The sequence below is a fragment of the Pinus tabuliformis genome, chromosome 6 (assembly GCF_031772625.1).
Source record: "Pinus tabuliformis cultivar Carrire ecotype Pingquan chromosome 6, CPIR1, whole genome shotgun sequence".
Taxonomy (NCBI): Eukaryota; Viridiplantae; Streptophyta; class Pinopsida; order Pinales; family Pinaceae; genus Pinus; species Pinus tabuliformis.
The window spans coordinates 1,525,261,763-1,525,333,851 of record NC_142292.1 but is presented as its reverse complement, the minus strand read 5'-3'; the positions used below and the strand labels follow the sequence as shown (position 1 = coordinate 1,525,333,851).

General features: G+C 38.1%; 2 protein-coding genes across 2 annotated transcripts; one reads left to right on the top strand and one right to left on the bottom strand.

Moving 5' to 3' along the window:
• Nucleotides 1-57,461: 57,461 nt before the first annotated feature.
• Nucleotides 57,462-57,791, top strand: LOC149264531 (putative WD repeat-containing protein C2A9.03). The gene has a single exon (XM_089399335.1). The coding sequence runs from the start codon at nt 57,462-57,464 to the stop codon at nt 57,789-57,791; it is 330 nt and encodes a 109-aa protein (XP_089255461.1).
• Nucleotides 57,792-57,809: 18 nt separating this feature from the next.
• On the bottom strand, nt 57,810-62,292 carry LOC149264530 (reticulon-like protein B21). Its single transcript, XM_089399325.1, has 7 exons — nt 62,243-62,292; nt 61,734-61,865; nt 61,572-61,646; nt 61,128-61,278; nt 60,970-61,039; nt 58,795-58,860; nt 57,810-57,901 (listed from the first exon to the last, which is right to left on the bottom strand). Exons 1-7 carry the CDS (start codon nt 62,290-62,292, stop codon nt 57,810-57,812), a joined length of 636 nt encoding a protein of 211 aa, XP_089255451.1.
• Between the last annotated feature and the right edge of the window lie 9,797 nt (nt 62,293-72,089).

Below are 72,089 nucleotides of genomic sequence, written 5' to 3'. Positions count from 1 at the left end.
GCATTGTCCTTTCCCCTTGAATATCTAAACACTGGGCCTCAAACATGCTACAACTTTATTGTGTAGCTTGCAACACATCACCCTTGTTTATTTCGTGGGGTGACAATTGCATTTTTTCATCCCACCTCACTCGATCCAAGGGAATTTTTTGTCAACTTTAGATAGAGAGAGATAAAGTAATTGAAAGTGTGTGTATGTGTGTGAATATTTATAATTTTACTTTCTCATGGGAGAAAGATATGTAATTCCTTTACTATATAAAAATATTTCAATCTTAACCATAAAAAAATATTTCAATGCACCTTATGTAGAATAACTTTATCAACTTGATATATATATATGAGAGAGAACAAATAATTGAAAGTAAAATATATATTTTCCACTTGTGTGTATGTGAGTGAGAGAGAGAGATTACCTATGTAACATTCAAAAAAATAATAATAACAAAAAAAATTCAATGTATGTGTGTGTAAAGAGAAGGGAAGGGAGTTCCTATTGCATGACTATAAACATTTTAATTATAGGTTTTAACCTTGTACAATCAATTACTACAAAAAAAATTCATAAGAAACAAAAAATATGCAATAATAAATACACACATTAACCATATATATTTTTATACTAAAAACACAAAACCCAGAAAACCAACAAGATTTTTTCAATATATATTCTTTTGTACATTATTACAGTACAATATATATCCCAAAACATCCATGAACCACCAATCCATTTACCCTAGATTATAATGCAACCATAGTTCCTTAACTAAAACTACAAAACCATGAGAAAAATTACCATGCACCACACAACTGCTTTTAGAAAAAGCCATGTGTCGAAAACCACCAAAAAATGGGTGCACAAAACCACTCAATTTTTTTTTGGTGGGTGTTTCCCCTGCATAGGAGGGTTGGTTCCCCGTTATTAACCCTCGAACAGAGGGGGCTTCCACCTCCCCTGTGACCCCCTGCTACTCATTGTGCATTTTTACAACACATGGGAATAGTGATGCAAAGAATATAACACATACACAATATTCTCCCATTTGTTTTCCTTGCACACAAGGGGGTCACAGGCATACATGATAAACAATCCAGGGAAATAATTCCTATTGTTTCTCCATACCAAGAGAACTTCTCATTTCTCACATATTTTGTTAATAAATTTGCAATATTCTTCAACGTGTCCAATATTTCCAGTAGTAGCTTATTTTCTTCAGTTATATCTCTCATGAAGTGATATTGGACATTAATATGCTTTGTCATTGAATTATAAGTTGGGTTCTTTTCTAGGAAGATTTCACTCTAACTGTGACAATCTATCCTTACAACTCATTGTACCAAACCAATGCTTGAACATAATCTCTATAACCATCCTGCTTCCTTGCTTACATGAGTGGCTTCCATGTATTCAACTTCCGCAATTGACAGTTCCACTATAGATTACATTTTTTTCATCCAACTGATTTCTCCTCCAAATAGGTTAAACACATACCCACTTGTAGATCTTCTGTAGCAAGTATCCAACTTGGTCTGCATAAAAAAGTTCAAGTGTCCAACACCCTATATAATCTTGGTCCTCATTTGTAGCACATTCCATAGCCAGTAATGTCACAAAAATACTTGAAAACCCTCTTCACTGTTGCCCAATGTTCCTTTCCTAGTTTTGACATATATATGCTCAATAATCCCAATGCAAGTAAAATGTTTGGTCCAGTACATACCATTACATACATAAATATTCCAACCACACTAGAATATGGAACATAGGGAAGGTCCTCTTTATCTTCCTATGTCTTAGGACACTTATTTTCAAATAAATTTACACTTACATGAATAAACACCTTTATTTGTTTGTTATTACATATTAAACCTATGCAATATTTTCTCTACATGCTTCCTCAGAACTATAGTTTCATGTTTGCATGAACTCTTTTAATTTTCATTCCCAAGATAAATTTTGTAGCACCGAGATCCTTCATGTCAAATTTAGAGAACACTTGAGTTTTCATTTACTGGATAATTTGTCTATTATTTCCAATCAGTAACATATCATCCACCTATGAGACAAAATAAATAACATGATCACCAACTAATTTGAAATATACATAGTGATATTATTTTCTCCTTGTGAAGCCAATTCCCAGTATATAAGTATCAATTTTTTATACCACGTCCTTAATGATTGCTTTAACCCATACAAGAAAATTTCCAACCCGCATACTAGCTCTTTCTTTCCTTTCACATCAAAGCCTTATGGTTTCTTCATGTAGATTTTTTCTTCCAAATCCCCATGTAGGAATTTCATCTTCACATCCATCTATTCTACTTCAAGATCAAAAACAACAACAACAAATAAAATAAATATAATATAAGTTAACTTGTAATTAGGAGAAAACATATCATGGAAATCAGTTCCCTCTACCTAGGAATAACCCTTCACTACTAACTAAGGTTTGTATTTTTCCACTCTTTATTTTATTATTTTTAAAGCTCAATGACAAATTACAACCATGGGATTAGATTCCTCTTTTTGAGAGGATCAATTTTGACTATTGAAGCACTCAATTTGGACAAGGGAAAGTGTATTTTTGAATTGAAGCCCACAATGTCACATTTGATTAGGTCGACCCTAATAGGAAATTGGACACCCTTGGAAGCCTATAAATACAAGTGACCTCAAGCTCATTTGGACATCACAAAACATCTTCTTTTTCTCCTCTTCATTGATTGGTTCGCACAGGTCTGAGGTTGGGTCGAGGAAATTGGTTCGTACAGGTCTAAGATTGCAAGGTCTGAAGCTCACATGTGTTAGGGTTTTGGTTTCCAACCACAGGATTAACACATGAATTTTTCAGCTATAACAACAGGCAGGCAGGCACATCCATGCGGTTTGAAACTCTCAACCACACACACACCTCTTCTTCCGTGCGGTTGGTCTCTAGGGTCGAATTTTGACATTTGACCGCAGTTGACTATAGAAAGGAAAAGTTGTCTCTAATCTGGATAGATGCTAGGAACGTATTTCTGAATGATGTTGGGTTAATGTTGCTAGATGATTTTGTATTGGGCTCATTGTACTCTATGTTGAACATTTTATGATAATATAATAAAAGAATAATTCCAAAGGGTTTTCCCAGCAGTGTGTTTTTCCCTGGTCAATGACTGAAAATATGGTGTCTCCTATTGATGTATTGATTTTCTCCTTTGTCATTTCATTTACTATTATATCTTCAATTAATGTTGATGATTGGAAATATTAATTATTAATGAAATATTGTTAATTGAAGAAGTGAATCAGGCTAAAGTAATTGAAGCAACATAGAACAATTTCAAATTTAACATGGAATCAAAGTTAAGGTGAAGGACAAGCCCAAAAGAAGACAAGAATTGAAGAAATCATGTTTGGAAAGTTGAGGGATCATATCTAATCAAGTGAAGATGTCTTCCTCTTTCTTCAAGGAACATAAGAGGTTGGTGACTCATCTAACTTTGATGCATGGAAAATCAGGTTGGAGATCATTGTTGATAGTAATGATGTTTTGGGATTCATTCAAGGAAAGGTACCTGAGCCTCTGGAGAATGCTTTCACTTCTTCCAAGAACAAGCACAAGAAAGGTGAGTTAAAAGAAAAGCAATTTATAGTTGATGGTTTACAAGATAATTTACTTGCATGTGTTTGAAATTTGAGGAAGCCTAAGGACATGTATGATAAGCTAGATGGCATGTATGAAGTCAAGATTTTGAATGAAATCCTCTCCATGAAATATCAAATCAAAGATATGAAGATGAATAAAGGAGAGTTTGTGCAATCCTACACTATGAGGATATCTCATCTTAGAGATCAATTGCAAAGAGTCAAGGAAATTGTGTCTGACAAGGAATTGGTGATTGTATCTCTTAGAGGTCTCCCTTCCATTTGGGAAACCTTCATTACTGCCATAATCAACAATAATACATTATCGCCATTTGATGATATTGTTGGAAATCTCACTCAAGAAGAATCAAGGATGATATCAAGAGGCAGGATTCAAAAGCATGAAGAAGGAGAGTCTGTTGCATTCATCACTCAAAATTACAAGAAGAATAAAGGAAAATGAGGTCCATCAAATTCAAGGAAGCCTCCTCCTTGAAGCTCAAAGAGAAGGAATGATAGAGAATCATCACACATTGAATGTTACAATTGTCACAAGAAAGGTCATTTTTCTCGAGATTTCCCTCAGAAGAACAAAGGTCCACACTACAACACTAGAAGCAAAAATAATAGGTTTGACGATCAAAGAAGAAGAGATGACCGAAGGAATGACCACAATGGAAGAGATGAAAGAAGAAGAAGAGATGCTCCAACAATCAAAGAAAAAGAGATGACCGAAGTAATGACCACAATGGAAGATATGAAAGAAGAAGAAGAGATGCTCTAAGTGATCATGAAGAAGATCATTGTCCTCAAAAGAAGTCAAGATACCCCAGGTATGAAAGTAATGTTGCCAATCAATCTGAATATATTCTTATTTCTTCTCTCACTAGTTCCTCTCCTCCAGATTCACGAGATAGTTGGTTGGTTAATAGTGGGACCAGTCATCATTTATTTGGGTGTAAGGAAGTTCTCTATAATTTGGTAGATAGAGAGTCAAATTTGAAAATTATTCTTAGAGACAACTCCACTCATCCCGTTAAAGGCTTTGGGTTCACTAAATTTCATTTGAATTATGGGGAATCTATTTTGCTCCATGATGTGATGTATGTGCCAGGATTGAAGAAGAATTTGGCATCAATATCTACTTTAGAAGATAAAGGGATGATGATTTCCTTCATCAAGGGAAAGGTTTTTACTTGTCCTATTGGATCCCCTATAAGAGATGCATTTACATTGGGATCGAGATTTGACAGAATCTATAAAATCACTAGTAGACCTCTTCTATCATTGGTCCATGATACTAATCATCTAATCGAGTTATGGCACTGAATATTAACCCATATTCATTATGATTCTCTTCCGAAATGGAAGAAATTGGTCTCTGGTATTTCCGATGTTCAAGACCAACATGATGGAGTATGTCCAAGTTGTGCTAGTGGAAATAAGACAAGTGGACCATTCCACTTTAGCGATAACAAAACAAAAGACATCCTCTAACTCATTCATTGTGACATGTGTAGTTCGATGCCCATACATTCTATTGGTGGCCATCTCTACTACATCACCTTCATTGACGAATTATCAATAAATGCGTGGATATTTTTTTTAAAGCAAAAGGATGAGGCCTTCGAAATGTTCAAGGAGTTCAAAGCTTTAGTTAAAAATCAAACAAGGAATAAAATTAAGATCTTCCGGTGTGACAATGGTGGAGAGTAAATTTTGAATGAGTTCAACAATTTTTGTAAGAAGGAAGGTATCAAGAAAGAGACAATTGTGCCCTATAATCCTGAACAAAATGGAGTAGCTAAAAGAAATAACATGTCTATTATAGAATCTTCTCGTGCCATGTTCCATGATCAAAAGTTGTTGAAGTTCCTTTGGGGAGAAGTAACGAATATTACCGTATATGTTCAAAGCAAGGAGCCTCATCAAGCATTGGACAACAAGACCCCCAAATAAGTGTTCACGGGTGTCAAGCCCAATGTTGGCCATCTCCATATCTTTGGTTGCCCCATATATTTCCACATGCCTAAGGACAAAAGAAACAAGCTAGAAGCCATGGGAAGAAAATGTACGTTTGTTGGATATTATGAAAATTCTAAATAATTTAAAATATATATTCATGGTCGAAGGAAGGTTGAAATTAATAGGGATGTAATGTTCGATAAAGATGCTACCCTTGGGAAAGAAAGGGACCTTCCTCCTTCTCCTCCTCCCGAGAAGAAGAATGATGATTTGGATATTTTAGATGGTACTTTCATGCCTGAATATCAGAGAAACATTGTTGATGATCCCATGTAGCCCATGGACCCTTTAGATGTACTCTATGTGATCCTCCTACTAGAAAGAGGCCACTTTCGCTTCTTGACACATTACATGATGACAAGAGATGTGTTCTCGTTTGAAGATCATTTAGGGAAAGAAAGAATCCATGCAGGTACTAGGGATATGTTGTAGCTATGAGCATTATGATTCAAGTTGAACCTCCTACTTTTGAAGAAGTTGTGAAACAACAAGTTTTGAAGGATGTTATGGCCGAAGAATATGAATCAATTATGAAGAATAACATATGGGATGTTGTGCCAAGATCGAAGGGGAAATCTACGGTGACTTCAAAATGGCTATTCAAGATCAAACATTGAGTCGATGGAAGCATTGAGAAATATAAGGCAAGGATCATGGCTCGAGGATTATCCCATAAAAACGGAGAAGGTTATGATGATATATTTTCACCTATGGCTTGATATACAACCATTCATTCAATAGTTGTGCTTTACACAAGTCAAGGATGGACCCCTAAGCAAATGGACGTAAATACATCATTCCTCCATGGCATGTTACAAAAAGAAGTGTGTAGGTTTTAACCGTGTATAGAAATTACATGCATACGAATTCTAAAAATAGAAAATAAAAAATGGTGAGAACATAAAACAAATACATAGAGATTTTCACCTAGATCCCAAAATTGGGACTACTACATTGATTTTTCATTATTTTCCTTTCAATGTTACAATACATATATATACATGTCAAAGAATTCATAAACCCCAATCCATTAACCTTGGATTAGAACATAATCGTAGTTCCCTTAACCGGATCTACAAGATACCATGGGCATAAAACCAACATTCGCAAATCCATGTGCAAAACCCATGCACAAAACCGTAGGTAGGTCCACCCACCTAATATAGGGTCCAAAAAAAAAAATCCTGGGGCATTGTGCCCCGCACGTGGGACTAGTTGTGGAAAGAATATAACACACACCCAACATTCTCCCACTTGTTGTTTTCTTTTCCACACAAGGGTTCACAGGAGAGCTTAATCATTGGTTCAACCTTGCAATGCCCATTATTTCTCTACGCCAAGAAAATTTCTTAGTGCTCACAGATTTTGTCAATGCATCTGCAACATTCTTCAAAGTGTCCAACTTTACTAGCAACACCATTTTTTCCTCAACCATATCCCTCACAAAGTGATACTAAACATCAATTTTATTTGTCTTTGATTGATAAGAAGGGTTCTTTTCCAAGAAAATTGCACTTTGGCTATCACAGTATATCCTTATAGCTCATTGTACTAACCCCATACTTGAACACAACCTCTGCAACCAAACTGCTTCCTTGCTTGCATGAGTGGTTGCCATGTATTCTACCTTTGTAGTTGAAAGTACCACTACAGAATGCCTCTTACTCATCCAACTGAATGCACCTCTGAATAGGTTAAACACATACCCACTTGTAGATCTTCTCTGATTCCTCGTCTTCCTTGGTAGCACAGACCATAATCATTAGTGCCATACAAATACCTGAAAACTCGCTTTACTATTGTCCAATGCTCCTTCCCTTGTTTTGACATAAACTTGCTCAATACTCCCACTACATGTGCAATGTATGGTCTAGTATATACCATTCCATATATCAGGCTACCGATTGCACTTGTGTATGGAACACGTGACATGTCCTGTTCCTCTTCTTGTGTCTTGGGACACTGCTCAAGATATAGCTTTACACCTACAGGAATAAGAACCTTCACGGGTTTACTATCCTGTATATTAGACCTCTGCAGTATTGCTTCGACATAATTCCTCTGGTTTAACCATAGCTTCCTCTTTGCCTGATCTCGTTTAATTTCCATGCCAAAAATATAGTTTGCAGCACCAATATCCTTCATGTCGAATTTGGAGGACAATTGGGTCTTCAAATCATGGATAATTTCTTTGCCATTTCTAATCAACAACATATCATCAACATACAAGACCAGATAAATAACACGTTCACCAATTAATTTAAAATACACATAGTGATATGCTTTGCTTCTGGTGAAGCCAATTCCATGTATAAATGTATCAAATTTCTGATACCACATCCTTAGTGATTGTTTTAACCCATACACATACTTTTTTAACCTACATACCAGCTCTTTCTTTCCCTTCACCACAAAGTCTTCAGTTTGATTCCTATAGATCTCCTCTTCCAAATCCCCGTGAAGAAATGTTGTCTTCACATCCATCTATTTTACCTCAAAATCAAAAGCAGCAACAACATATAAAACTAATCTAATAGAAGCTACCTTCGCAACATGAGAAAAGATATCACCAAAATCAATTCCTGACACCTTGGAATAACCTTTTGCTACCAACCGAACTTTGTATTTTTCCACCTTGCCTTTTGCATTCATTTTCTTCTTAAACACCCATTTTCTTCCAATGGGTTTCATTCCAGCTGAAAACTCCACCAGATCCCAAGCCTCATTTTTGTCCAAATATGTCATTTCATCAACCATGGCCTCTTTCTAGAGTTTACCATCCTCTGAATCTATTGCCTCCCTGAGAGTTCTGGGATCATCATTAGTAATAAATAAAACAAAATTTGAACAGAAATTAGATGGACTATACCTTTCTGGCTGCCTTCTTTCTCGAATTGATCTTCTCACAACTAGATTTTGTGGCTCTTCATCTTTTGATTCCTCTTCTGTTGTAGAGTCTGATTCTTCCTCCTTTAGCTCAAACTCTATCTTCTCAGATTCCTTTGGTAGGATTTAATGTTTAATAGCATCTTTCATCTCTCTAAACACCACATCTCAGTTGTACATAACCTTCCTTATTTCTGGGTTCCAAATGTTATAACCTTTTAAACTATCCTTATACCCATTGAAGATGCACCTTTTAAATTTACAACCAACTTGGTTCTTTTCTCCTTTGGAACATGTACATATGCATCATAGCCAAATACCCTCAAATGTGAAAGAGATGGTTTCTTACCAGTCCATACTTCATGTGGATTCTTATCCTCAACAGCTAATGAAGGTGATCTATTAACCAGGTAACATGCATTCTCCATTGCCTCTGCCCAAAATTCTTATCCTAACCCAACACCACTAAACATGCTTCTTACCTTTTCCACCAACGTCCTGTTCATTCTTTTTTCAACTCCATTTTATTGAGGCATGTATGGATTAGTCTTCTATCATGCTATACCACACTTCTTACAGAACTCCTCAAAACCCTTTTTGCAGAACTCTCCACCATTATCTGTCCTCAACACCTTTATGTTTTTCTCTGTATGATTTTCCACTAGAGCCTATAATTTTTTAAACCTGTCAAAGACTTCAAATTTCTTCCTCAGGAAATATATCCATGTATTCCTTGAGAATTCATCTATAAATGATACATAGTACACAAACTTACCCAATGATGGAATGGACACAGGTCCAAACACACCATTGTGCACAAGCTCTAATATCCCTTTCGCCCTCTTAGCACCAGAGGGGAAGCTCACCCGATTTTTCTTTCCATATACACAATGTTCATAAAAATTGAAATTCAGAGAGAAATTAGGCATACCTTCTACCATACCATTACCATGAAGTATTCAAAGGCACTTATCTCCAATATGTTCAAGCCTTTGATGCCATAGCATGGTATTTTCTCCAGAGACCACTAGATTTTTTGCTCCACTTTTAGGAACCACATAATTGTTGCACCCATCAATAAAAGTACTACCCAAAAGCTTGTACAAAGTTCCAATATGAACTCCCCGCATCAAGACTAGTGCTCCCCAAACCATCTTGCAAGTATCTTTATCGAACATTACTTTTACACCTACATCATCCATCTTGCTTAGAGAAATCAGATTTATGTCCAATGCATGAATATGCAGAACACCCAAAAGTGTCCAAATCCTTCCATCTTGCAATTTCAACTTGAATTTTCCGCCTTCGATGATTCTAGCCTTCCTATCATCCTCTAAGAATAAATCACCACCATCATATTTCTCATACTCGCAAAACCACTCCCTATGGGGAGTGAAGTGAAAATATGCACCTGAGTCAATCAACCATGCCTCATGATCTACATGTGTACTTGAATAAGAAGCCAAGTACACATCCCCACCTTCATTTGAGGTGGTTTTTGCCTCTGCAGAAGAAGCAACATTACATCCCTTTCCTTTCATAAGAGCTTTATATCTATGATCCTTTTTGAAGTGTCTTTCCTTTCTGCATTTCTATCACACCTTTACAGGTTTTCCTCGAGATTTAGATCTCCCTTTAGATTTATATTTCTCACTCAAGGACTTATTTTTGTTGCTGTTTTGAGATCGTCCCCATATAGACAAGGCATCTCCATTCTGGCCCTCATTTTTTCCGTCTCATCTCTTCCGAGGATGAGACTATTTCATCAAACTTCAAGGTAGTTGTTTTGCTACCTATTGCAACAACCAGACTATCCCATGAATCTGGTAGAGAACACAACAAATTAATGCACTTATATTCATCTAAAATTTTAATATCAACAGATAATAACTAGCTTACCATAGTATTAAAGGCGTTCAGATGCTCTGTCACCGAGTCTCCATCCTTCATCCTTAGGTTATACAACTTTTTATGTAGGAACAGTTTGTTCACTAGAGACTTAGATTGGTACAAAGTCCCTAACTTGTTCCACAAAGCCTTCGCCATAGATTCCCCTGATACATTCAACATTAATAAATTTGAGATACAAAACCGTATTGTGCTCTTTTCTTTCTAATCCAACTTCATCTAGTCTTCAGCTGAGATTTCCGTTGGTTTAGTACTTGGATCTACCATGATCCACTGATATTTATCCACCAGCAAGTCCTCCATCTTGAGTTTTCACAACTCAAAACTTTGACCATTAAATTTCTCATTATCTTTCCACTGCTCACCATCTTCTTTCAACGCAAGAATCGATCCTGTAGTTTTCCCACTGAACAGGGTCTACCACAGGCCTAAGTAAAACCCGTCAGCAGTAAAGGCCTTCCCGTGAAGCTGAAAAGTATTTGATACCAAATGTAGGTTTTAACCCTATACAAAAATTACCTGCATACGAATTCTAAAAATAGAAGATAAGCAATGGTGAGAATATAAAATAAATACACAGATATTTTCCCCTGGATCCCAAAACCGGGACTACCAAATTGATTTTTCATTATTTTTCTTTCAATGTTAACATATATATACATGTCGAAGCATTCATAAAGCCCAATCCATTAACCATGGATTAGAACATAACCATATTTCCCTTAACCGTATCTACAAGATACCATGGGCAGAAAACCATCATGCCCAAAACCATGTGCAAAACCCATCCACAAAACCATAGGTAAGTCTGCCCACCTAATCTAGGATCCGAAAAACAAATTCATGGGGCGCTTCCCTGGACCCCGTACAAGGGGGCTACCACCCCCCTGAAACTCCCCCTGTTGCGCCCAACGCATGGGGCTAGTCGTGGAAAGAATATTAGACACACCCAACAAATTGTATGTTGAACAATCATAGGGATTTGAAGTAGACGATTGAAAGACACATGTTTACAGGTTGAGCAAGGCTTTGTATGTTTTGAAGCAAACCCTAAGAGCATGGTATTCCCACATAGATAGCTATTTGGTGAAGTAGATATTTACAAGAAACAATATATGTAATAGCCTTGGTAAAAAATTCCATGTAATAAAGTTAATAAAGGAAAAATAATAACCAAGGTCATAGGACACGTATTCCAAGCTGAATGTTTGGAAAAACATCCTAGTGTCGATGTTCATTTGGTTTATTATGGCTAAGGAAATTGGAAAAGGCAATGGAAAAGGCTTTGAAAAGGCAAAATTGCATTTTTGGGAATTTATTTATGAAAATAATGGAAATTGGGAAAAAAGGAAGGTGAAAGGTCACAAGTTTCATGTGAGGAGGAAAATGAAGGAAAATAATGGAAAATTAAAGAAAATAGAGACCTCATTAATAAAAAGGCTTCTGAGAATCAATTGGTACCTTTTGCCACTTTAGTTTTGGAGCTCTCTCTCTCACCCTTAGACACTTAGAGTTTTCTTGGAGCACTCTAGCATTGGATCAAGAAAGAAAAGGAAGGACCAAGGCGGCAAAGATCAAGCAAGGAAGAGAAACTTCTAGCATACAACGAAATTATTTGCAGGTATCGATTTGCATGTGTGATTTCCTTGCCAGTTTTGGCATGCATATGTGTATTTAGTTCTATTGTTGTCATTGGCATGGGTTTTGCCAGGTGTGATAGTGTTCTTCTACCTTGCCATTCCATTTCCGGATAGCCATGGTGTGATAGGTTTTCTTGTATTTGGTTGATATGGATTGCTGGATTTGAAACTGAATGAGGTGGTCTCTGAAAGAAAGAACACAAGGCCCAGGAATCCTTGGACCAAACTTGGATTACGTTAAATATGGATTTTGTGTGCATCAGTGGGTCTAGGAATCCTTGAATGGTGAATGGTGGGATATACGGTAAATACTAGAGGTGTTTTCCCTCGATCTAGCCTAGGAATCCTTGCTGGTGAATGGCGGGATATACAGTAAACCCTGAAGGGTGGAGTCTTGATTAGGCCTAGGAATCCTTGATCATTGTATGCCAATATATACGATAAAGCCTAGAGACTAGGATATAGGTAAATTCCTCATGGTGTAGGTGGAGAAATATGGTGGTATCCATGCTTGTTTAGGGCCTATTGATCTAGTGGGGATTGCAGTAAATCCTGAGGAAACTTGGTTTGGTTTGGTTTTGAGTCCCACATTCATGCTTGAAATATGGCACAGGGGTGATTGGTTGAAAGAAAGATTTGGTTCAGCCAATTTATGGTCACGTGGTTTGTGGAAGTCCCAAACCTAGTTGGCTTTTGCATTCATTAATAATATCTATTTCTCCTTGGTATTTCATTTGTAAATTTATTGTCTTATATGTGGATTTTATGGTTGTTATATCCTTGTTATTTATGTTGGTTATGAGTATAATTTATGATAGACTTGATGTATGCCTCTCATCATGTTTTGATTAGTAATTGAAAGTACAATGAATACATGACCTAATATATGATAATGCAGCTATTGTGATATGGAAACAATGCTTCTTTACGAATCTCAGATAAGTATGAGACCCCTATGCTTAGATCTGATGTTATGACCTGTAGATTACATATTTGTGACATGTTTGATGAAATGTTTGTCATGGATAGTAGGGGTCCAGTCAAGTCATTGATTAAGTGTTTTCATTAGTACCTTTGTTCCAATGTCATTTATCATTTCTAAGAGTTTCATGAAGTTCTGGGCAGTGGCCTAAGTCTTGGACCTAAAAAAGTGGCACAAAATCTGGGGTCACTAGCTCAGAACTATTTGAAAAATTCCACAATCGCTGGCATGCCCTTGCCGTGGGAGTGACTAGAAAGCCTCAGTCGCATGCATGGATTTCCATGGAAGTGGTTGGGGATCTAGTTCCGTAAAATGTCAAGTTTCCTCAAGGGTTGGTCGATTGGAAGGGTTGGTTGGCTCCTGAAGGTTCTGTAACATGTGTGGAAGGTCATATTGGTTTGGTTTTGTTGGTTCCACTTCCTTAACTATACATGGGGAGTTGAATCTCATCATAGTAACCTCTTGTCACATGTTTACCCCAGTAGATTGGTTAACTTGGGTAAATGCTGGAGGAGGGTGTTACAGAGTGGTATGAGAGCATGGTTCGCCCCTTGGACTAGATGGGTAGTGTGTTGGTCATGAATTCATGTCAGTTGCATATATGTGTTCTTTATTCTTATGGCCTAAGTACTTGCTGTGTATGCATGGTGGTGGTCATGGTTGTAGTGGTGTTTCCATATGAAAGTGGATGGTGTGTTGTTGGATGTGGTCGTCATGAGTGTATGTCGGTTATGCATTGGTTATGCATGTTAGTGCATATATATTGTTATGCATACATTGGTATGGTTGTAGTTGTCATGCATGAGTTCATGGTATGTGGTTGGTATGATTAGGGATTGGTAATTGGATAGTGGTTAAACTGATGTTATATGTTAATGTGATTATGATTATACATGTATCATGATATTATGGTTAATATTACAGATGATATGTCATCCCTTGAACTATACTAAGGTATGTTTATTATGTTATGTTTTGGTTTTAGATGACATGGTGTACTTACAGGAAGAGATCAAAGATGACTAGCAAGATGGTAGACTACGGTCCATGAGATTCTCCCTCTCGGTCATATGAGCAATGTGGTGTTGGGAATTCTTCTGACTTAGCAGACACATTGAGAAGCTTGAAGGAAAAAATAAGGAGTTGCAAGGAAGATAATGACAGGATCATTCAGACACATGAGAAAAAAATAGAGTTCAATGCGGTAATCCTTCATAGTTTGTCATAATTGCAAATACAAGGACCACTTCAGATCATCCATGGGCAAGAGGACAAGACAAATGGAGCATATGGAAGTAGATCTCATGATAGGCACATGTCAGATAGAAATGACATGATCAGAGCTGGCAGGCCCTTGGATGCTCCAAATAAGAGAGGTGATGGGCATAGCTTCTATTCTAGTTATGGTTCTGACAAGCACTATGATCATCATCATTATCATCCTTATGGGAGGAGCAAAAGGGGGTATTTTCAAGATAAGTTCAAGAAATCAAAGACACCCACCTTTGATGGGGATTTGAAGAAGCCGGAGGATGAAAAAGCATGGCTACTTGGGATAAAGAAATTAACTTGAGTTGCATGAATACACAGATAATATGAAGGCCAAAATAACTATCTTTAGCCTCAAAGGGAAAGCAGACATCTGGTGGGAAGATGTGAAGCGGGTTAGAGACATCAGGACAAAGGAGTTTAGTTGGCATGAATTCAAGAAACTATTCAGGAAGAAGTATTTGTCAGAGCGGTACTACGACAACAAAGCCAAGGAATTCTATGAGCTAAAGATGGGGTCAATGACAAATGAGGAGTATACAACTAAGTTCATGGAGTTATTAAGGTATGTACCTTATCTTAAAGATGAGTAAGACAAAGTTCAGAGATTTGTCAGTGGATTTCCATTAGCATTTAGAGATTGGATTGAGTATGATGGGACTTGATCGCTTGAGGAAGTTATTAGGAAGTTAAAGCATCGTTATGAGTAGTCAAATCACAAGACAAAATATCAACAAGGTTGGAAAGGGAAAGACAAAGCTAAAGTTAAATGGAAGCCGAAAAGAACAAGGCCTCGGGATGTAGGTGAGAAAGAAAATGTTGCACCTTACAAGAAGTTTAATGGGCCACAACATGGAGGGAAGTAGAATAAAGGTGATGGTACAGGATGGTTGCAATGTTGGACATGTGGTAAGGAGAATCTTAAGAGGGATTGTATGTAGAATCAAGGTGGTAGGCCTTAGATTTACAGTTCACAGGAAGCACAGACAGTTGGATATGTTGGACAGAGCATTCCATGGATTTATGTAGCGCTGGATAACAAGCAGGCAGGTCACCAAACAATTGTTATTGAGATGGATGGTAAGATTTGTGATCAAGTTGTTTCCATTTTGATTGACCCTAGATCTAATTATAGTTATGCTAGTCTTGAAATGGTGGATAAGTATGGTTTGAATAAAGAAGTGTATGCAAAATCTTGGTTAATGCAGTTGCCTATATGTACAAAGAAGAGAGTGTATCACTGGGTAAGAGCTTGTGCATTCAATTTGAATGGTATGCCTATCTCATCACATTTGAATTTATTTCTGTCGGGATCATACAATATGCTTTTGGGTATGGACTAGTTGTATCTTCATAGGACCAAAGTGGATTCATATGACAAGGCCATTGAGTGTTTGGATAATAATGGAGAATATAGAATCTTACAAGGTAAGAAGAAGGAAATATCAATTACAATGGTGAAAACTATGGAGGAAAACCACAGTCACAAAAAAGGGTGTGTGTTATTTGCAGTGCATATTTCCAATGATAAAGGTAAGGATGTTGAGGATGAAAAGGTACTAATAAGGTACCCGATCTTGCAGTAGTTTCCGAATGTGTTTTCAGCAGATATTTCAAAGTTGTTGCCTCATAGGGAAGTGGACTTTTCCATTGAGTTTGTACCAAGGGAAACACCAACATTGAAGGAACCATATAGGATGAGCACTCTATATTTAGTAGAGTTGAAGTTATGGTCAAAGGAAATGCTTGACAAGGGATACAATAGGGCAAGTGTATCACCTTGTGGTGCACCAATGTTGTTTATGAAGAAGAAGGATGGTATTCTTAGGCTATGCATTTGATTACAGGTATTTGAACAAGGTGACCATCAAGAACATGTATCTGTTGCCAAGGATTGATGATTTGTTTGATCATTTGAAGGGAGAAATAGTGTTCTTGAAGATTGATCTGAGATCAGAATACCATCAGGTATGCATTAAGGAAGAGGAAATATATAAGACAACTCTCTAGACCAAGTATGGGCATTATGATTTTGTTGTAGTTCCATTTGGTTTGACTAATGCTCCAACTACGTCTATGTGCTTGATTAATAGTGTATTGTGTCCTTATCTGGATAATTTTGTTATTGTATTCATTGATGACATCTTGATGTATTCTAAAATTGAGGAAGAGCATACCTAGCACTCAGAAGCAGTGTTAAAATTACTGAGAGAGCATCAGTTATATGCCAAGCTTAGAAAATGCAGTTTCTTTCATACAAAGGTACATTACTTGGGGCATGTTGTTTCTAAGGAAGGCATAGCAATGGATCTAGAGAAGATAGGAGCTATCATGGAGTGGGCAGCTCCTAGAAATGTGGATGAGATAATATCATTTATGGGGCTAGCGAGTTATTATAAGAGGTTCATCAGGAACTTCTCTCGCATTACATATCCTATTATGTCACTGCAAAGGCAAGGTAAGAAATCTGAATGGACAGAGGAATGTGCAACAAGTTTTAGGCAGTTGAAGCAAATATTGACAAATGATCCAGCGTTAAAGATTGCAGATCCAGACAAAGAATTTGTGGTATGCATAGATGCATGCAAGAGAGGACTTGGTGGAGTCCTTATGCAGGAAGGACAACTAGTATGCTATGAGTCATGAAAACTAAATGAGCATGGATAAAATTATTCGACACATGATCTTGAGTTGGCAGCGATCATCCATGCTTTCAAGATGTGGAAGCACTATATTCTTGGCAAACGATTCATCCTGATGAGTGATCACAGTAGATTGAGGTATCTATTTGACCAAATAAATTTGAATGTTAGACAAGCTAGATGGTTGGCCATGATTAGTGAGTTTGACTTTAAGATCAGGTACATCAAGGGTAAGGAGAATAGGGTTGCATATTATCTTAGCTGGAGGGTACAGGTAAATCATATAGCAGTTATGAGTTCTTATGGGGCAGATTTACAAGATCGGATTGTAGAAATTTTGAATAATATGACACTTATTCACAGAGATTATCCCGATTATACACTATTGCGGAATACATGCACAATACATAATCTCCTCTACGTTGATCATCAATTTAGCAACATTAAAAACAATGAAACATCAATAGCATGCACACATTAACACAATATGTAACCTGGGGAAAGCTTACAGCTGAAAAGCCCACACTATCTGTATATTAATGATTGAGAACATGTAACATTACATAGTACAATACTCCTCACAAGTACTTAGTACTATCTCCACCTGTTACACACAAAACTAGCTCAGACCCGAACAAGTCACAGGTTCAAATCTTCTCCGCTGCTTTGCCTGCCTCTATTGCACACAACACCATGTGAAAATCACTCACCCTGAAAATCACGTCAGCAAAGGCTATTCTATTGGGCAAATACTGCACAATACTCATTGGCATAACTCAATCCATGCTTATGCAAATCCTCATGCACAACTGATAGTCACAACTCACCCTTTTACTTACCTCTAACACCTGTCTCTTTTGAATTGTCCATGCACTGAGTTAACTGATGTATTCTTCAGTTACTTTATGAGTTAATAATTAGTGAATTAATTAACAATCAATTCACACAACTCATCACTAGTGTATTCTCTAGTTAGACTGAATACAACTAGTTCAACTGAACACAACTCCATCAACTCAACATTCAACTCCACATAACTCACATGCATGAGTTCTAACTGAAGTCAACCATGCAATAACTCAACTGACCCACAAAGAAAGCATATTTCCTTCTGACAGCTGCATGTGCCACATCTGTAGCTCAAACTGAAGTGCTCGAAGAGAATAAGATAAAGTTTACAGTCCAAATATTACTAAGGGCTAATAATATTTGACTGTTTCTATTTTTAGCCTGGTAGTCTAAAAATAGACTTTGATCACTCCTGCTATGAACCAGAAATAGAAGTGGATCTATTTTTCCCAACATGACCAATCATCCATAAACAACATTCTGTAACTCATAGACCATGATCCATATGTCTAAAAATAGACATAGTCTAAAAATAGACTTTACACCATAATTTGCCTGTGGGCCCACTTAGTGAAGGCAACTCCTTTCCACTAAGCTCCATCATCTTGTTGCATTCTCAACACTCCCTCTCAACAAGATATGGATTATTAGAAACCCCTATCCTGCCTCGGTGGTATTCGAATTTGCTCCTGGTGAGCGCCTTCGTCAAGATATCAGCATCCTGATCCTCCGTTGGAATGTATGAAAGTAACATGATTATCCACAGCACACAATCTCTGATATGATGGTACCTGATGTCAATATGCTTAGATCTATCATGAAATATAGGATTAGCCGAGATTTTAATGCAACTCTGGTTATCACAGTAAATCATAGTAGGCTCCAAGTGAGAACCAAACAAACTGACCAGGATCTTCCTCATCCATATAGCCTCGCATGCAACCAAACTTGCTGCCATATACTCGGCCTCCACTGAATTGAGTGCCACGGATCTTTGCTTCCTGCTGTACCAAGAAACTGTTGTCGACCCGATACTGAAGACCCCTCCTGATGTGCTCTTTCTGTCCATTGGGCTCCCTGCCTAATCTGCATCTGTGAAGCCACATAGCTTCACCTCATCCTCCTGTCTGTACCACAAAACATATCGCGATGTGCCTCTCAAATAACGCAATACATGCTTGCCTGCCTTCCAGAAGAGCTTGGTTGGCTTAACCATAGCTTGTGAAAGTTGGTTAACAACATAGCATATATCAGGTCGTGTATTGACCAGTAAGCAACCCCACCAACTGTCGATAAACAGTGGCATCCACTTCTTCTGCCAAAGTGGCATCCTCCTTCCTCCAACCTCTAGGAAGAGGAGTATCAATAGGCTTGCATCCATGCATGTTGAACTTCTCTAGTATCTCCTGAGCATACTTACCCTGAGAAACAAACAGTCCATCATTGCGCTGCCAAATTTCCAATCCCAGGAAATAATGAAGGAGGCCCAAGTCCTTCATCTCAAACTCCTTAGCAAGATCATCCTTGCATGAAAGTATCAACAACTCATCACCCATTAGAATCAAATCATCTACATATAGTACAATGATAAGCAACTTACCCTCCACCACAATCTAGTATAGGTTAGGATCTGCCTCACTCTTGGAGAATCCAGGTCCGGTGAAATAGTTGTCTATATGTGTGTACAAAGCACGTGGTGCTTGTTTCAACCCATACAACACTCTCTTGAGCCTGCACACATGCGAATCACTGCTGAAGATATCGAAACCTTCGGGATGCTCAATGTACACCTCCTCCTCAATGACTCCATTGAGGAACGCAGTCTTCACATCCATTTGATGAATGTGCCACCCCATCTGCGCTGAGAGAGAAAGGATCGTCCGTATGGAAGAATACCTTGCGACAGGTGCAAAGGTCTCCTCATAATTGATCCTCTCTATCTGTGAAAAGCCTCGGGCAACAAATCTTGCCTTATACTTCTCCACACTCTCATTAGCTGCCTGCTTAACTTTGTAGATCCATCTCGAACCCACCACTGATTTCCCTTCTGGTCTAGGAACAATCTCCCATGCACTGTTTCTGACAATCGAATCATACTCTTCCACCATGGCGTCTACCCATGTGGGATCCTCCATAGCTTCCTCGAAAGAGGCTGGCTTAGTCACAACACATTTGCTCATAAGATCCATGTATCCAGTGTACCGATTAGGTGACTGTCTCTGCCTGTGTTGGGCTGTAGGTGGCCCTACAACTTTCTCTGCATCTTGAGCCAGTCGCTCAGCTTCTATCAAGCGCTTTCGCCCTCTGATGGTTGGCGTTGCATGAGTGGTCTCTTCCACTCCATGAACTTCGTCCTGTGGCTGATCCACGTCCTGAAGCTCATCCTTAGGAACTAATAGCTCCTCATCTGCATGCAAGTGTGGCTACCTCTCAAGCGAACACTTCATGGCTTTCTCCTCCTGAAATTTTATATCTCGTCGCACAACAGTTTTACCATTGTCTGGCAAATACACACGATAGTTGTGGGGCGTATCAGTGTACCCCACAAATATCCCAACCTCTGCGGTCAGCTCCAACTTCTTCCTGGAATCCTTCGTCACATGCATGTAAACGTTAGCACCAAAAATCCTCAAATGAGAAATATCAGGCCTCTTACCAGAATAAGCTTCCTCGGGTGTACTCATGCCAAGTATCCTTTGAGGACGACGGTTCTACACATATACTGCTATATTGCATGCTTCCGCCCACAAGTGAAGGCGTAGGCCCTGATCATGCAAGATCACCCGTGCAGCACCCACGATTGTTCTGTTCTTCCGCTCAGCAACCCCGTTCTGCTGTGGGTTATGGGAGCTATGAGCTCTCTTCAAATCCCTTCTGCATTGCAAAATTCCTTGAACTTGCCAGAGATGTATTCATCACCATTGTCACTCATAAGAGCCTTCACCTTCTTCCCTGACTCCTTCTCGACCAGTGCTTTGAACTCATAGAACTTTTAGTATGTCTCGCTCTTCTTCTGCATGAAGAAGATCCATCACTTACGAGAGAAATCATCAACAAAAATAACATAATACCTGTGTTTTGTTGTCGAAGCTACTAAGAAATGTCCACACACGTCTATGTGAATTCTCTCAAGGATCGTCATGGCACGACTATCCTTCTCGTGAAAGGTGGCTTTCACAAATTTTCCCAAAGTACACCCCTTGCACTGATCTGACTGCGCAAGAGTGCCTTTAGGAAGCCCTGTAGTGATCTGCTGCAGTATCTTCAAGGCTCCATGGTGAAGGTGACCCAATCTCCTGTGCCATAGCTCGCCATCATCCCGGCTCACCAATCCTTCTGCCTTGCATGCCATTGCTACACATCCATCTACATGCAACTGATAAAGGTTCCTCACTCGAACCCCTATCTTCCGGGTTTCTCCAGTTGTCTTGCTGCGCAGGAAAGCCTTTCCCTCGCTAAAAACAACATCATATCCCTTGTCTTCTAACATCGCCACAGAGATAAGATTCTTCTTCAATCCTAGAACATGCATCACTTCCTTCAATACAAAGGGTTTACTAGACTCCCTCTCAAAGGAAATGGTACCGATACCGGTCGCACTGTATCTACCATCATCGCCCATCTCGATGTGCACTCCAAGATCTTTGTCCTCCAGATCAGAACAAATATCGATCTCCTGTCATGTGAAAAGATGCACCACTGTCCAAGAACCACACCGATCCCATCACACTTGAAACCAAGCATGTGATCAATGAAAAATCAAGCTCAAACTGCGAGGCTAGAGCCTCTCCCATTGCAGATCCAGCAGCTTGCTTGTTCTTCTTCTTCTACGGACAGTTAGTGGCATAGTGTCAGTGCTGGTGACAGTGAAAGAACTTCACCTTGGACATGTCTTGCTTCTTTCCTTTCACACCAGACTGAGAATCCTTCTTGTTCTTCCCTTTCTTTGCTTTGGCAGCCAAAGCACAATTTTCTTCATCAGGTCCCTTTGATGAAGATCCGTCCCTGGTATTCCGCCTGATCTCCTCTTGCACAAGATCTGACCAAAGTCTCTCCCATCCTGGCAATTTCTCCGAACCATTGACAGAGTCCTGATAGGAATGCCAACTCTTCGGAAGACCAAGGAGAGCCAGGCTCACCAAGTCCTCATCATCGACAGTCACCCCCACACTTCCCAGCTCATCTCTGCACTGAGTGAACTTCGTGAGATACTTGGGCATACTGTTTCCCTTCTCACATTTGATGTTTCTAAGTTTATCCTTGAGCGCCAGCTTCCTCTGATCACTCTTGCTTTGGAATATATTTGTTAACGCTTTCCACATCAAGTATGGAGAAGCCTTTCCATGCGAGCTGGACACAATGTGATCCTTCATGCCCTCCAACAGAATCCTTCGACACTTTGCTGTCTTCTTTTGCCAACCATCAACCTGCGCAGTATCAATAGGCTTTGGGACATCAGCCTGTATGAAATCCTTCAGCCCGTTATCATCCAACACTACCTCCATCTTGTCCTTCCATGCAATATAGTTCAAGATGCCCTCAAGAGCATACTCCAATCGCAATCCGTTGAAAGACATTGCCACGTTGATACCAAGAAAACACTGCTGCAAATTCGAATTCCACCAGCTCCAAACTCAACCTCCTCTGATCTAAGATTCGCGAGAACAAAGTATTTCTCATATAGAGATTGACTGTATGGGCTTTTACCAGATATCTCACCTTCCAAAGGAAGGATGAATCCAAAGGCTACCTGGCCTAATTACAGACTCTGCAATGTAAACCCTTTCTGAATAATAGATCTGATGATCAATAGATCTGATACCATGTAGAAATTTTGAATAATATGACACTTATTCATAGAGATTATCCCGATTATACACTATTGTGGAATACATGCACAATACATAATCTCCTCTACGTTGATCATCAATTTAGCAGCATTAAAAACAATGAAACATCAATAGCATGCACACATTAACACAGTATGTAACCCGGGGAAAGCTTACAACTAAAAACTCCACACTATCTGTATATTAATGATTGAGAACATGTAACATTACATAGTACAATACTCTTCACAAGTACTCAGTACTATCTCCACCTGTTACACACAAAACTAGCTCAGACCCGAACAAGTCACAGGTTCAAATCTTCTCCGCTGCTTTGCCTGCCTCTATTGCACACAACATAATGTGAAAATCAATCACCTTGAAAATCACGTGAGAACAGGCTATTCTACTGGGAAAATACTGCGCAATACTCATTGGCATAACTCAATCCATGCTTGTGCAAATCCTCATGCACAACTGATAGTCACAACTCACCCTTTCACTTACCTCTAACACCTGTCTCTGTTGAACTGTCCATGCACTGAGTTAACTGATGTATTCTTCAGTTACTTTATGAGTTAATAATTAGTGAATTAATTAACAATCAATTCACACAACTCATCACTAGTGTATTCTCCAGTTAGACTGAATACAACTAGTTCAACTGAACACAACTCCATCAACTCCACATCCAACTCCACTGAACTCACATGCATGAGTTCTAACTAAAGTCAACCATGCAATAACTCAGCTGACCCACAAAGAAATCATATTTCCTTCTGACAGCTGCATGTGCCACATTCGTAGCTCGAACTGAAGTGCTCCAAGAGAATAAGATAAAGTTTATAGTCCAAATGTTACTAAGGGCTAATAATATTTGACTGTTTCTATTTTTAGCTTAGCAGTCTAAAAATATACTTTGATCACTCCTGCTGTAAACCAGAAATAGAAGTCCATCTATTTTTCCCAACATGACCAATCATCCATAAACAACATTCTGAAACTCATAGACCATGATCCATATGTCTAAAAATAGACTTTGCGCCATAATTTGCCTGCAGGCCCACTTAGTGAAGGCGACTCCTTTCCACTAAGCTCCATCATCTTGTTGCATTCTCAACACGGATCTTATAAATAGGACAACAAGATTAAAGGTACATGGCACTTATGCACATGTTATAGCAGGGTACAAGCGATCATGATGTGAACTATCGTCTTACAACAAATGGTTTGGTCAGATTTACGGACAGGATATATGTGTCAAATGACAGTGAGCTCAAGAAGACTATCTTGCGAGAGTTTCATGCAAAATCATATTCAAGTCACCCAGGATACCAGAAGACATTGATAGTAGTGAAGAAGTTTTATCATTGGCTGAATATGAAGAAGGATGTGGCAGATTTTGTGGCTCGATGTTTGGAATGTCAATAGGTGAAAGTAGAGTTTAAGCATCCAAGTGGACTACTACAACCGATTTTGATTCCAGAGTTGAAGTGGGAGGTCATTTACATGGACTTCATCACAGGTTTACCGAGGACATTGAGACAGAATGATTTTGTAATGGTTGTGCTGGACAAGTTGACTAAGATAGTGCACTTCATTTCAGTGAAGTCTACTTATACAATTAGTGATGTGGCATAGGTGTTCACTAGAGATGTAGTGAGGCTACATGATGTTCCAAGAATGATTGTGTCATATAGGGATGCTAAGTTCACTTCCAATTTTTGAAATGGGTTGTTTGCAGGTTTGGGGACAGAGTTGGTCTTCAACAAAACTTATCATCCACAGATAGATGGATAGACAAAGAGGTTCAACAAGATATTGCAGAACATATTAAGGATGTACGTGAGGCATCAGCAGAGGAGATGGGAGGAGTACCTTCCTTTGGTTGACTTTTATTATAACAATGGGTATCGGGAGTCACCGAGGATGAGTCTTTTTAAGGCACTATATGGGCAGAGTTGTAATACTCCCATCAGTTGGAGTGATTCAATAAACAAGGTGTTGATAGGACTGGACATGTTGGTAGAGATGGAACAGGAAATGCGGTTTATTAAGAAGAATCTAAAGGCAACACAGGATAGGTAGAAAGGTTATGTAGATTGGAACAGGTTATTTAAGGAGTTTCAGGTTGGGGAACATGTGTACTTGCGCATCAATCCCGAGAAGAGCTCCTTGAGGATTGGATCATGTGCTAAGTTTGCACCTCGGTTTTGTGGACCTTTATAGATTCTTGAAAGGATTGGACCAGTAGCCTATTGACTTGCATTGCCTCCGATAGTGGAATTCCATCATGTTTTCCATGTGTCGTTTCTTAAGAAGTATGTTAAATATGTTAATCATGTGATTGACTGGTTTGTATTGTAGGTGGATCCAGATGGATAATTCCAACTAGAACCTTAGTGTATATGGCAAAAAAATATTCTCATGCTTCGAAACCGAGCAATCGAGTTAGTTAAAGTGTAGCGGAAGCACTTTGGGCTCGATGAAGCTATATGGGAGATGGCGGATCAGATGTGGGCTATGCATCCTTCTCTATTCATTGGTTGAGCCAATATTTTTGGTATATGCTTTGGTGTAATGTTTTTAGTATATGTACATATGTATATGGATATGAATATTGCCATGAGATGTGTCATAAAGCTCCAATAAGCGGTATGGGTGTCATGTCATCATGATTGTTATAAAACCCTCCTCCCACATTTACCCAAGTTAACCGATCTACTGGTGTAAACATGTGACGAGATTCTACTATGATTTGAATCAACTCGCCATGTACAGTTAAGGAAGTGGAACCGAAAAAACACAACCAATCTTACATTTTACATGTGTTATTGAACCTTTAGGATCCAACCGACCTTTGTAGGTGACCAACCCCTGAGGTAACTTAACATTTTACTGAACTAGAGCCTCAGTTGCTCCCATGACATGGGAATGCATGCAACTGGGACCCATCATTCATTCCCACAACAAGGGCATGCCAATGAATAGGGACTTTTTCAGCTAGTTCAGATCCAGCGCCCCTAGATTCTATCAATTTTTCAAGGCTAGGTCTCAGGCCACTACCCAGAACTTCATGAAACTTCAAGAAATGAGAAATAACATTGAAAAAATGAGACCAACATAAATACTTGAACAAAGACTTGACTAGGACCCTACTAGCCATGACAAGTATTTCGTCAAACATGTAACAAATATGATTTCTACATGTCATAGCAAAAGATATGAGCATAGGGGTCTCATACATATCTGAGAATCGCTAAGAAGAATTGATGCCTTATCACATTAGTTGCATTATCATCTATTAGCTCATATATTCATTGTTCATTGATTTAGAAATCAAAACATGATGAGAGCTATACATCATCGTTGTCATAAAACATATTCATAACCGACATATAAACAATAGAAATAATAAGGATATAACAACCATAAAATCCACATATAAACCAATACATTTGCACATGAAATACCAAGGAGAAGAAACTCTTATTAATGAGTGCAAAATACAACCAGGTATGGGACTTGCATGAACCACCTGACCATAGATTGGATGAACCAAATCTTTCTTTCAGCCAATCACCTCCATGCCATATTCCAAGCATGAATGTGAGACTCATAACCAAAATCAATCAGGGCTTCCCGAGGCTAAACCACCTCACCCTCATCAATAGAATTGGGCTTTACCACAATCCACACTAAATCACTAGGCCCTAAAAAAGAATTGATTCCACCAAATTTCTCCACCTATACTGTGAGGAATTTTCCTATCTCCTAGTCTCTAGCCTTTATAGTATATCCCACCATTCATCGGTCGAGATTCCTAGGCCTAATTAATACTCTACCCTCCAGTCTTTACTGTATTTCTTGTTGTTCACTTTCCAAGGATTCCTAGGCCTGACCGGGGGCACCCACCTCTAGGCTTTACCGTATATCCCACCATTCACCGGTCGAGGAATCCTAGGCCCATAGAGGTAACAAAATATTAGGCTTTACCGTATATCCTGTCATTCACCGGTCGAGGAATCCTAGGCTGACCGAGGTAACAAAAAATTTGGCTTTACCTCAACCCATGGTTCAGTTCAGGGGTTACTAGGCCAAGGCTTTACTGTAATACACAATCCAATTTACAGATCAGTAGGCCATGCGTTCTTTCTTTCAAAGACCATCTCACTCAATTTCGAATCCATGTGTTAATCCATCTCAACCAAAAACATGAGAACCCATCACACCATGGCTATCCAAAAATGGCAAACGCAAGGGTCGAGAACACTATCACACCTAACAAAACCCATACCAATGACAAAAGGAGAACCAAGAACACACATGCATAGCCATACATGCCAAAACTAGCAAGGAAATCATACATGCAACTTGATACCTGAAAATAATCTCGTTGTAGCCGCTTGATCATGCTCTTCCTTGCTTTCATTTGCCTTCTTCTCTTTTCTTGATCCAACGCTAAAGTGCTCCAAGAAAAATCTAAGTGTCCAATGGTGAGAGAGAGAGAATAGAGAGAGAGCTTCCAAGAGTGAGAGAGAGAGCTCCAGAACTGAACCGACAAAAGTCCATGAACTAATCCTCATAAGCCTTTTTATTAATGAGGCCTCTATTTTATTCATTTTCCATTAGTTTCTTTCATATTCCTCCTCACGTGCAACTTGTGACCTTTCACCTTCCTTTTCTCCTAATTTCTATTATTTTCATAAATAAAATGCCAATTAATGCCTCATGCCTTTCCAAAGCCTTTTTTATTGTCTTTGCCATTTTCCTTTAACCATAGTAACTGAAATGAACACCCACTAGGATGTTTTTCCCACCATTCAACTTGGAATATGTACCCCATGACCTTGGTCTTATAATTTTTTTACAGGAATTTTTACCAAGGTTGTTATAGAACCCTCTCCCTTGGGGGAACACCATCCTTGGTGTTCAATTACACCTAAAAACAACATGACTACTGAAAGCAAAACATATTGCCCATGGAGCTTTATAACACAGCTCGTTGCAGTATTTACAATGACCACTACTGAAACATGACAAACATACCAATTATAGTAGCTTTATAGCATAACTCATTATGGTATTTGTTAGTGTCAGTCTTTGAAACCTTCCTCCAATGATCAAACATGCTCTTACAAAGTGATTTTAAGGTGTCAAGGTCAAATTTTGTCATTTCAGTGAGTCTTCAAGAAAAATTTGGTCACTAGGTATTAGGTCTAGGGTTTGTTTTCACTCCTTTCAAAGTTGTCCAAATGTCGGTCCATGTCACCATTCAGCTGAGTGTACCATAATTCAGAGGGTTTTCATCATCATGTCAGGTTCCAATGGGTCATTTTACACCTTGTTCATGCTTCAATTGTGCCTAGGTAAGGTTCATTTCCCTCTCTTAGGGTTTTGAAGGTAATTTCTCTTGGATGGTCAAATCATCAGCAAAACTTGTATCCTGATGTTCATACACCTTCCCCTATCCTTAATGTACCTTATTAAACACTTCCCATCACTAATATCCCTCAAATTCCTCATTTTCGCACAAACCCTAGTTTCTTGCTACAATTTGACAATTTTCTAGGCTAGGCCTGTGTTTTTCCCTTTTGGACCCCTTCCCCTCACTCAATATTTGAAATTCCACTTTCCCCTACTTCCTAACATCCCTCCCTACTTCCAAAAATTTTCTCAAGAATTTAGAAGCCCCTTATCCCCTTCATTTCACTTCATTTCGACAAATCCCCTGTTCCACACATCGGGATAGGTTTTACTCCAATGATGTTATTGAGCAAGAAAAGATGAAATTTGGAAAATTGAGAGAAATTTTTGTCCACAACATACCAAGGAAGAAAAACCTTCTTCACTTTTTACACAGGTATCATGGTTTTAGAGAAATGTCAAAAATACAGTTGCCTTAGGAGAATTGATGCACCTCTGAAGTGACCTTGGGAAAATCAAGATTTCTCCTAGCTTGGTTGGCTAAATGACTTGGTTGATGAGTAAAATGCTAACTAGACACAAATATATTTCCAATGCGCTATCACGAGATCAATTTGGGGTTGAGGAAGACCTTCAAAAGTTGACTGCAATAGCACTCTGCCTTTAAGCAACCTCATTTTGGACATTTTGACTAGTCTTGGGAGATTTGAATTTTGATAGGGAAAATGAACTCCAAATTGAAAAATTCAAATTGTGTTAGAAATTAGACTCAATACTCTTTCTAGAAAGCTATCCTATAGCCAATTTGGACACCGGGAAGGCCTCCAAAACTAGTATTGAAAAAGGCACTATGCACCTATTCCTTGGTGCGGCGCACCTGGGTGTTGGCGCGGTGCACCTGGCAGCCAAGCCCCAAAATGCTCCAAAATCACTCAATTTGCTTCAAATATCTCAAATTACCTCTTGGAAAGTAAGTAATCATCCTTCCAAAGCTGAATTTGAGTGCACTCTTGTGTCCTTCATGAGTTTTTCAAGTTTAAAATGAAACCCTAGTTTCTCTTCATGATTTTCCAATTCATTGTGTCAATTTCATTCCATCACCACAAAAACATCATCAAAACCCCTTTTCACTCTTTTATTACCCTAATAAACTCCATTTATCCTATTTTCCCATATCCCACTCCCCTAAAGTAACTAATTCCCTCATAAAACCCTAAATCCCTCACTAAACCCTAATCTCCCAAAACTATTCCCTTCTTTCCCCAATTTCATTTCCCAAGAGTAAAATCTCTTCATAATCATCACCATTGTCCTCTTTCATCCCTCTTTCATCATCATTTTTTCCACCATACCTTCATCTCATTATTTTCCTAAGACAAGCACTATGAGGAAGAGACACTCAGTGATAGTTCTTTGGAGAAACATAAGCAGCAAAACAAAGGCAAAGAGAAGATGCACGAGGATGATATAGATGAAAAACAAGAAATAAAACAAACAGTTGGAGGATTAGCAAAGCTTAATGGAGCTATAATTGTTGAAACTGAAGAAGCAAAATGACGAAGAGGACCATATCACTTTGACTTCCATTGAACAAGAGATAGAGAATGACAAGGAGTCTTGGTTGGAGAAGATGAACATGCACTTGGAGAGGCTGCTAGACAAGGCTAACAAGGAGAAGGACATGTTGCAGCACATGGCTTTTCATTATTTGGCAAGAAACAAGATTTGAAAAGCGAGAATAAGGAGCCTAAAAGCCAAGTTGAGGAAGACTTTGAGGAGCAAAAAAGAGCAAGATAAGCTCAAGATTTTGGCTGAGGCTTCCTTAGCCCAACATAGTACTTGATGTAGGTCACTCAGCCCAAATTTCATGAAACTTGGCACACTTTTTGTCAATTTTGAAATTTTAAAGCAAAACACGGATTTTTCTGCCTGGTGCGTAGCGCCACCTAGCGCTCGCTTTTGCTAGGGACCTCCTCTAGAGGAAAACTCAGCATTGTTGGATTCCTCATGCAAAATTATGAATGCCTAGAAACGGCCAAAAAGTTTTGTCAAGATTTGAGCTTCCAAAAGGGTCAAAAACACCTCAAAAATGCCCGTTCTGCCTCTTTTTGGCCACACAGGAAGCAGTGTTGGGAGAACTCACTTTTGGAGGGGCAAATGGACACGAAATTCAGAAATTCCACCTGTTCTAGAAAGTATACAGATAGACCTTTCCAACAATCCCACTTGGAGCAAATTTGGTGCACAGGAAGGCCTCAAAAATCAGCTACAAAAAGGCACTATGCATAGGGATAGTGGTGCGGTGCACAGGATGGAAAATTGACTTTTTTGCCAAAAAACTATGTTTTTTCGCCTAGTTTTTTCTCAGTTTGAATTTTCTCTCTCTCATGGTCAAAATCATGATGTAATTTGATGTAACTTTATGGAATTTGATATAAAAATGTTAAAAATTCACTTATGGAGGTAGATACATCATGAAAAGGTAGTTTTGAACTGAATGAATCAGTTACCTAGGTTTTAGAGGCAGTTGTTCCACTGCCTACATTTCAGTTCTCAGTTTAGATCTTGTTGAAAAAGCTCCTAAACTCATTAATTCAACCCCTAAAGCCTAGCATGAGGTGTTTGTTGCCTATATCTAGTAGTTTTTTAGTCATTTGTAAAGGTTGGACTCTTGTGAATGCTTTGAGCATTATTGTACATTCATATCTGCAGTTTGGCAAAGGAATAGACCAGGGTTTGCAGCATTTTGTGGGATTCTTGTGGAAACTTGATTTGGTATTTTTTTTCCTTCTGTAATGCAAGTTTACATGTGTTTATTTATGCCATCATCTCTCTTGTTCAACTAAACTAAATGAATCAAGGATAAAGGTATAATTCATTGATGTTGCAGTGCTCTACCTAGGGTTTGTTTAGTTTTCTATGTTTTCAGCAGTTTGAAGAGGATCCATGAGACTTTCATGCCCTCTCCAACTCCTCACCAGTCTTAATACTCTCCATCTCACTCAATTTAAAGTACTAAACCATTTTCCTACTTCGCCCCACAGAAACCTCTGCAATACTGTGTCCATTCCCCGGACCCAAAACTGCCTTTCACATTTGAGCCAGCAAAACCAATATTAAATTCAAACAAAATCTTCTGAGCATATACCTAGCCTAAAATTAGTTTTTATATCAGTCATCTCAAGCTTCATTGATCATATTTTCCTAAGATTGACAAGGAGAGAGCCCTCTCCTGACCTGGTAGGGCTAGCTACCAGGTTAAGCGTGGTTTGATGTTACCCTAGATCCTGCCTTTCTCAGCTTGAGGTAGATTTAGGCCAGTAATAGTATTTACAATAACCACATATAATTATGAACATTTGCTTCAACCAACAAATAATCATACTGCCTATGGAGCTTTATAAATCCAACTTGATACAATATTTACAATAATATACACGTATACACATATGCACATTTTCTCAACCAACAAACAAAAGGATATGATGTCTGCATCCACAACAAGGGAATCTAGAGGATTACACCTCCACCCTCAAAGTAGTACCACGATTCACCTCCTTCCCAGGATGTCTAGAATCCACTTCCAAATTCAAAGATGCATTCAATGTCCAGTGCTACAATCTTGTGCCACTTGTCCCTTCAGTGAACAATTACCGGCTCATTGTTCCAAGGAACACTCCCAATGTGCATCTGATTCCATCTGGCAATGCTAAAAACCAAAACGAATCCATCCTCGACCTTCCCTTATTTTTTACACAATCCCTCGAGAAATCCAGTCACCCCTTTTTGTGCAGTCACACACCTTCCAAGTTCCGTGGGCATCCCCTTCTCTGCTACATAGTCCCTCGGACGACCCCTCCCTTGGAAAGGTTTCCTCGCATCGGAAGTCCAAAAACCAAGGAATATCCCTACCTCAAAACCATCATATTGATCAATATCATGCTCATGACAATCAATGGACACTATTGGGTACCAGTGTCCCACAGTGGCCCTACTCCTGAAGTATTTTACCAATATATTGCTACATGTTCCAATTCCTTTCACTTACACTGCTAATTCTTGCAGGTGCTTTCAACCATCCCAAACCAGACATTTTTTCCATGCTTTCTCATACCAAGCGCATAATTTCCATTAGACTCAAAATGAATTTAAATAAATCCAAATCATACCTCATTGATAACTTGTCAATAAGGTACACTTGCAATTTTGTTTACTCCCTATCACAACAAGACAAACTAACTCTTGACCAAATCATCATGTATAAACATATCACATCCAGTTAGCTCAAAATACAACCATCAAAATCATGAATCACATGCCATCATCATAAACCAAAATCATAGATCACATGTAACCATCATAAATTAGAATCATAGATCACATGCATAATAAAACTGAAGTAAAATATTGATACTTATCTTTTAATTGATCCTTAACTTCTACCTTTATGCTTTTTCCTTTCCGTACACACATCGGATCGGTTTCCACACCCGACAAACACCCAATTCCTTCTCTTCAACCATGTACACATACACATAGTGTACATCACAACACATACATCCACACATGGCATACAACACCACACAATACATACACCCACATCTGACACACAACACAACACATACACCTACAAAAAGTGTACGACACCACATAATACATACACCTACACCCGATGTATAACACAACACATACATCTATACCCGATGTACAACACAACATAATACATGTACATCACAATGTAATACATGTACTACACAAAGTACAACACAACGAATACACATGTCATGATACCACAACTACACAATTCATATACATAGTATTGCATTCCCGCAACACAACATGTACGACATGCACACAATACCACATGTACATCAGTATTATATTTACAACATGTGCACAACATCACATGTACACGACACCACCTACACAACTTGTACACAATGCCATATGCACACCACACCACATGTACAACATTTACACAATACCACATGTACACAACACCACCTGCATGAAATTTACATGACACCACGTGTACACAACACCACTTGCACGAGATGTACATAGCACCACCTGCACACAACACCACATGTACAACATGTACACAACACCACATGTACAATCATGCACACAACACCATATGTACATAGCATTGCACATACAACATGTACATAGCACCATCTATACCCAACACTGCATATGCAATATGCACAACATATACACAATAGTAGCACTGCACATCCAAAACCACAATGTCTCTACTAAGCAACCTTGCTTCCATTGTCTCTCCGCCATCTGTTCTTATCCTAGCATCCCAGGGATCACGTCGTTTTTATTCCGCTAATGTATCTCTCAATTACCTATCCATAACATAAACATAGGCATAGTATAAACTCATAATATCATCTCATATCCACTTGATACGTACCTCATAAATTTTTCAAGGCTACTCTTCCCACTGATTCCCCATAATACCAGGAACCTCTTCATGCCATTCACCTGCATAAGCAATCATTCCTCCTCAAGAATGATCAATGACAACCCTATCAGACAATGACATACATACATACATATATACATACATATAGATAGATAGATAGATATAGATATAGATATAGATATATATTAGCATTAAACAATCATGATTTATAATGACTGTGTTAGACAACGACATACATACATACATGTCTACATATATAGACATCAGCATAATCATGATCAAAACATAATTACCAGATATCATGAGGTCTAGTTTAAGTGAACTCCCTTTATCTGTGCGCAACATGAACAACATTGAGAACAATGGTTCCCAACATAGCCAAGCATCTGACACCTCAAATCCATTTACTTTACTTTTTGGGTTACATTTCTCATGTTTGTACTACCACGGTCCATTTACCACAATGGACCCAACCAATCCAACCGATTTTTATATTCTTACCTTCAACAGCCCTTACTCATGCACCAAGATTCATCTAGGGTTACATTACCTATCGAGTATCACACAACTCTCCCCGAGCTCCATTAACTTCCTCCTTTCCAACCAATTCCCAAGGCCCTCAAAACATAAAGGCAAGAACAAGAAACAAACAAGAAGAAAATCATGAAACACCAATAACAATATGACACCATAAACAAAGTGGTATGGCCATACAAAAGATGCAATCAAATCCCATAAATCAAGCAAAAACAAATAAAAAAATATTGTAGACACAAAACTCCCAACAAACACCATGACTCAACCCCATGGGTTCTCAATGCTTCCAAGGGAAATTCAACCTGAGCCTTCTTCAATATTTCATGACAGTCTCTTTGCCATGTAATTCCCCTGCATCATATTTCCATAAACACGCAACTCTCAGTGTATAAGTAGATATACAATATACTAGCTATATTACCTTGTTGTGCCAAGCACATTTCCTTGTAGCTGAACACATCCGTGCCATCTCTCAAGGGACTCCAACTCCCTTAATAGATCTAGCTATAACTAAACACTAGTTGTTATACTTGTCAATACATGTCCATGAATATAACACATATCCACATGATTTCAAACAAATTAGGGTTAAGAAGACTTTATGTATGTAAATAACTCATTCATTTGGAATTGTGGTTCCAAACATATCCCAAAGGGATTCTCACCCAATTCCTTCCTTTTACCTTTTTACCTTGTTGCAATCAAGTCTTACTATGTATTGTCACATCACCCAACTATTAGTTATATGAACACATCAACTATTACCTTGTCATGCTAATACCAAGCATGTTTCCCTCCAACTTCTCACACATGTCAGCGACATGTTCCAAACATCAAGATGTCGTGTATATTAATTTGAAATCAACCTTTACCAAGACTTAATGTATCTCAGGGGATGCTATCTTATCTTCACAATCAATATAGAATAACACGATATAACTTCACAACACATCAACTCAAGCATAAATAAAGTCATGATATCCATAACAATAACTAGCTAACATGTTCACATCATAAGCTCATAAATAGTTGTCATTCATGCATAACAATCACATATGCACAATCAATTTAGATTCGTACAACACAATATCACAAATATGTTGGATCATACTTGAATATCGTAACCATAACAATATGCATAGACTAATCCAGATCAACATGATACATATAACATCAAGATATTAAATACAATGACCATAATCATCATGCATATGACCATAATGCATATAAGAACAAGTTACTACCATGCATGACTATCCAACGCATGTGCTTATGACCGCACTGACCAACTAGCATTTATTATGGATGCAACCATAACAATAATAGAATGAAAAACATGTACATAAACATAATGCATATAACAACAATTAACCAACATACTTGCATGCCCACCATATAAACTTATATGACGATCTGCTCTTACCTCAAAGTCTAGTGTTGCAACCTTGATTTGATGATTTGCATCTCTTGTTCTATCTCAACCAACACACTAGCATCATAACATACCAATAACATCATGATTACCTAATTACATACAATAACCTTACGATGCATGTATGACCTATTATACATGCATAACCATAACCATGACAATGCATGCATAACAACATATATACATTGACATGCATAACAAATGCATATACAACCGACATGCATTCATGACAAACACATCCCATCACAACATCATTGACCTCTACATGACAACACAACTCTAAAATGGCTATCACCATGCATATATAACACACACATATACACCTACATGCATGCATTACAACCAAATTCTTCCCATCCAGTCCAAGGGGTGAACCATGCATTGATACCACTCTGTGGTATCAGATATCACACAAGGAGAACGAAACCCACTCTGATACCACTTTGTAACAACCTCCTCCCACATTTACCCAAGTTAACTGGTCCACTGGGGTAAACATGTGATGAGAGGCTACTATGATCTGATTCAACTCCCCATGTACAGTTAAGGAAGTTGAACCAATAAAACACAACCAATCTTACCTTCTACACATGTTACTGAACCTCCAGGAGCCAACTAACCTTTCTAGGTGACCAACCCCTAAGGAAACTTAACATTTTACTAACTTGGAGCCTCAGTCACTCTAATGACATGGGCATGCATTTGGCTGGGACCCTCCAGTTGCTCCCACAGTAAGGGAATGTCAGCGACTGGGACCTTTTCAGCTATTTCAGATCCAACGACCCCAGATTTTGTGTCACTTTTTTAGGGCTAGGTCTATGACCACTTCCCATAACTTCATGAAACATCCAAAAATGAGAAATAACATCGAAACAATGATACTAATTAAAATACTTGAATGGACTCTTACTAGCCATGACAGGTATTTCATAAAACATGTTACAGATATCCATTCTACAAGTCATAACAAAATATCTGAGCATATGGGTCTCATGCTTATCTGAGAATCGCTAAGAAGAATTGATGCGTTATCACATTAGGTGCATTATCATCTATTAGGTCATATATTCATTGTTCATTCATTTACAAATCAAAACATGATGAGAGCTATATATAATAAATGTCATAAAACACACTCATAACGAACATATAAACAACAAAAATAATAAGGATACAACATCCAGAAAATCTAGATATAAACCAATACATTTTCACATGAAATAAAAAGGAGAAGGAACTCTTATTAATGAGTGAAAAAGACAACCAAGTATGGGACTTCCACGAACCACCTGACCATAGATTAGCTGAACTAAATATTTATTTTGGCCAATCACCCCCGTGCCATATTCCAAGCATGAATGTGGGACTCATAACCAAAATCAACTAGTGCTTCTTGAGGCTAAAACGCCTCAGCCTCATCAATAGAACCAAGATTTACCACAATCCACATCGGATCACTAGTCCCTAAACAAGCATGGATGCCATCGGATTTCTCCACCTACACCCTGAGGAATTTTCCTATCTCCAAGTCTCTAGGATTTACCATATATCCCACCATTCACCAATCGAGATTCCTAGGCCTAATCAAGACTCCACCCTCCAGGATTTACCATATATCCTTCCATTCCTCGTCCAATGATTCCTAGGTCTAATTGAGGGCACCCACTTCTATGCTTTACCATATATCCTACCATTCACCGGTCAAGGATTCCTAGGTCCACTGAGGTAACACAAAATTTGACTTTATCGCAACCCACATTCTAGTTCAAGGGTTACTAAACCAATGATTTATCGTAATCCACAGTCTGATTCAAAGATCACTAAGCCATGTGTTCTTTTTTCAGAGACCACCTCACTCAGATTCAAAACCATCTGACAATCCAGCTCAACCAAAAACATGAGAACCCATCACACCATGGCTATCCGAAAATGGAAAGGAAAGGTTGAAGAACACTATCACACCTGGTAAAACCCATGCCAATGACAACAAGAGAACCAAGAACACACATGCATAACCATGCATGCCAAAACTAGCAAGGAAATCATACACGCAACTTGATACCTGCAAATAATCCCGCACATGCAACCTGTGACATTTCAACTTCCTTTCTCCTAATTTCCATTATTTTCATAATTAAAATGCCAATTAATGCCTCATGCATTTCTTAAGTCTTTTCCATTTTCCCTTGGACATAATAACTGAAATGAACACCCACTAGGATGTTTTTCCCACCATTCAGCTTGGAATATGTGTCCCATGACCTTGGTCTTATATTTTTTTTTACATGAATTTTTACCAAGGTTCTTACAATTGTCATGTTATGTTTTTTCATGTTGGTTTGCTTTTCAAATAGGTTGATCATTGTAAATATTGCATCAAGTTAAGTTATAAATCTCCATGCGTTGTATGTTTTTCTTTCAACAGTCTTGTTTGTTGTAGGTGTCATTGAACACCGAGAATGGTGTTACCCCAAGGGGGAGGGTTCTGTAACGACCCTGGTCAAAATTCCCTGTAATAAAGTTAATAAAGGAAAAATAATAACTAAGTTCATCGGACATGTATTCCAAGCTAAATTTTGGGTAGAACATCCTAGTGTGGGTGTTCATTTGGTTTATTATGGCTAAGGAAATTAGCAAAGGCATTGACAAAGGCTTTGAAAAGGCAAAATGACATTTTTGGAAATTTATTTATGAAAATAGTGGAAATTAGGAGAAAAGAAAGGTGAAAGGTCACAGTTTTCATGTGAGGAGAAAAATGAAGGAAAATAATGAAAAATTGAAGAAAATAGAGGCCTCATTAATAAAAAGGCTTCTGAGGATCAATTGGTACCTTTTGTCAGTTCGGATTTGGAGCTCTCTCTCTATTCTCTCTCTCACACACTTTTGGACACGAAGTTTTCTTGGAGCACTCTAGCATTAGATAAAGAAAGCAAAGGAAGGACCAAGGAGGAAAAGATCAAGCAAGGAAGAGGAACATATAGTAGAAACAATGGGAATATTTGCAAGTATCGATTTTTATGTGTGATTTCCTTTCTCATTTGTCATGCATGGCACATACATGTGTGTATTTGGTTCTCTTGATGTCATTGACATGGGTTTTTCTAGGTGTGACATTGTTCTTCAGCCTTGCCTTGTCATTTCCGGGTAGCCATGTTGTGATGGGCTCTCTTGTATTTGGTTGAGCTGGATTTCCAGATGGTTTCGAAATTGAGTGAGGTGTCTCTGAAAGGAAGAACACACGACCTAGGAATCCCTAGACCGGACTAGGATTATGGTAAAGCCAAATTTTTTGTTCCTTAGTAGGCCTAGGAATCCTTGAACGGTGAATCACGGGATATACAATAAATCCTAGAGGTGTGTTCCCTCGATCATGCATAGGAATCCTTGACTGGTGAATGAAGGGATATACGGAAAATCCTAGAGGGTGGAGTCTTGATTAGACCTAGGAATCCTCGACTGTTGTATGGAAAGATATACAGTAAAGCTTAGATACTAAGAGACAGGAAAATTACTCAAGATGTAAGTGGAGAAATTTGGTGGAATCCATGCTTGTTTAGGGCCTAGTGATATGATGGGGACTACAGAAAAGCCTAAGGAAACCTGATTTGGTTTAGTTTTGAGTCCCACATTCATGTTTGGAATATTGCACAGGGTTGATTGGCTGAAAGAAAGATCTGGTTCAACCAATCTATGATCGGGTGGTTCGTGGAAGTCCCAAATCTAGTTGGCTTTTGCATTCATTAATTAGAGCTCTTTCTTCTTGGTATTTAATGTGTAAATGTACTATCTTATATGTGGATTTTATGGTTGTTATATCCTTGTTATTTATGTTGGTTATATGTTGGTTATGAGTATGTTTTATGACAAACTTTATGTATGGATCTCATCATGTTTTGATTAGTAATTGAAATTATAATGAATACATGACCTAATAGATGATAATGCAACTATTGTGATATGGAAACAATTCTTGTTTACGAATCTCAGATAAGTATGAGACCCCTATGCTTAGATCTGATGTTATGACCTGTAGATTGCATATTTGTGACATGCTTGACGAAATTCTTGTCATAGCTAGTAGGGGTATAGTGAATTCATTGATCAAGTGTTTGCATTAGTACCTTTGTTTCAATGTCATTTATGAATTTTTAAAGTTTCATGAAGTTTTGTGTAGTGTCCTGAGTCCTGTACCTAAAAACGTGGAACAAAATCCGAGGCCACTGGCTCAAATCTAACTGAAAAAGTCCACAGTCGTTGGCATTCCTTTGCTGTAGGAGTGACTAGAAGGCCTCACTCACATGCATAGCTTTTCATGGGAGCAGATGGGGGTCCAGATAAGTGAAATGTCAAGTTTCCTTGGGGTTGGTCACCTGGAAGGGTTTGTTGGATCCTGAAGGTTTTGTAGCATGTGGGAATGTCATATTGGTTTGGTTTTGTTGGTTTCACGTCCTTAACTGTACATGGGGAGTTGAATGAAATCATAGTAACCTCTCGTCACATGTTTACCCCAATAGACTGGTTAACTTGGGTAAATGTTGGAGGAGGGTGTTACAATGTCGATCCCAACCTCTACTTCAAGAAAGTCCAAGGTATGCCATTGATTTTGGTTTTATATGTTAACGATCTATCCTTGATATGTAGTGAGCCCCTGATGATCGATTGTAAGAGGTATTTAGCCTCTGAACTCAAGATAAAGGACCTTGGACTCATGCATTACTTTCTAGGCCTTTAGGTGTGGCAAAGGCCCAATGAGAGTTTCCTTTCACAAGGAAAATATGTTGTGAAGTTGTTGGAGAGATTTGGAATGATAAAATGTAAGTCCCTAACCACTCCAATGGAAATGAATTTCAAAAAAGTTATGTGGAGAAGCTGCAGAACCCGATTTGGCAAATCCATCCAAGTATAGATAATTGATTGGAGCTTTGATTTGCTTCTTGAACACCCATTCAGACATATGATATGCAATGCACATGTTGAGTCAATTCATGGCTGAGCATCTTCATGTGCATTAGATTACTGCCAAACACATTTTGAGATATTTGCATGGGATGATCACCCTTGGTCTGAAATATTCTGTTGGAGATGTTCGACTTCATGGATATATCGATGTTGACTGGACAGGAAATGTTGATAACATGAAGAGTACATCTGGATGTTGTGTTAGCCTTGGATCTGCCATTATATATTGGATGAGCAAGAAGTAGAATTCTGTAGAACTGAGTACTGATGAGGCAGATTACACTATTGCTAGTGTGTCTAATTGCGAAGCAGTTTGGTTGAGGAAGCTCTTTGGACATATATTTGAGTGGGTCCTAGACATTACAATGATATATTGTGACAATAAGAGTGGGATTCATTTGACAGAGAATTGTGTATTTCATGACAAGTCCAAGCACTTAGAGATCTAATATCATTTACTTGGAGACATGGTGTAGAGAGGAACTATTAGACTCCATCATATATCGATAGATGAGTAGATTGCAAATATTCTCACTAATACTTTTCCGAAAGTAAATTTCTTGGTCTCTAGGGAGCATCTTGGACTAATAGATTTGACCCCTCTTGATAAGGGGCACCATTGATCGAGAAAAGTGAGCCAACTCTTACCCCCTGTATGAGCTCCCATGGTGAGGAATTGAGATGGAGGGCTCCTGGGGTTGAGGGATCTCTAGAAAATAGGGTATCACCCCTATATTTTACCCATAGGGTCAAAGACGTTTCTCCCTTATCTTAGTCTATGTAGATTATACCCCAGTCATACCCACAAGCTAAGATTATTGGGATTATGTAGTATACCTAGGGAGGATAATATGGGGTATAGAGAGAGGTACCCAAAGGAATAATGTAATAATGGGGTGGGCCATAGTAATGAATAAGGTGGTTAACCCCTATCATGTAAGGGACCACAAGTAGTTAGCAATAATGTAATAAGCCCATGGTATTAGATAGATGGTATTGAGGGAACCATGGTGATGACCCATGGTATTGTATGTATGAGGCCTATATAGAGGCTAGAGACTCCCCATTGAGAGATGTCAAGGAATATTGTATGAACAGGGATATGGCTTATGGAATGTTCTCCTTCCTTAAGGAGTGAATGTATGGTATTTCCCTACCTTAAGGGTTTGATCAATAAAGTGAAGCATTTCTATATTCAGATCTTGTTATTTTTGGGTATATTTCTATTATCTTATATTTTCAGGTCAGATCTATAACAAGTGGTATCATAGCACTTTCTTGGGCAAAATGAAGTATTTTTTTTTAACTTTTTGCATGAATATTTTGGGCGGCAAGTTTGCAGATCACATCTGTACATGCTGGTGAAAAATCTACAGAATCTAATTGTAGATCTGAGTTGTTGGCAAAAAAACCCAATTTGAAAAAAAAATCAGCTGAATCGGAGTCCGGATAAGGGAGATATCATTGATTTAAAAATCAGCTGGGTTGCAGACATTTTTCGGGGCAACAAGTTTGCGGATCAGATATGTACGTTCTGGTGCAAAATATGTAGAATCTAATTGTAGATCTGGGTTTTTTGTGAAAAAATACCCAATTTGAAAAAAAAATTGGCTGAATCGGAGTCCGGATGAGGGAGATATCGCTGATTTAAAAATCAGCTGTGTTGCAGACAATTTTTGGGGCGACGAGTTTGCGGATCAGATCTATACATTCTGGTGCAAAATCTACAGAATCTAATTGCAAATCTAAGTTGTTGGCAAAAAAATACCCAATTTCAAAAAAAAAATATCAGTCGAATCGGAGTCCCGATGAGGGAGATATCGCTGATTTAAAAACAACTCTTTTTTTTCAAAATTGTTGTGTAAGGAGGACAGTGGCAGTGCGAATAAGAAATTTCAGTGCCTAGATCGGGATTTCTATCACATGGGAAGAAGCAAAATGGTTGTTCCATTTCAAAAAATAGGTTATAATAGGGATTCTGAGCAATATTGACTAAATTGTGGCCATTTCAAATTTTCACCAAGTAAGTGAAGTTTTTTTCCCAAACCCTCTTCATGGCGGTTCTATGTTTACAGGAAAAATAATGGTCCTACTATTGAGAATACATAAAATAAAAAAGGTCATTTTGGGCAAAACATTGGAGATTTTGGGTAGTGGCTAATTTTGCAGATGAGGCGACCACATGGTGGGAATTACTTAACAAAAAAAAGTGTTCCAACTTGCCCGATGAAGAATTTGAAAAATTCCTTTTAGATAGATGGTCTCATGCTAGCAAACAAGATAATGAGAAACATGTGGGGTTATTTTCTACTGGTATCTGATTATTACAGGTTCATGGATATATTCAGAAGGAGAAGATCATTGTGTCTATAAATCCTAGTTGCAAGCAAAATCTTATAAATGTCAATTTGCAAAAAAAATTGCAAGTTCTAGCAAAACAAATGGAGCACACACAGGTTAATAATGAGGAGGTGCAAGTTTATAAAGATTTGAAGATTTTTATGGATAAGTATGTATTGCATTCTGATTTTTATGCTTCAAATATGGCTAATGTGGATGTTGTTTTGGGATACCCTTGGATGGAATCGGTGGGTACTATCAATATTAATGTGCAAAAGAAATTCCTAAAGCTTTGGTATAAAAAGAAGAAAATTATATTACAAGATATTTCCATCAATAAATAGGTAGAGTCCAAGGAGGCTGAAGCAGAAGATGTTCCAGGGACTAGCACATCAGATGATGAGCCCTTAATGGTCGACAATCAAACACAAACATCAGACCAGGTACCAGAAAAATAGGTAGTGTCTAAGGAGGTTGAAGCAAAAAATGTTACAGGTACTGATACATCAGATGAGGACTCAGTGGTTGAAGTAATATTGGAAGATAAGAAACAACAGTAGTTACCACAACATGTACAGCTACCAATTAGGCGCCATTAGGTGGTGAATCAAAGAAAGATACACCATTGGTTAAAACTTCAGCATATCACCACCCACATCACTCCGTAAGAAAACAACCAACAAGATGGCAATGAATTAGCCACAAGAACAACGACTCCCGCATGACAGATAGAGAGGGGCACCGATCCACCTACTACACGTCAACACAGAAGAGCCGCCAGGGTCAACTTCCATCTCAAGCAAGCGAGGCACCAGCTAGATCGAGGGTTCACCTTTTTCTAGGATGGCTAGATGCACGTGCATGGTACTAGTGGACTACTCTTTTGAGTAGATCTTATTATTTGTGTTCTTCTTATGTTTCGGGGACGAAACATGTTAAGGGGGGTGGAATGTAGTATACCTAGGAGGATAATATGGGGTACAGAGGGAGGTACCCAAGGGAATAATGTAATAATGGGATGGGCCATAGTAATAAATAAGGTGGTTAACCTGTATCATGTAAGGGACCACAAGTAGATGTAATAATGTAATAAGACCATGGTATTAGATAAATGGTATTGAGGGAACCATGGTAATGACCCATGGTATTGTATGTATGAGGCCTATATAGAGGCTAGAGACTCCCCATTGAGAGATGTCAAGGATTATTGTATAAACATGCATATGGCTTGTGGAGTGTTCTCCTTCCTTAAGGAGTGAATGTATGGTGTTGCCCTACCTTAAGGGTTTGATTAATAAAGAAGCATTTCATATTATTTCTGGGTTTATTTCTATTATATTATATTTTCAGATTAGATCTATAACAGATTACCACTCCCATTTTGCCAACAGGTTGAGAGAGTGCTTGGAGGTGTGTTACCCAAGCTGATTATGATGCAATTTTTCTAGCACATGACTCTTGTGGGTCATTTTTGGGAAGATCAGGGAGCAATAGGATGGATGAGATTGATTGACATAGGGTGGAAGATGTTAGCTCCCCTATGCTATGACTCCTATTGCTTAATATAGGGTGGAAGATGTTTGCTCCCCTATGTGATGACATTTGGTGAGAGTGTCCCATAGGACCTTCCTCATTGTCTTAAAAGGGTGGTAGCTAATGCTCCCTGATGATTCTTCTTCTTTAGATTCAGGAATGTTTCAAAAAATAGAGTGTAGAGATGGGACATGATATGATGAAAAGATACATATGATTATTACATGATGCAATTGGAATTTCTCCCTATATGAGATGGAGTGTTAATTTGGTAGCTCAGTGACAAATTCCAACCATGGGAATAGATTCCTCTTTTCGAGAGGACCAATTTTGACTATCGAAGCACTCAATTTGGACAAGGGAAAGCGTATTTTGGAATTGAAGCCCACAATGTCACCTTTGATCAGGTTGGCCCTAAGAGGAAATTGGAAACCCTTGGAAGCCTATAAATACAAGTGACCTTAAGCTCATTTGGACATCACCAAGCATATTCTTCTTCTCTTATTCATTGATTGGTTCGAACAGGTTTGAGGCTGGGTCGAGGAAATTGGTTTGTACAGGTCTGATTTTGCAGGGTCTGAAGCTCGCACATGTGTTAGGGTTTTGGTTTCCAACCCCAGGCTTAACACAAGAAATTTTTGGCTATAACCATAGACAAGAAGGCACATCCATGTGGTTGGAAGATCTCAACTACACTCACACCTCTTCCTCCGTGTGATTGGGCTCTAGGGTTTCATTTTGACATTTGATCATTGTTGACCACAGAAAGGAAAAGTTGTCTCAGATCTAGATTGATGCTGGGAACATATTCTGAATGTTGTTGCGTTAATATTGCTAGATGATTTTGTATTGGGCTCACTATACTCTCTTCTAAACATTTTATGGCAATCTAATAGAAGAAGAATTACAAAGGGTTTTCCCCGTAGTGGGTTATTTCCCTAGTCATTGACCGAAAATTTGTTGTCTCTTGTTATGTATTGATTGTCTCCTTTTTCATTGCATTTACTGTTCTATGTTCAATTACTGTTGATCATTGGAAATATTAATTATTTATGAAAGAATTTTAATTGAAGAATTAAATTGGGATAAATTAATTTAAACAACATAGCGCAATATGAGATTTAACACCTTTTACTTTCAATTTTTTCTTAAACACACATTTTCTTCTAATGGGATTTCAACTTCCAACTGCAACTCCATTATATATCAAGCCTCATTCCTATCAAAGGATTCCATTTCCTTAACCATGATTTTTTTGTAGAGTTTTCTATCCTATTAATTTACCACCTCCCTAACAATTACAGGATCATCATCATTAATAGAAAAGAAAAAATTGAACAAAAATTAGGTGTAGTATACCTTTCTAGTTGCCCTCTTTCCTGAACCGATCTCCTCAATGTTGGAGTTTATGGTCCTTCTTCTTCTAATTCCTATTCTTTCGTAGAGTTTGATTCATCATCCTTCAATTCAAACTCTATATTTCTTGGTTCTTTTCCCTTTGGTAGGACTTTCTATTTGACAACATCTTTGACTTCTCTAAATATTACATTTCGACTATGCGCTACCTTCTTAGTTTATAGGTCCCAAAGCTTATAACCTTCCATACCATCTATATATATCCAATAAGGATACAATTTTCAACTTTCTTATTTATCTTACTCCTATTCTCTTTTGAAACAAGTACATAAGCATCACAATCAAATAACCTGAGATGTTTAAGAGAAGGTTTCTTACAATTCCATACCTCATGTCTAGCCTTATCATCCAATGCTAATGAGGGTGATATATTTACCAGATAACATATAATATCCACTACTCTACCTAGAATTCTTGTCCTAAATTAGTACCACTGAGCATGATCCTTGCTTTGTTCATCAATGTCATGTTCATTCTTTCTACAACTCCATTTTGCTAAAGTGTGTATGTAATAATCTTTTGTCTTGCTATACCACACTTCCTACAAGATTCTTCGAATTCATTTCCATAGAATTCTCCACCATTATCTATCATTGACACTTTAATTTTCTTCTCTATCTAATTTTCAACAAAAGCCTTAAATTCTTTGAATTAGTCGAATATTTTAGATTTATTCATGAGGAAGTAAATTCACGTATTCCTTGAGAAGTCATATATAAATGAGACATATTACACAAGTTTTCCTAGTGATTGAATTGACACGGGTCCAAACACATCACTATGCACCAACTGTGATGTCACCCCTGCCCACATAGCACTAGAGGAGAATCTTACCCAATTCTGCTTCCCATATAAACAATGTTCATAGAAATGAAATCTAGAGAGAATTATACATACCTTCTACCATACTGTTCCATGTAGTATTAGAGGGATTGTCTCTTCGATATGTCTTAGTATTTGATGCCACAACATAGTCTTCTCAAGGTATCATAATATTTTTTCCTTCTTTAGTTCCACTCACGGGAACAATGAAACTATTGCACCCACCACTAATAGTGCTTCCCAACAACTTATATAGTGTTCCAATATGAAATTTGTAATAATCCCAATCTGATCCCTAAATTGTGATGTACATGTACATGTGACACTTAGGTTGGTGAGTCGATACAAGTTGATTAGGTTGGTGAACCAAGTTCTATTGGGGTCTTCATACCTCTATGTGTACATATGTGTTTTAAGGTTAGTGTGCATGTGTATTTGGGTCAGAGGACCTATATTATTAGGTTGATGAGCCAAGTTCCATTGAAGCCTACATGCCTATGTATGTATGATGTATAAAGCTAGAGGGCTAAAGGTCTAGTGACCCTAGCGGACATATTACTTGTTGTAGACGAAGGAACAAAAAGAGTATGGGGAACTAAGACTCCACAACAAGAAAAAGTGTCCTAATTGGAAACTATATTACAATATTACAATATATTACAAAAAGGGTAAAGGGACACCATATCTATAAAAGGTGATTCCCCTATTTAGTTGATCATTAATCACTAAGGGACATGTTTCCCCTAGGTGAGGGCCTGGAAGGTACTTGGAGACTTGTGAGGGTAGTAAGAACTCCTAGAGTTGCAAGACTCTGAACATCCCTAGCTGACCAAGATAGGGCTAATGGGGGATGTGAGTTTGTTGGTTAGAGACTGTTGAGTTTGGTACCTTGGCCATGTAAGGGCTTCGACGATACTTGTAGATTTGTGAGTGAAACAGGGACCTTGGAGCCACAAGACTTTAGACATCTCTAGCTAGGGATGTGAGACTATTGGTTGGAGGCTATCGAATTTGGTACCTTAGCTGTGTGAGAGCCTAGAGGATAAGGTAACTTGGCCATGTTATGTTTGGTACGAGATATGTACCAAGATTTTAAATCCAATGCCAAACGAAGTCTTCGCCCTAAATTGGGTTTGACAAGATGCTGAGAGAGCTAGAGAAGCATGTTTTATGATTGGGTGGCACGTGAAAGTCTTGCAACAAGTTGGAAGATTTTACTAGATAAGATGCTAACACCTTTATGTTGTTTACTATTTATGACCCTTCATGCTTGTTATTTTGTTGTTTTGGGTTATCATATATTTTGTATATGTTATTACCTTGCCACAGGCAGTAGTAACGCAATCTATTTTGTGTTGATTTTCAATTAGTTCCACTGTTGACCAAAATTTAAACCAGATTTTACAAAGTCAACATGAGTGTATTTGATTTTATTTTTGTTTATTATTAATTTAATTTATTTATTTACATTTATATTGGTCAAGAATAATAAGGTATTATTGCACTTTGTATTATCCAAGTCAGTCAACAAATTCAATGGAGATGATACCACATTTTGAGTCAAAGGACTCGTCTGATTTGTGAATAAGGATGGGATACAACTCAACACCACTGCTCTATTTTATTTGTTTTTGGTTTGTTATTTCAATGGGAATCCCATTCCATTAATGATAAGTGTTGTTCAAACTTTGAAAACTAAGCTCCATTGTTACACAAGTGAGGTGATGTGTAGTGTCGTGTCATGTCATGGGTTGTTTCTATCCATACACATTCATATATTTTTTTTAGAAAATATTATGAATCAATAATTGTTATATTTGATGTTCCATACTTAAATTTTAAATTATTTCTAAAGATTATCATTAAATACTGAATTTTAAATTATTAAATAATATTTTATTTTAAATTTTAAAATATTTAAATATAATATTTTAAAACATAATTATAATAATAGAGTAATTTTAAGTGTGATTTTTTGGAGTTTTTGGCAGATTTTTTATGCCAAAAAAATTGTGGTCAAAATCTTGATTTGTGTTCTTTCAACTAGGTTTTTCACTATATATGGATTCAGCACTCTCAAAAACCCTTAAAGCACTTCCACTATGAAAAATTTACCTGTCAAATTTTTTCTTTATTTCAATGTATCTTTACATGATTGTAAACAAATTAGATCAGAAAATAAACCAAAAACCTTTGAAAAAAAATGCACTTAAAAATTACTCTTAATAATAATAACTTAATTTTAAAATTATAATTGAATTAATATATATAATTATTTTATTTAAAAAATTATTTAATATAATATAATATACAATATTTTATAGTTAAATAAATTAATGAAAATGCATTAAATAACTTCAAGCCAAAATTAAATTAATTACCTGACCACATCACTAATACATCTATGATACAGTTCACTGCACCACAAATTCTCTGTCAAAATGCGCCAATTTCATACCACAATAGTTAATCTACCGGGTCACGCATACTCTATAAATTCAATATTACAGTCTTGTTTGTTTTTGTGATATGTATATATATGGTTGGTTGTGGGTGACATTGCCCAACTAAGGATGAGACAAAGCACAAAAGAACAAAATAAAACAAAAATGTAAGAGAATACTTGTAAACGATCTGACAAAATATCAAAGCTGAAAGTCTACTGCTGGACAATTATGATTAGCATGTACCAGCTTGGGGATACTAGAGGAGTACTTGCTGGCATTGCAATGCAAAGGTTAGGTTCAAGACTGATGTTTTATGGGCACTTCTCTCTGGATATGCTTGCAGGAAATGGGTTTATAGAGGTTACAAACAAAGTGTTTGATAATATACTTCCGCTGGTATAGTCCCCTGAATTATCATGATGAAAAGAGGTGCACAGAACAAATATGCCGATGAGTCCCTAAAGATCTTTGTCATACCAAAACATGAAGCAAACAAGGAATACAATGGTACAGTAGCAGCCAGGGTACTCACATGCCAATCCGACCATGCTGGCCATTAAATTCATAACGAGGTTGATTAATTGCAAGTTTGTGTCCACTTCATAATTTTTTTCAAAAATGCATATGGTTCTGCAATTTCCCCAGAGCAAGTACCTTCTACTCTCCTGACTCCCATGGAATTAGATAAACTAGGGGAGAACAGAACAATGCCTTCTCTGCTTCTTGATTATGTGGGCAGTCATAACTGTATGGACAAACGTGTGGACATGGTCTACCAGGGATATAGACTATGAGAAAGCTCTCCGATATATCTCCAAATTCGGCTTACAGGAATATCACCAGATAAGTTTACTTTCCCCCAATTTACTCAAGGCTTGTGCTAGGATTTCGTCTCTGCAAGAAGGAAAAATAATTCATTAGCATATCATTAGACTTAGGTGTGAACCCGATGTATTTGTGGACACTGTGGCCATGACTATGTATGCAAAAGGTTTGATACAATGCCTCATACGGAATCTTGAAATGTCAAACTCAGAAATATAACTAGTGTAGAATAGAGTTAACGCTGTATATTAATATCAAGCCCAAAGATGTCATCTAATATGAGAAGAATTTCCATGTCCTTCGTACATGCAAAAAGCTTCAGTTTCTCATCTGAACAATAGATTGTTTTCAGAATATTTCTTGTAGTTGTTTCAATTGCTTACAGCAATGAATTTAGAGAAACTATCGACTATTTCAGAGTTGTTTTCGTTGTGCACAGGCAGATTCTTCGAGCTTTGGAGCTCACCACTGAAGTCATTCGCTTGAATGCAAAAAATTACATAGTTTGGCATTTCAGGCGTCTTATCCTAGAATCAACCACAAGAATTTCCAAATTTGACATCATTTTCGCTGGGTTGCTGAAAAATGGGGAACCACAGAAACTACCCATGAACTATAGTTCACACAGAAATTGCTGCACCTTGATGCTAAAAATTGTCATGTTGGGTAACGTCGAAAAATTGCACAACATATTTCTCTCAGAAAAGACTCAAGATTATGTATGACCTTTACAAACTGGATAATACCAAGAAAATATTTCTTCTCTCTTCAATCCTGTGCATTACTATAAGTAAGCAGTGTAATGGTTGGAGAAGGTAACAATATGGCTGCATGGCTCACTGTGCTCATGAAGGTTTCAGGTATCTATGGCAGTGACGTCCATTTGAGGACACTATGGTTTGCAGACTTTACTGTAAAAGAGCCAATGGCGATTGCTCACGAGTGTGCTAGAACAATTAAGGAGGTTAGCTAGCAAAGTGAAACATCTAATTCCTGGTTACCACATAGCTTTGGAGGCTGGAATATTGGAATATTGTGTTGGGGATGTGAGAAATGTAAACAAGGTTCCTATAATTTGGGTTCTGAGATGAAGTTCTTTGCAATGCCTCTTGTGCATGGTTCCTTGGCCAATCGGATTGTTCCTTAGCAGAACAAAAGATCAGATAAGGACAATCCTACAAGCGAATGTTGTATTCATGGAAAATTTTAGGGGTTAATATTTGTAAGTGGACTAATTTTCTATGGTTTTTCCAAAAAAACAGATTCCCCAATTTCCATTTTTTTCTTAAAGTTATTAGCCAAACTTTTATAGTATAAAATTATTTTACCTTACAAATTTCCAAAATTGTATAAAGACTATATATAAAACTATTATAAATTTTCATGTTTTTATAGAGATATCAACAAACATTTTATAATTTGCAATTTGGAGACTAGTCAAATTCGCCAAAGTTTCTAAATTTTAAGACAAATTTTCATCCTTAAAATTTTCCATGATTGCATTAGCAACCTCCCAAGCTTTGAAGTTGGATGAACTGATTATCAATGGAGGTGTCACATCCATCTAAAACTGATGCAACCCAATTAGCTAAGACATTTGCAGAATCAGGATGTCAAACAGAGGTACTTGGACTTCTTGTAACATCAAGAAGAGACCTGAAGAACCAGTTTTTGGAAATTGATGTTGGCTTCAACACGATATGTAACGTGAATGCACAACTTAATATCTGAGCTTGTGGGTATCAGAGCAGGCCTGCCATTGCCTTCCCTGCGGGAAAATTTTGCGCAGCTTGCAGTTTATTTGTTGCATTCGAGTCACCATAAACAAGGGCCAAGGAAACAGCACCTAGCGAGTAGTTCCACCGCCTTACCCCGAACCACCTTATACTAACAGTTGTTGAACCATGGCATGCACCAGCTGCCAATGCACAATCTTGTAACAGGGAACACCAAACCTTACCAAACCTTAGCATACCCCTACAGATAATAAGAATTGAATCAATGTTAACATTAAAACGAAACCGTTGACGGTTACCGATAATGCAGCGGGCGTAAAAGCAATTTAAGTTATGGTCGAGCCTCTTCCGCCTCGGGAAGAGGCCAAATAAGACACACCTATGTCTGATAAACACAAGTTGCAATTGGTATTGCAGAAGCATCACTTATTTCGTGTGGACAATTTCTCATATCTAATTGGAGACTGTTTATTCGATAGTTTAGAACTTTTGCTAGATTTCCGATACACATCAGTGGAGCTAAGGAAAGGAACAATATAATATTTTAGAAACTGTCTCAAAAAACAAGATAGTGAGGCAATTTGGTCTTATGAACATGAACTGCATGAAGCCTCACTTAAAGAAATGCATAACATTAGCAACCGTGAAATCTATTTAGACAAAATGGCTAAATCTGCCTCAAACAATATACCCCCAGCATCTAGAGGTCTATGGGGAGATATTTTCTGCATCCATTGGCTATCAAACTGGTTGAAAATTCCAATTAGGGTTTGGTCCAAAACAAAGATGAGACTGTATTTGCACTTCAATTCAGGTATTACAACAAATACTCGTGACATACTGTTCCATGACGATGATCCTTTGAATGGGCACTTCGAGCCTTTGGTTCATAGGCAGCCTACAATTGGTTGTACCTTCCAACAACAAGCCAATACCTCAAAGAACAATATTGAACCACAACCTGAGACAAAATGTCAATCAATTGAAGCTAAATTAAAACCACCTTGTCACTTAAACAAGCATGTGCTTAAGGACATTGCTCAGAAAAATCCAAAAAGGCAAAACATAGGCATTCAATATAACAGAAGTACAATGGAACAACAAGTAATTCTAAACAACACAGAAGATATTTGTGACACACCGCACACAAAAGATGCTAGTGACACACGGAGGTTCCGATCACTTAGAAACTTGAAAGAACATATTAGAAGCAACAGACAAACAGAAATTGTAACTTCTTGTCGATTAGACAAACAATCAAAAAGGATATCTTTGCGTTTGCTTAAAGGCATCATTCGGAAAAATTTGAAAACACAGAAAATAAGACTTGCCTTCAACACAACAATAATGAAACAAGAAATAGTCATAGAAAACATGGACTACAGCCCATCTGCAAGAAGATCAACGGATCTATCAGCGCAATCAACGAACCAAGTAAAATTTGAGACACTGAGATTTCGATCACTTAGAAACTTGAAAAAACATATTAGAAACAACGCACAAACAGGAATTGTAATCCCTTGTTCATTAGGCAAAGAGACAAAAAGCTTATCTTTGCATTTGCTTAAAGGCATTATCCGGACAAAATCGAAAACGCAGAGAATAAGACTTGCATTCAACACAGCAACAATGAAACAAGAAATAGTCATAGAAAACATGGACTACAATCGATTTGCAACAACATCAAAGGATCGTTCAGCACAATCAAAGAAATCAGGAAAATCCGACCTATCGATTCAATCAAGATCAATGAACAAATTACCAGAATTATCAGAGTTTGATCAAATATATCAAAGACAAGTAAGTGACACACCTATTTTCAATTGTTCATCATGTGAAACAACTTTTTTCAAACGAGACATCTGCTTTGTGAAACAAGAATGTCAAGCAAAACAAAATAAGATTAGGAAACTATCAACTAGTTTCGAGAATGTTAAATCTCGTGTTGAAAATTGCTACATTTGTAAACATTGCAAAAAAGCAATTGAACATGAAACAATTGCTAAATATGCAGTTCCTGAACAGATAAGAAGAAACAATGGCACTAGAACACTGACAGAACTCACTGAACTAGAATCCCTGCATCAAGTTAACATTTAAGGTCTACTGACTCCTAGGCACATGAGATCTGCATGCTTAATCAAGGACATGTTGAGCAGCGTGTTTTCTATAGAGACGTCTGCCTGAAATCCCGTCTGAGCCATGTGGGCATGGACGCATTTACCATCTGCAAGGGCTTAGCAAAGAAGCATAAACAGAGGAGTCACACTGGTCACTCATTGATGATGCGAGTTGCGTTGCCATTGGTTTTAAGAGAAGCTGTGAAAGCAGTTGAAACAAGCAACTTATATTGATATCATATATGGTCATAGTAATGGGATTTATACATAACCAATACACGTGAACAAGTATAACACATGAATAACACATGAGTAACCATGATGATTACAGGAAGCGGGCATACTTCCAAAGCTAGTTCTGCCAATCCTGTATAGTGAGTCCCTCCGAAGCCTAAGTAAAGGTACAGGGCTCTCAGCCAGTTAACTATGGCCTGCAATATTACATGATATATTAGTGGAAAGGGTCATCCACAAGTCTATTGTGCCAACTTAGGAGATGTTGCAACATCTATTGAAGTTTTGGGCTTGCACCAGTTTCAGTAATACATAAATCGAGGGCTGTCGAATAATATAATATGCCCTGCAATATTTCAAAACAATGCACGAGTTTATGTTGCTAGCCCAAAATCACACAACTACAATAGAAATAGTCACATGAGCACTATATACCAAAGATCTGAACATTATTGAATAACTAACTTGCAGAGAATCATCATCAATTCAAGATACACCAGTTTATGTTGCTAGCCCAAAATCACACAACTGCAATAGAAATAGTCACATGAGCACTATATACCAAAGATCTGAACATTATTGAATAACTAACTTGCAGAGAATCATCATCAATTCAAGACACGAGTAACATGAAAACCGTCGTGAAGCTTACATTTGACCTTGAAAATAAGCATTTCTTATGACAGACTGTAACATGTGAAGAATACAAGATAAGCACGAATGCTAACAATTAGGACATTAGACCGGCATCCCAGCAGAGACGATAGAAGCATAAAAAATGCGAGTTGCACCACCATGGCAGACCCAAATGCATATTTGAAGCATCCGTCATACACCTGTAACAGAGAAGGAAGCGGGGAAATAAGACAATGCGTAAAATAATGCAAAAATAGGCTTGAGATTCAGAATTACTTGTTGTAGATTCATATGCTCTTCGTTAGAGATGTTATTGTTTTCTTGGTTTCTTTTTTCTTTGTCTTTCGACTTTTACGATGTCAATAATCAGAAGAGCCATGAGAACAAGTGCTAAGAGAAACAATGCCGCGAGTTGAGTAAGTTGGCTTATGCTAATGGATTCCATGTTATGTGAAGCGGGGAGATGTATGTGAATATCCAGGTGCAGAAGAGGCCAATTTATAAAAAAGTTCAACGTGTTTGTAAGCTGGTTTTAAGTGTGAATGGAGCTAAAATACTTGAAGCTCGGATGGAGCAGGCCAGTATTTAATGGTCGACATAAAACGAAAAGCTTACGTTAAGTGAGCAATCGGTGCAATTAAGTGATCTATATGACATGGGGAGCAAATGGCATATGGAATGATGTATGTGGCGGCAGAAGTAAATGTGAAATTAGGTGATGTATCTGACATCGGGCAATCTTGGTGGTAGATTGGGTCCAAGCTATTCTAATAAACAATTGGCTAGACAGGAGATCTATGTCAATATCTAGGTGTAGAAATAAGTACATATACGGATTGATTTGGAATGGAGCTTTAATACTTGAAGATCAGATTGGAGCAGGGCAGTATTTAATGATGGGCATAAAACGAAAACCTTACGTTAAGTGAGCGATCGGTGCAATTAAGTGATCGATCTGACATGGGGAGCAAATGGCATATGGAATGATGGATGTGGCGGCAGTAGTAAATGCGAAATTAGGTAGCTGTGGCCAGTGTGCCCACAAGAAGAGCATCTTAACCAGCCAAATTTCTTGAAGATAGCCCCTTTGAGCCTGTTGCGGTAGATTAAATATGTTGTTGTTATAGAAGACAGTAAGGCAAAACATATCCCACAACTGTCTGAGACATTGTTATCATACAATTGAGTCGTACTTGAATGTTATGTGTCCTATAGGCTTTCTTGAACATTATACAAAACATCCTTCTGTATAATTTTATATCAAAACCTGTTGCGGTAGATTAAATATGCTGCTGTTATAGAAGACAGTAAGGCAAAACATATCCCACAACTGTCTGAGACATTGTTATCATACAATTGAGTCGTACTTGAATGTTATGTGTCCTATAGGCTTTCTTGAACATTATACAAAACATCCTTCTGTATAATTTTATATCAAACCTCTGGATTGACTAAGCAAATAGGACTAGACAATACCGGTCAACACTGAATGTGGAACCATAATAGACAATGATTAACAGGTGAGGCTAGGTTTATGTTACCCTATTACCATTGACCTGTTGCTAGTAGTGATTTACGTATGAGAGTTGTGATCGAATACAGGAAACCCAGTAATATGCAACAACAACAATGGTCTAAGCAATGGGAATAGCACTAATCTAATGCTTATCTGACTAATCAAGTATGGATATCACATTACTCACCACTCTTTATCCCGAATCAATAGAGATCATAGGTAAGACGTATGGGTATAGAAGCTGTGTTTGAATCAACCAAGCTCGTGTATGTGCCTTATTTGCATGATATCACAACCTCTAAGCTCATATTGATGAGTAACAAGCCAATGTGTTTCATAGCTCAATGGGTACAGGTATGTCTAACACTCACTATGCTTATCTCCATAATGGAGCTGAATACCAACCTTATAAAGCTCTAAGCTAATATGGAAACATAGAACATCGAAGGGTAACAGCTCTGTATTCACTATTATAGCTTACCTATCACATGTATCTATACAGCAGGATATAGGATAGATGGATATGCTTTCATTACAGTTACTGCTTAGTTCTGCTCGTGTAATGACCCCTGAGATTACACTTATTCTTCATTAAAAAAATGAGAAGTTACATATTGCATTGCAGAAGCCCAAGACGAAGAGACAAAAAACTGGGACTGTCCGAAGGAGGACCCAAGAAACAGAAAGATAGATTAATGAAAGAATAAAGACAACACATTTATACCGGGCCTAGCCTAAACAGAAGAACAAAAGGAGAATCAGACTGAGAAACAGAAGCATACCTGAGAGAGAGAGTCGAAACAGGGGAATTAGAAAACAAGGAGCCTGAAGTCCAAACTACATTCTGCCAGGACAGAGAGGGATACTTCTCTATACTTTTGTCTAGCCTTATTTTCTGTAGCTGCTATGCAGAATCTGACTGAGTCCATTTTTATCATGGGGTTCGTGCTATATAGTGGAGCAACTCAGTTCATGATTTCAAGTAGTGATTGTGGTATACTGAGTATTTGTGGTGAGAGATTTGCATTGATTAGGAACTTCTCCTTCCCCATATCTGTTAATGTAAGTGCATTGTGATTTCACTGCACTACGATCAAGTGTCCTTTTATTTTGTTTCTTCTTTATCAATCCGACCCGTAAGATGAATGATCCTCAAAATACTTCTTGCAGTCCAGATGAAAAGCCTGCTTCTTGTCGCTAGGGATAATGCTAAGGGCTTTCTTTCAGACTATATAAGATTTTTTTATGAGAAATTATGCTGTGGTGCATGGTTTTTGCTCAGTATGTGCTTTCAACATTGACCTCACACATATTAAGTTTAAAACTTAACTGTACCGCAAGATGGTGTTTATATGTAATGCAAGTATATGTTCATTGCATAATGCATTTTGCAGACTATTGGGATTACTCATTTGCTTCTTCATGGCATCTCGATGGTCAAATAATGCTAAAACACTTTACCCTTTTTGAAGTTCTCCAGGGCCAGTTAGGTGCCATACGTTCTATAAGGTTCTCATCATGTGGAAAGCTTATGGCCATGGCTGAGCTAGCTGATTTTGTCCAAATATATGATATAAAGCAGAACTATAATATAATTGATTTCTCAGGGGAAATGGCTGGAATGTCAATCAGTCCAGAAACAGAAGCAAATTTTATTGGTGTGGCTCAACAAATGTATGCGAACACGCTCAAAATAAAGTATGCTGCATGAATAATATGATGGTTATGATTAGATATCGATGCACCATCTGAGTAACCACGCAGCTGACAGTTGAGCCAAGATGTAGCCATCCTGCATTTTGACAAGTATGATTTCAGATTCTGTTTACCAAATCCTTAACTATGAATTATGAAAATTGAATATCAATAATTCAAATTTTAATTTGGCAATGAAAAGTCCTTATTTTTTAATAATTCCTTATGCGTTGGTTACTATGTAGTAAAATAGTTACAATTTAACATAGATATGTTAACATAAAAATTCTATAAAATACTATTAGTGTTGAAGCTAGAGAAATAGTAATATGGCGGTCTATTTGTAAGAGGTTTTTATTTCATATTTTTTCCTTTAAAATTAGCAAAAACTTGTTAGAATTATAAATGTGATTGCTCTTCACAGTTAGAATATCCCCACAGATTTTTCGATACATTAAAAAATAAATTTTAAATTTTAAAAATACAATATAATCAAATTCAAACCATCCACTTTAGCCATCGTAAATGCATAACTGACAAACGGTACAACCTACATGAATGGAAATGAGTATAGAGGTTGTTCTCTTTTGCTACATGCTACTTGCTCAAATACTTAATTAGGCCTGTCACTGTTCTATTTTGCTACGACCTAATCGCCCTGATATAATTAGATGTGTTGAATGATTATAACATAGACAAAGCACTGTAAGTATAAGAGACCACCTTATCTAGTTTTGGCCTCTCTGTAAGCTTCCAACAAGTTAGAGTTCGAACATCGAAACTAGACTTAACAAATTATGCATCAATTAAGCGAGAGAAGAAAGAAAGAACTACATGAGATTTGAGCATATTCAAAAACCAACTTCAAAATCCAGCATGCAATTAATGATGCAATGGAAGGTGAGCTTGGAACTTACAAAGCTTTGCTAGAGTCCATATGGTCATTTTCTAGTGAAGCCTTCTTTCAATTTGCACTCTCAAAAGAGACATCAACTTGTAAAAGACACATCATGACATACCATATATGTGCAACTGAACAGAGTAGCATGCATAGAGTTTCGGTATAGTAAAGATGGCAAAGAATGCTGTTAGAAACACAAAGTGAAATTCCAATGCCATTAGTTATGAATTGTGATAAGTGTTGCAAAAGAGTCTACTACAATAACAACCCAATAGCCAAAATAAAGAGAAACGTAGGACTTTTACATCAGATCACTCCTGACCTACTAAAATGAACATAGTTGGAATACAACTATCTATGATTTACCATCAACATTTGTGACTTGGCTTTACAATGTGAGTACTAGTTGGCATAGATGGTAGTACTACCTTGGGCCTCCCCTGCCCGTTTCACAAAACAATAAGCTCCTGACACTCGCATTGGTTATCTCTGAGGCTGAGAAGCCTCCTGAGCCTAACAAGGATACAGAAATGGGCAGGAACCCATCATCACAAACCACAAGCACAGTTGCAGGCTACCCCACAAAGACAAGGATGACCCTCCATAAGCATGTTCCCCGCAGTGACATGACTAGTAAACTCTTTTATGCAGGTAAGGCCACTAGTGAGATTTGGAAATTTTGATTGTGGACTTAATGGTATTTTGTGCTTGGCCTCTATTAGTTCAAGGAAACATTTTATTCAACAAAAACCAACCTCTATTTCACTACTTTATGTTATTTGCTTCTAAAATGGTTAATAGATTTGGCTAACAACATAGTGGCAAAAAACTGGTGATGGTATTTTTCCCTTTTTATTAGTCCAGGTACTAAAATGATTGAAAAACAGCCACGTTAGTTAACATTTGCATTGACTAGACCAGGCTTCAAATCAGGGTTGAAAATTGTTTTTTTTTTAACATATGGTTCTGGGATGCTAAGCATTGAAAAAAAGCCAAGTTAGTTAACATTTCCATTGACTAGACCAGACTTCAAATTAATGTTAATATTTTTTTGTAACATGTAGATTTGGGATGCTAAGCACTTAAATTTTGTTGTAAATATGTATTTCTCGAAATTAAAAAGTGTCTACTTTATCATTTCTCTTTATTCCATTTACCTTTTTTACTTATTTGAGGTCCAAAAATTTTAACTAAGGACAAGTAATTGCACCCAAAGAAGCAGCATTATATAGCCCAGGTGAGGGCAAGGGTAATCCATCAACTATCCAAAATTATGTGTACCTTTGTATTTACCAGTATATTGTATCTAGAGAGTGCGTTGGGTACATTGAACACAAATACTGGCCTAACCCATCTAAACTCAGATCTAACATGCCCTTCAAGAATGCAATCCGGAGCGATGTTGCCAACACTGGCAAGGGTCCGAAAAACCAAAATATAAGAAAAATCACAAAAACATTGGTAAAAATTGGCATCGACAAAACTAAGATACCACCAAAATATTAGTAAGAATTGGCAAACATCGGCTATGCCAAAAAATCACAAAAACAGGATAAAATCAGGATGCTCGCAACACTAATCTGGAGTACAAGCATGGTCAATTTATCATATAATGACACTTATACAACTTGAAGCTTCAAAACCTCAAGGTATTACATAACAGACCCTGGTTTACAGGTTTTTGCTGGTTACACATTTAATTGCATCAATATAAATAACTTGTAATGTACTCTTACAGCTCCAGGTGGATAAGATGTTGAGTGCATACTTGCCAAAACTAAAATGAAAAAAAACAGAATCGGACCTCTAATGTCAAGAAAAGGGAACAGATAATCTAAATAAACTAGCGTAGATATATCTTAAGCTCAGATCTTTTAAGCACCTGGAGGTTTGCCCCTTTATCCCTCTGCTGGGTGATTTAATCATCTCAGAGCTTACATCATGTCTTCTTGTTGTTATGTTTTGCTACATGCTACTTGCTCAAATACTTAATTAGGCCTGTCACTGTTCTATTTTGCTACGACCTAATCGCCCTGATATAATTAGATGTGTTGAATGATTATAACATAGACAAAGCACTGTAAGTATAAGACACCACCTTATCTAGTTTTGGACTCTCTGTAAGCTTCCAACAAGTTCAGAGTTCGAACATCGAAACTAGACTTAACAAATTATGAATCAATTAAGCGAGAGAAGAAAGAAAGAACTACATGAGATTTGAGCATATTCAAAAACCAACTTCAAAATCCAGCATGCAATTAATGATGCAATGGAAGGTGAGCTTGGAACTTACAAAGCTTTGCTAGAGTCCATATGGTCATTTTCTGCCCACACTGTGCAAGCAACCAAATAATAGATGCCAACTGCCAAAAAATTTCCTTCTAAGGTTTAAGATGCAGAAAAGAAAACCCAAGAACTGGAGAACCGAGATCTGTTTATCAAATAATGTACCTTCATAGTGGTAGCTGGATCGCCTGAAAAGAGTTCTCGGAGCTTGGCAAGCAATCCATTGACAAATGAAAGCACCAATCTAATGATAGAAAGTGCATAGGCCTCACTAATTGCTTCATAATTTACAAGGCTGCAGTCTTGTTCAAGTCCCCTGGCCAACATTAAATCTCATAAATCAGTACTTATCAATCTTTCACTTGGATCATTTTTTTAAAGCCTTGGAAAGGCACATTCTGCTGGAAACAACCTGTTCAATACCAGGAGGTGCTCAAAATCAAAATAAATAAATAAACAAAGCAAAATATTTGACGATTCGTGCAAGGGTAGAAATAATAACCGAGTGAAATGACCTTACAGAACATCCTTCAATGTGGCTACCGAGATAAAAGAAACAGGAATGTATTCATATGCCTGGAAAATGTTGAGAAAGAGAGAGCTTGTTACCTTTGCAAAATGTTCTTGTAGAAGAAAACTGCAGCCAGGTATACAAGGGCTAAGTATGATACAAAGGTAACCAAGCTGCAACAAAATTCCACAACATTGTCAGGCGTTATCCATCTTTATCAGTGACATATTTCAGTAAATAATCAAGAAAAAGTTCTAGACCTGAAATGCAAGTCCTGGGTAAAGGATGAAGATATGACACAAAACGAGCCGATTCCAAACATTAATGCTGATTTCGGAGTATCCTTCCACATGATCAAATCAGCTGGAACACCACTAGCATTTAACCCCGTGCTATTTGAAATAATGATTAGTTCAATAATCAGTTTTTTAGTTAGAATAGCCCTCTAACTAAGTAAGCTTAAGAAAATTATCTCACCATTTAGTCAGATCAGATTGGGCCTCCTTCAATCCGCTCCGTCTGTAGATCGACACTGATAAATTAAATAAATATAATGCGTGGAATAAAATAAAAATAATAAAAAAAAAAGTTAGTGGACTATGTGGGCCTTCGCATGAGAGCCACATGCCTTAACCACTCTATCCTCTATCACCATTACATAGCATGCAATCCGTAACAGCGCCACTTAAATTTTGCATCAAGCTAACATATGTAACTCAGTTCAGAAAGCCAGCGTTTAATTCTGCAATGAATGTTCATTGAGCTTTACCTTTCGTGGCTTGAAAATGAAAAAGCTGTCTCTGTTTTCCTCACTGCCATCGTTTTCCGAATTTGTCAGCGCGATTCCATTGTTTATCTCATTCTCTGAAACTGTTTGTGTGATGCCAACAGAGCGAGTTTCGAGAGGGAAACATAGCACCCACTTTGCAGAATTCATGGATTTCCCCCAAATCCATCTTGTCTCCTTAATTTCCACAAAGGTTGCCACCAAACACCCCACAAAAATGGCGACCCGAATCACTAGTAGTCGCAAATTTTAAAATGCTGGAATTGGGCCCAAGGGCAAGGGTTTCTTCCTGAAAATGGGAACCAGTTTGAGGAACAAAATGGCGAAGATATATAGAGAAGTAGAGCTGAGCAGGAACGGCCATGAAGATCCCCAGGCATTATGATCCCATCTAAAGTGCACAATTAAGGCATGATCCGGGAGCCAATATGTCGTCAGCGTACGGGAAATTGAGGATATCGCCTGAATTACCTTAACCCCCATCAAATCATCTTAGGCGATGGCCCAACAGATGGTGTTGCTAATTTATAAGCTGAGGGGAGTGCTGCTTGCCCAGTCCCAACCTGTGTCAGTTTGTCTTGTTCTTCCAGCTTAGACCCGTCTGTTGTCGTTGTTCCAGTTGAATATCGAATCCTTTCGCCTAGTTCCATATCCATAGGAAAAGGTGCTTCTGGCATTCCAACTAAAATAACAGGGAGAACCAGTTCAGTTTGATTCAATCTCCACCGCAGCGACAGGACCAGGTTCAGGTTATATGGATCCAGAGCTACCAGCATCATATTGAAATCCCTTGCCATTAGTTTTCCATTAGTTTGACCGCGTAGCAGAACCGGTCCTAAACCCTGAATAATTACTGTTTGCTTTGCTCACATCGCATTCGCGGGATTAATAACGAAGCTAGGCAACTACGGGCAGTGAAAGTTGAAATTCAACCAGATATTCTTACCTTCGCCAGAAGTATGTTTTATTTTAGGTTCGCTGGCGACACTGCGAATGGAAAGGAGTGGACACGGGCAGCCAGAGCGAGGAAATCTCCCCAGCCATGGCTTCAGCTTCGTTCCAGTAAAACTCGATCGATGAGCAAGGGATCCCCAGTTACACTCAGAACGAAGGAGAAACGCATGCGCCTCACCGCACGAGGTTGGCATCTCTTCTCTTCGTTTAACGAGATTCGATCCCGCGACCTCTGAGTTCGCTGCATAGACTCGAGAGTGTTTTCTACTGGAAGAGTAACATGAAATGGTTGAAGCCTGTAGCGATTGTCACGGTAAATAAAGATTTCACATCTGAGATGCAGATGAGGTCACGGATCGTCTCAGTAAATGAAGTTTTCACAACGGCTGTATAGTTATAATACATCATTTATGCATCTGAGCTTGTGGGTATCAGAGCAGACCTGCCATTGCCTTCCCTGCGGGAAACTTTTGCGCAGCTTGCAGTTTATTTGTTGCATTCAAGTCACCATAAATAAGGGCCGAGGAAACAACACTTAGCGAGCAGTTCCACCGCCTTACCCCGAACCACCTTATACTAACAGCTGTTGAACCATGGCATGCACCAGCTCCCAATGCACAATCTTGTAACAGGGAACACCAAACCTTACCAAACCTTAGCATACCCCTGTAGATAATAAGAATCGAATTAATGTTAAAATTAAAACGAAACCGTTGACGGTTACCGATAATGCAGCGGGCGTAAAAGCAATTTAAGTTATGGTCAAGCCTCTTCCGCCTCGGGAAGAGGCCAAATAAGATGGCAAAACCTCAGGTGCAAATGAAACCTAGGTTAGCTCGGCACATCCTCGCACAAGGCATTTCCAAACTTTAGGATAATCAGCGAATAACATGGCGCAACGACTTGGTAAAAATTGGCATCGACAAAACTAAGATACCACCAAAATATTAGTAAGAATTGGCAAACATCGGCTATGCCAAAAAATCACAAAAACAGGATAAAATCAGGATGCTCTCAACACTAATCTGGAGTACAGGCATGGTCAATTTATCATATAATGACACTTATACAACTTGAAGCTTCAAAACCTCAAGGTATTACATAACAGACCCTGGTTTACAGGTTTTTGCTGGTTACACGTTTAATTGCACCAATATAAATAACTTGTAATGTACTCTTACAGCTCCAGGTGGATAAGATGTTGAGTGCATACTTGCCAAAACTAAAATGAAAAAAAACAGCATCGGACCTCTAATGTCAAGAAAAGGGAACAAATAATCTAAATAAACTAGCGTAGATATATCTTAAGCTCAGATCTTTTAAGCACCTGGAGGTTTGCCCCTTTATCCCTCTGCTGGGTGATTTAATCATCTCAGAGCTTACATCATGTCTTCTTGTTGTTCTGTTTTGCTACATGCTACTTGCTCAAATACTTAATTAGGCCTGTCACTGTTCTATTTTGCTACGACCTAATCGCCTTGATATAATTAGATGTGTTGAATGATTATAACATAGACAAAGCACTGTAAGTATAAGACACCACCTTATCTAGTTTTGGACTCTCTGTAAGCTTCCAACAAGTTCAGAGTTCGAACATCGAAACTAGACTTAACAAATTATGAATCAATTAAGCGAGAGAAGAAAGAAAGAACTACATGAGATTTGAGCATATTCAAAAACCAACTTCAAAATCCAGCATGCAATTAATGATGCAATGGAAGGTGAGCTTGGAACTTACAAAGCTTTGCTAGAGTCCATATGGTCATTTTCTGCCCACACTGTGCAAGCAACCAAATAATAGATGCCAACTGCCAAAAAATTTCCTTCTAAGGTTTAAGATGCAGAAAAGAAAACCCAAGAACTGAAGAACCGGAGATCTGTTTATCAAATAATGTACCTTCATAGTGGTAGCTGGATCGCCTGAAAAGAGTTCTCGAAGCTTGGCAAGCAATCCATTGACAAATGAAAGCACCAATCTAATGATAGAAAGTGCATAGGCCTCACTAATTGCTTCATAATTTACAAGGCTGCAGTCTTGTTCAAGTCCCCTGGCCAACATTAAATCTCATAAATCAGTACTTATCAATCTTTCACTTGGATCATTTTTTTAAAGCCTTGGAAAGGCACATTCTGCTGGAAACAGCCTGTTCAATACCAGGAGGTGCTCAAAATCAAAATAAATAAATAAACGAAGCAAAATATTTGACGATTCGTGCAAGGGTAGAAATAATAACCGAGTGAAATGACCTTACAGAACATCCTTCAATGTGGCTACCGAGATAAAAGAAACAGGAATGTATCCATATGCCTGGAAAATGTTGAGAAAGAGAGAGCTTGTTACCTTTGCAAAATGTTCTTGTAGAAGAAAACTGCAGCCAGGTATACAAGGGCTAAGTATGATACAAAGGTAACCAAGTTGCAACAAAATTCCACAACATTGTCAGGCGTTATCCATCTTTATCAATGACATATTTCAGTAAATAATCAAGAAAAAGTTCTAGACCTGAAATGCAAGTCCTGAGTAAAGGATGAAGATATGACACAAAACGAGCCGATTCCAAACATTAATGCTGATTTCGGAGTATCCTTCCACATGATCAAATCAGTTGGAACACCACTAGCATTTAACCCCGTGCTATTTGAAATAATGATTAGTTCAATAATCAGTTTTTTAGTTAGAATAGCCCTCTAACTAAGTAAGCTTAAGAAAAGTATCTCACCATTCAATCAGATCAGATTGGGCCTCCTTCAATCCGCTCCGTCTGTAGATCGAACCTGATAAATTAAATAAATATAATGCGTGGAATAAAATAAAAATAAAAATAAAAAGTTAGTGGACTATGTGGGCCTTCGCATGAGAGCCACATGCCTTAACCACTCTATCCTCTATCACCATTACATAGCATGCAATCCGTAACAGCGCCACTTAAATTTTGCATCAAGCTAACATATGTAACTCAGTTCAGAAAGCCAGCGTTTAATTCTGCAATGAATGTTCATTGAGCTTTACCTTTCATGGCTTGAAAATGAAAAAGCTGTGTCTGTTTTCCTCACTGCCACCGTTTTCCGAATTTGTCAGCGCGATTCCATTGTTTATCTCATTCTCTGAAACTGTTTGTGTGATGCCAACAGAGCAAGTTCTGAGAGGGAAACAGAGCACCCACTTTGCAGAATTCATGGATTTCCCCCAAATCCATCTTGTCTCCTTAATTTCCACAGAGGTTGCCACCAAACACCCCACAAAAATGGCGACCCGAATCGCTAGTAGTCCAAAATTTTAAAATGCTGGAATTGGGCCCAAGGGCAAGGGTTTCTTCCTGAAAATGAGAACCAGTTTGAGGAACAAAATGGCGAAGATATATTGAGAAGTAGAGTTGAGCAGGAACAGCCATGAAGATCCCCAGGCATTATGATCCCATCTAAAGTGCACAATTAAGGCATGATCTGCGAGCCAATATGTCGTCAGCGTACGGGAAATTGAGGATATCGCCTGAATTACCTTAACCCCCATCAAATCAGCTTAGGCGATGGCCCAACATATGGTGTTGCTAATTTATAAGCTGAGGGGAGTGTTTCTTTCCTAGTCCCAACCTGTGTCAGTTTGTCTTGTTCTTCCAGCTTAGACCCGTCTGTTGTCGTTTTTCCAGTTGAATATCGAATCCTTTCGCCTAGTTCCATATCCATAGGAAAAGGTGCTTCTGGCATTCCAAATAAAATAACAGGGAGAACCAGGTTCAGTTTGATTCAATCTCCACCGTAGCGACAGGACCAGGTTCAGGTTATACGGATCCAGAGCTACGAGCATCATATTGAAATCCCTTGCCATTAGTTTGCCATTAGTTTGACCGCGTAGCAGAACCGGTCCTAAACCCTGAATAATTACTGTTTGCTTTGCTCACATCGCATTTGCGGGCTTAATAACGAAGCTAGGCAACTACGGGCAGTGAAAGTTGAAATTCAACCAGATATTCTTACCTTCACCATAAGTATGTTTTATTTTAGGTTCGCTGGCGACGCTGCGAATGGAAAGGAGTGGACACGGGCAGCCAGAGTGAGGAAATCTCCCCAGCCATGGCTTCAGCTTCGTTCCAGTAAAACTCGATCGATGAGCAAGGGATCCCCGGTTACACTCAGAACGAAGGAGAAACGCATGCGCCTCACCGCACGAGGCTGCCATCTCTTCTCTTCGTTTAACGAGATTCGATCCCGCGACCTCTGAGTTCGCTGCACAGACTCGAGAGTGTTTTCTACTGGAAGAGTAACATGAAATGGTTGAGATGTAGATCAGGTTCGGTGGGCCTGTAGCGATCGTCACGGTAAATAAAGATTTCACATCTGAGATGCAGATGAGGTTCGGTGGCCTGCACGGATCGTCTCAGTAAATGAAGTTTTCACAACGGTTGTATAGTTATAATACATCATTTATGCATCTGAGCTTGTGGGTATCAGAGCAGGCCTGCCATTGCCTTCCCGCGGGAAACTTTTGCGCAGCTTGCAGTTTATTTGTTGCATTCGATTCACCATAAACAAGGGCCGAGGAAACAACACCTAGCGAGCAGTTCCACCGCCTTACCCCAAACCACCTTATACTAACAGCTGTTGAACCATGGCATGCACCAGCTGCCAACATTTAAGGTCTAGGGATAAAGATCTACTAGTTCTGCCAATCCTGTATAGTGAGTCCCTCCGAAGCCTAAGTAAAGGTACAGGGCTCTCAGCCAGCCAGGAAGACAAAATCAGAAGAGCCATGAGAACAAGTGCTAAGAGAATGCTGAAGGCCCAAGGCTGAAGTACCAGTTTCGGTAACGTATATAGGGGGGTTGCTATATCAGTGTTTTGATAAGACCTGTAAGTAGAGACTGCGTCAACTTCTTCTGAAACTCAGACAACAGGCAATGATAAATGTCAAAATAGTAAACAAGAAAGAGTGTAAGACTGTAGAACAGATCAATGAAATAGGGATCAAACACGAGCTCCTCCAAATAAACTCAAGTTGTTTCATTAACTATGGCCTGCAATATTACATGATATATTACTGGAAAGGGTCATCCACAAGCCTATTGTGCCAACTCAGGAGATGTACTGCAATAGAAATAGTCACATGAGCACTATATACCAAAGATCTGAACATTATTGAATAACTAACTTGCAGAGAATCATCATCAATTCAAGATACACCAGTTTATGTTGCTAGCCCAAAATCACACAACTGCAATAGAAATAGTCACATGAGCACTATATACCAAAGATCTGAACATTATTGAATAACTAACTTGCAGAGAATCATCATCAATTCAAGACACGAGTAACATGAAAACCTCCGTGAAGCTTACATTTGACCTTGAAAATAAGCATTTCTTACGACAGACTGTAACATGTGAAGAATACAAGATAAGCATGAATGCTAACAATTAGGACATTAGACCGGCATCCCAGCAGAGACGATAGAAGCATAAAAAATGCAAGTTGCACCACCATGGCAGACCCAAATGCATATTTGAAGCATCCGTCGTACACCTGTAACAGAGAAGGAAGCGGGGAAATAAGACAATGCGTAAAATAATGCAAAAATAGGCTTGAGATTCAGAATTACTTGTTGTAGATTCATATGCTCTTCGTTAGAGATGTTATTGTTTTCTTGGTTTCTTTTTTCTTTGTCTTTCGACTTTTACGATGTCAATAATCAGAAGAGCCATGAGAACAAGTGCTAAGAGAAACAATGCCGCGAGTTGAGTAAGTTGGCTTATGCTAATGGATTCCATGTTATGTGAAGCAGGGAGATGTATGTGAATATCCAGGTGCAGAAGAGGCCAATTTATAAAAAAGTTCAACGTGTTTGTAAGCTGGTTTTAAGTGTGAATGGAGCTAAAATACTTGAAGCTCGGATGGAGCAGGCCAGTATTTAATGGTCGGCACAAAACGAAAAGCTTACGTTAAGTGAGCAATCGGTGCAATTAAGTGATCTATATGACATGGGGAGCAAATGGCATATGGAATGATGTATGTGGCGGCATAAGTAAATGTGAAATTAGGTGATGTATCTGACATCGGGCAATCTTGGTGGCAGATTGTGTCCAAGCTATTCTAATAAACAATTGGCTAGACAGGAGATCTATGTCAATATCTAGGTGCAGAAATAAGTACATATACGGATTGATTTGGAATGGAGCTGAAATACTTGAAGATCAGATTGGAGCAGGGAAGTATTTAATGATGGGCATAAAACGAAAACCTTACGTTAAGTGAGCGATCGGTGCAATTAAGTGATCGATCTGACATGGGGAGCAAATGGCATATGGAATGATGGATGTGGCGGCAGTAGTAAATGCGAAATTAGGTAGCTGTGGCCAGTGTGCCCACAAGAAGAGCATCTTAACCAGCCAAATTTCTTGAAGATAGCCCCTTTGAGCCTGTTGCGGTAGATTAAATATGCTGCTGTTATAGAAGACAGTAAGGCAAAACATATCCCACAACTGTCTGAGACATTGTTATCATACAATATGCTGCTGTTATAGAAGACAGTAAGGCAAAACATATCCCAAAACTATCTGAGACATTGTTATCATACAATTGAGTCGTACTTGAATGTTATGTGTCCTATAGGCTTTCTTGAACATTATACAAAACATCCTTCTGTATAATTTTATATCAAACCTCTGGATTGACTAAGCAAATAGGACTAGACAATACCGGTCAACACTGAATGTGGAACCATAATAGACAATGATTAATAGGTGAGGCTAGGTTTATGTTACCCTATTACCATTGACCTGTTGCTAGTAGTGATTTACATATGAGAGTTGTGATCGAATACAGGAAACCCAGTAATATGCAACAACAGCAATGGTCTAAGCAATGGGAATAGCACTAATCTAATGCTTATCTGACTAATAAGGTATGGATATCACATTACTCACCACTCTTTATCCCGAATCAATAGAGATCATAGGTAAGACGTATGGGTATAGAAGCTGTGTTTGAATCAACCAAGCTCGTGTATGTGCCTTATTTGCATGATATCACAACCTCTAAGCTCATATTGATGAGTAACAAGCCAATGTGTTTCATAGCTCAATGGGTACAGGTATGTCTAACACTCACTATGCTTATCTCCATAATGGAGCTGAATACCAACCTTATAAAGCTCTAAGCTAATATGGAAACATAGAACATCGAAGGGTAACAGCTCTGTATTCACTATTATAGCTTACCTATCACATGTATCTATACAACAGGATATAGGATAGATGGATATGCTTTCATTACAGTTACTGCTTAGTTCTGCTCGTGTAATGACCCCTGAGATTACACTTATTCTTCATTAAAAAAATGAGAAGTTACATATTGCATTGCAGAAGCCCAAGACGAAGAGACAAAAAACTGGGACTGTCCGAAGGAGGACCCAAGAAATAGAAAGATAGATTAATGAAAGAATAAAGAAAACACATTTATACCGGGCCTAGCCTAAACAGAAGAACAAAAGGAGAATCAGACTGAGAAATAGAAGCATACCTGAGAGAGAGAGTCGAAATAGGGGAATTAGAAAACAAGGAGCCTGAAGTCCAAACTACATTCTGCCAGGACAGAGAGGGATACTTCTCTATACTTTTGTCTAGCCTTATTTTCTGTAGCTGCTATGCAGAATCTGACTGAGTCCATTTTTATCATGCGGTTCGTGCTATATAGTGGAGCAACTCAGTTCATGATTTCAAGTAGTGATTGTGGTATAGTGAGTATTTGTGGTGAGAGATTTGCATTGATTAGGAACTTCTCCTTCCCCATATCTGTTAATGTAAGTGCATTGTGAATTCACTGCACTACGATCAAGTGTCCTTTTATTTTGTTTCTTCTTTATCAATCCGACCCGTAAGATGAATGATCCTCAAAATACTTCTTGCATTCCAGATGAAAAGCCTGCTTCTTGTTGCTAGGGATAATGCTAAGGGCTTTCTTTCAGACTATATAAGATTTTTTTATGAGAAATTATGCTGTGGTGCATGGTTTTTGCTCAGTATGTGCTTTCAACATTGACCTCACACATATTAAGTTTAAAACTTAACTGTACCGCAAGATGGTGTTTATATGTAATGCAAGTATATGTTCATTGCATAGTGCATTTTGCAGACTTTTGGGATTACTCATTTGCTTCTTAATGGCATCTCGATGGTCAAATATATGCTAAAACACTTTACCCTTTTTGAAGTTCTCCAGGGCCAGTTAGGTGCCATACGTTCTATAAGGTTCTCATCATGTGGAAAGCTTATGGCCATGGCTGAGCTAGCTGATTTTGTCCAAATATATGATATAAAGCAGAACTATAATATAATTGATTTCTCAGGGGAAATGGCTAGAATGTCAATCAGTCCAGAAACAGAAGCAAATTTTATTGGTGTGGCTCAACAAATGTATGGGAACACGCTCAAAATAAAGTATGCTGCATGAATAATATGATGGTTATGATTAGATATCGATGCACCATCTGAGTAACCATGCAGCTGACAGTTGAGCCAGGATGTAGCCATCCTGCATTTTGACAAGTATGATTTCAGATTCTGTTTACCAAATCCTTAACTATGAATTATGAAAATTGAATATCAATAATTCAAATTTTAATTTGGCAATGAAAATTCCTTATTTTTTAATAATTCCTTATGCATTTGTTACTATGTAGTAAAATCGTTACAATTTAACATAGATATGTTAACATAAAAATTCTATAAAATACTATTAGTGTTGAAGCTAGAGAAATAGTAATATGGCGGTCTATTTGTAAGAGGTTTTTATTTCATATTTTTTCCTTTAAAATTAGCAAAAACTTGTTAGAATTATAAATGTGATTGCTCTTCACAGTTAGAATATCCCCACAGATTTTTCG

Coding starts and splice junctions, on each gene's coding strand:
- LOC149264530 (XM_089399325.1), bottom strand. CDS start 62,292: ATGGCAGTGAGGAAAACAGAGACAGCTTTTTCATTTTCAAGCCACGAA. Junction 61,647..61,733: donor ACCCAGGACTTGCATTTCAG/GTCTAGAACTTT, acceptor ATTTTGTTGCAG/CTTGGTTACCTTTGTATCAT. Junction 57,902..58,794: donor TGTTCAGTTGCACATATATG/GTATGTCATGAT, acceptor TTTGGTAAACAG/AATCTGAAATCATACTTGTC.
- LOC149264531 (XM_089399335.1), top strand. CDS start 57,462: ATGCATTTTGCAGACTATTGGGATTACTCATTTGCTTCTTCATGGCAT.